General features: G+C 42.3%; 1 protein-coding gene across 1 annotated transcript; it reads left to right on the top strand.

Annotated features, from left to right (window-relative positions):
* The first annotated feature begins 11,492 nt into the window (after positions 1-11,492).
* On the top strand, positions 11,493-50,149 carry LOC138267192 (extracellular calcium-sensing receptor-like). The gene is made up of 7 exons (XM_069216043.1): positions 11,493-11,701; positions 17,187-17,478; positions 18,232-19,068; positions 37,455-37,682; positions 40,640-40,763; positions 46,672-47,565; positions 49,902-50,149. Exons 1-7 carry the CDS (start codon positions 11,493-11,495, stop codon positions 50,147-50,149), a joined length of 2,832 nt encoding a protein of 943 aa, XP_069072144.1.
* The last annotated feature ends 13,975 nt before the right edge of the window (positions 50,150-64,124 follow it).

Genomic DNA, 64,124 nt, shown 5'->3' with positions numbered 1-64,124 from the left:
CACAGCATGTAGTGTCACAGTTAGTGGTGGTGGAGCAATTTTTAGAGCAGGATGCTGTTGAGTGATGTCAGAGTACCAAAACTAACAAAACACTTGAATGAATGTGAGGTGCAAGTGCACTGATTGTTGCGCCTGCAACTGCATCATGTTTTCTTAAACTGAAAAGGTTCAATAATGTGTCAGAGTAGCTTAAGCCATGTTCACATCACACCAAAAAGCAATATTAATGCTTCTTGTTTAATTCTTTACTTTTTAACTCACCCTACTTAAATCTGTGTTTCTGTGAGGTTTGAGCAGGAACACAGGAATTAGGCAGCAGTGAAGGACCAAATCATGTGGCAGGGTTGAGTAAATTATGCAGTAAGAATATACATATTATGCGGCACGATGCGGTTCATTTTGTGAAAGTTTAGTTCATTATTTTATCATTCTACACTTGTCACTGGGCAGTGTTAGGGCCTCATTAGTACCAGATTAACACTAACATATAACAGTAAGCAACAGATAGGTGACCAGTCAAGCTTTGCAAGGGCTTCCACTGCTCGGCAACACATGCCGCTGCACGTTTATTTACTTTTGAACCATTTGTGCTAGAAACATTTTTTTGTTGTTAAAATCTGCAGGTTATGCAGCAGATGGTGGATTATGTGGCAAAAGCAGCAAATCTATAACTATGCAAAAAACAGCGGCCTTGGATATCAGATTTAAAACTCTTCTAGGCCCTACTTAAAAGTAGCGTTTTCATACAGTACCAGCATTTTGAAACGTATAAACATTAGAAAGCACACAGAATATATTTTCTTTTAAAATCTGAGGCAGCCTTTTTTGTCTCCACTGTTCACTTTATCACCCGGTCTCGGCTCAGAAGGGGGAGACAGCCTTTATAACGCTGCCTTTACCATGCAACACCTTTGCCACAATACCTTTACCAAGCATTACCTTTATATAATTTAGGGTTTTGGGATGGGTAATGGTATGGGGTGGGAAGGGTATTTTGAGGGTCTAGGGGTGGCTAGGGGTGTAGGTTGATTAGGGTGTTTTTTTAGGGTTTAGGGTGGTACAGGTATTTTTTTAGAGTTTAGGGGAGGGCAATGGGTGTATAGTAGTAAGAGCAATTTGAAAATGGGGGTTTGTGGGGTTCCCCCAATTAAGAAAAGTGTAATGTTATAATTAGTTTTGAAAAAGTTGAGGGGGTTTGGAGACACCCCCCAAAACAAAAAATTGACATTTATTTAACTTACCTTAAAGATACTTACCTTGTGATTTAAAGGCATGTGTGATAAAAGCATATTTGTGGTAAAGTCATGTATGGTAAAGGCTTTGCATTGTAAAATTATTGCGTGGTAAAGGATCTGTGTAAAAGACATGGGCTTCAACGTCATGCAACCCTCAGCAGGTTCTTTTCACTTCCACTTCGGCCCTTTTGTGACTGACTGAAGGCACTGTACATTTTCAACACACATAGGGGGTCATTCTGACCCTGGCGGCCGGTGGCCGCCAGGGCCACCGACCACGGGAGCACCGCCAACAGGCTGGCGGTGCTCCCACGAGCATTCTGACCGCGGCGGTTCAGCCGCGGTCAGAAGCGGCAAGTCGGCGGGCTCCCGCCGACTTACCGCTGCTCGGGGGAATCCTTCATGGCGGCGGAGCGCGCTCCGCCGCCATGAGGATTCTGACCCCCCCTACCGCCATCCTGTTCATGGCGGGAAAGCCGCCATTAACAGGATGGCGGTAGGGGGGGTCGCGGGGCCCCTGGGGGCCCCTGCCGTGCCCATGCCAATGGCATGGGCACGGCAGGGGCCCCAGTAAGAGGGCCCCGCAAAGTATTTCAGTGTCTGCCTTGCAGACACTGAAATACGCGACGGGTGCCACTGCACCCGTCGCACCTTCCCACTCCGCCGGCTCGATTACGAGCCGGCATCCTCGTGGGAAGGGAGTTTTTCCCTGGGCTGGCGGGCGGTCTTTTGGAGACCGCCCGCCAGCCCAGGGAAAAACTCATAATACCCTCCGCGGTCTTCTGACCGCGGAGCGGTATAATGGGGGCGGAATTCTGGCGGGCGGCCTCCGCCGCCCGCCAGAATCAGAATCACCCCCATAGTGTTTTTCCCTAAAAAGCCAGTGCTGACTGAAAGAGTAATAAAAGAGGATGTATTTAGATAGAAGACCTTTGGTTTAAAACAAAATCACAACTCATAAATAGGAATAACTCATGGTTGCCAAAAAAAACATAAAATGCTGAAAAAGTGCCACAAAAAACTCATTAGTATGCCACACAATTTTCATTTTTGTGCTACAAAATGTACAAATGCATTCTGCAATACCCTGGGGGGTCGGCTCAGTAGGTTTTCTCAGCGCCAGGACACATTCATGGGTACTTGCACATGGGTATTGTGCACTCCATAAAATGTATAACATAACTTTACTTCCAGGTTCATCATTCCAGTGCTACTGAGCAGCAAACCCACGGGCAGAGAAGAAAAGCTGGCTCCCCTGTCATCAGAGAGGGCAAGGATCTAGTCAGGTCCACGCGGGCTGGGGGCAACCATGTGGCCTTCTTTCAGCAGAAAGTATGTAGGAATGCCTACTCCTGGTAGCAAGTAAAATGCGCGATTCCGCACTGCTGGCCTGAAGAGAAAAACAAAAAGAAAAGCCTACGGACACTGTAGCTGTATAAAAGTGATGGCACCTCTGGCTGCAACTCATCCCCAACGCCAATGGGTCTCATTATAAAATTGCATACCTTGCTCAATGTGCCCCAAGAGCATAACTGCCTGTTAGCAGGCCACCCTGGAGCAGCCATGATCCCCTCTCCCCCTGAGATGTCTCTTTGACATGCCTGTGATTCAAAAAGTGCCTATATGTGTTCTAAATCAGTGGTTCCCAACCCGGGGTCTGGGGATCCCTAGGGGTCCGCTGAGCATCCCCCAGGGGTCTGTGACTGCTTAGAAAATGAACCAATATTTACAGATTAATAAAGTGTAAATAAATAAAGTAACTATATGCACAATTGAACATTTTAAAATGTGCTGTAAATGTCAATGAATTTGAAATTGGAGCTACAATTTAAATTAGTGTCCTCCGATTGATTAGTGGGAGCAGCGCAGGTGCAACAAACAGAATATAGTACTCGACCCTTCCTGTTAAAATTATTTTTGATATGAGGCTTCCATGAGGAGATGCCTGTGAAAGATCCCTCTTCTGTAGCTCCCCGACCCCTTCGATATCTGGAGTCTGGAAGGACAGAAAGAGCCACGTTGTTGCTTGGTGTATCCGAGGGCTTGTTAATGGAAGCATCTGGAGGGGTCTTGTGATGAGTTACTGCAGACTGAGCGCCCTCTATATCAGTTGGCCCAGCCAAAAAGGCATGGTAGAACACTTTTCGAAGTGATGAGTGTGCCTGCTCCATAGCTGTGAAGGTGTGGACAAAGGTTCTCAAGCCCTTACCAAATCTACCTCTGAATAACAGGCCAGTAAGCATAGGGCATCCTCTGTTACTGCTAATTCTGACAATTTAGGGTCCATTCTATGAGTATGGCACGTCACCATTCAACTGACAAAGCACAACTGGTATTGCCTAGATGGCATAGTGCGTGTTGGGCCCATCTTGCTAGGGTGTCGGTATCTATTTGTGTGCCAGCATCTTTCACCTGAAAGGTCATTTCTCAACTCTTACAAATGGACCGGCCAGGTCCGGGACCTTGTCTTGAGAGGTCCTGTATGACATGTTTATACCCTTTTTTGGGTCTTTCGTGGACTGTTTCAGTAAGGTTGCTATGTTAGGGCCAAGTTCAGGAGTGTCCACAACCTTGTAAGGGATGTCACGTCTGGGACATTCAGAGAGCAGTCTGTTGCAGACATCGCAGTCAAAGCTTTTGCATAGTCGTGAGTGTGCGTAGCCGGACACTGGAGGAATTGCGGCCCATTTGGAAAAGAAGGGTGGATAATATAGTCAGGATCAAAGTCCAAGGGGTTGGAAGAGTCTACGCCATGTAAGGATGGGGGTTCTGGAGAGCCCATTTTTGAGCATTTGGAGCATAGATGTGGGGTATATGAGTCATCAGAATGTGATTAGTGAGTCAATGATATGTTCGAATCATCATCATCCTTGGGAGGGGAAGGGGGTCTCTGGACAAGTGTCCAGCTGCTAAATAAGCAGAGTCAGGGATGAGTCTCTGTGAGATCCAGTTCATGGCGCCAGCACGTGGCCATTAAGATGACTTGGGTGAGGGTTCACCTCCTCTGTGTTTAGGAGTGAGTAGGGAGGCCTGGGTGGTTCGAATGGTGGGGCCTAATGGGTATGTGTAGAACGTGGCTCCTATACCGGCATGTGAACGTTTGGAAGATGACAGCAATGGCTCTGTTTACACTTATTCTTGAACCTCTTCATCAAGGTGGTGCCTCACAGCCATTTTAGGTGAAAGGTAAATGAGGCCCAGTAAGGGAGCAGTGAAGGTTCCGGTGGTGCTCAAAAGGGAAAGAGGGGGAGGGCCCCAGATGCTCATCTGCTTACAGAAGGCAGCTGGTGACAAATGCCCCCTCAGTCAAGCGTGTTCACTGGAAGCAGCTCACTCTGCGGTGTGTACTTGCAGCCCACTAGTTTTGGGTTTCACTCTGAGCTGCTTGTGCGCGTGTAGGTGAGGTAAAAAGCGGACTTGCCTGCAGGCAATCCTGCTGAGAACGTCCCCATCTACTGGGCACCCCTTCGGGTGCATTAGTAGCAGTGGCCTGGGTTGGGCCTCAGAAGAGCAAGCAATAAAAAACAATATACCATGAAGTACAGAGAAAAATTGTAATATACTTGTCTGTTGAGATATTTCATGACAACATCAAAAAATAAAATAATGGACGGAGTGTTGAAACTTATCACTCACTCACCCCCAGAAACAGATCGTTATTTTGCTGGCCATGCACCCCAGTTTAGACCCAGCCACATGCAAATCAGTCAAGTCCAGTTAGGGTTCTTTAAATCAAACCTTAGCTCAGTCCTGGGTAGCCGTGGCAAAGAAGAGTCAGGCTTGACTCAGTAGCAAACAAAGGAAAGAATGCATCTGTACAAAAACAGTAAATAAGTAGAAACATGTCACAATAAAAATACCACTCCAATTTACAAATATAGTATATATTTTTATCTTTAAAGGGACAACAAAAATCAGATGAAGGGACAGGAGTCATGATTTTTGCAAGACTTTAATAAATATCTGCTTTTCACTCTAAATGGTTTTAAAATTTCAAAAAGTTTGTAAATCACTGCTTTTCACTCTTAAAGGTAGCCTGTGAGCCTTTAACACTCGGATTTAGGACAAAGTCAAAGTTTCAAGCCACCTGCAATGGATGAGGGACCCAGGCTAGTCCTAGTCAAGATTGTATCTTTGCACTTTGACATTTTTCTGGTTCTTTTCTCGTTGATAGTGACGTCGATGGGGTCCTTTGCATTTTGAGGGTAGCGTTGGACTTGACATCAACTCACAGGTGAAGTCCAGCTGTCCAGTAAAATCTTGGTTTTCGACAGCATTCGAGGCAGCCCACGAAACTGCAAGTAGCGGTAGTCTATGAGCCTCAGACATAAAAAACATTATCCTTTGCCTTTGGCCTGTAAGTTGGAGTTCTGTGAGCAGAAGGAGTGCACTCTACCTCCAGTCAAGGGTCCAGGACCTAGAAAGAACCTTATGAAGAACTGCCTTATTTTATTCTTGATGTCATTTCCTGTTTGGTTTCTATATAAATGGGTCTCACTAACATCTGGAAGACAAGGACTTTGAAGACCTGGAAATTCAGACCCAGCAACAGCCTGTGATCTTCAGGAAGGTGTCAGAAACATGACACAATCAGTGTCTTTACTCACTGTTCGATACAATAATGCTTGACTTGGGCAGCCTCCTTGATCACACTTTGCTCTCCTCTAACAGATCTCAGCTCAGCCTTTATAACTGAAGTTGCCCAGCAGGTAACAGTGGACTCCTGTCCGCCATCCCATACCCCTGTGACCACACAACCATTATATTGATCAAATAAATCAGTGACACACCTTTAGAGATCACCGTCAAGCACAAATAGAGTCTCACATTAACAATAATTGAATCACTTTGATCAGAATGCACTTCTGACAAGACCACATGCGGGACAATATTGACATTGCTCTAAAGGGGGAGTGCTACCCCTTCCTCTCTGTCTGAATAAGTTGAACCTTCCCTTTGTAAACTACCAGTAACTGCAACAAAGTCTACATCAGTCTTGAAACAGAAAACTGATTCTGTAAAAGTTGAGATGATTCTACCGCAAGTAGATTTCAGAAAAATGGTGGAGGTTTGGCATGAAGAGGAACTGAAAGCAATTAGAAGAGGAATGAAAAAACTAAGTGCTTACGTCAAAGGTACTCTAAAATCCTAATCCATTTTACAAAAGGTGGAACTCTGGGGGCATTCTCAGCATTACATTTTCTTTATTGATATTCTTGAGAAGGTTGAGGGTTAGAGTTTGTAGCTGTTTATTGACAAAAGGGTAAAATTGACTTAAACCTGGACGGACTGCCTGTGTCTTTAGTGGTGGAATGAGCATACAGATTATTGAGACTTCCTCCACCTCTAACAGTTCCTAGGATGAGATATGACTAATGGCCAGCAGATACCATGGAGACCACCAATTATCAGTGTGACCATCAGATATCATTGATGGTCACCAACTGTAAGAGATGGTCTCTGAATTCAAAAGATTTACACTTGATGACAGGGAGGGCCAGCTTACACCAAGGATGGACGTGACATGTCAAACCTAGGGATTTGCCACCATATGATACAACTGGCCAAAATAAACAAGAGGCAACAACCAAATGCTATGGATATCAATTAGAAGAAAAGAAATGTCACCAGATGTCAGAGATCCCCACCATATCATAGCCATGACCAAAAGATACCACTGCTGGCCACATTGTGCTAGAGATGCCCATCAGAATACATGAAGACCATTGGTTGCCAAAGATTGACAACTAGAAGCCACTACCAAAAAATACAGGAGCATTCACTAGTAGCAGAGGAATACCATCCCCTGCCAAGAATACCAACTGTATTCCAGGAATTTCTCTTAGAAGGTAGTAGTGCTCAGAATATGTCAATGGCAGTCATCAGATGTCTGTAAGACCACCGTATGTCACAGATGGTCCATGAATAGCGTGAATGCCTGCCATAGGTCACTCTTATTCTAAGGATGACTACAGCTATAGGAAATGGCCACTAGATGTCAGGTTGGCCTTTAGTTAACAGAGACCCACCAAATGTTAGATATTGTCCACTGAATGCCAAGAGTGGCCACCATATACTATGGATAACTACCAGATACTACTTATGGCATCTTATGGCAGCCATCCATGGTGCAGAAATATGGGGCTTAGGGAACCTGAGCTGGTTGATATCTAAAAAGAATAGCTTTATAAAATCCATGTTTAATTTGCCAAGAAGCTGTCCCTTTATTTTTTGATACAGGCCTTAAAAGGATCGGAGAGCTGGCTAAGTTAAAACCTCTTCTTTGCTGGGTTACACTGTGGTCTACACTGGAACTGGCAACTTAAAGATCTGCAATGGAGGAGGTCATTAAGTTAGAGAACAGTAATTCTAGCCCTTGGTTCCCCCAAATTAAAATGAGTATTCTAGGTTTGGGCATGTATCGGACCAATCCTTCCTTAACAACAGCACTAAAGCAGCTGTCAAAGAGAAATTTGGGAAAAACACGATTGACTCTTACCATCTTAACTCTAAATCAAGAGGGCTGGTTAATGAGTTTTTGTCCTTCAAGCCTACACCATCACCTGAATTGTACATGGATGCATTTATACCCCCGTCAGCTCGCGGTCTGTTTACAAAATGTAGGATAGGCACACTGTTAGTGAACAAATGTACCCATAAATGGGAACTTAATCAATCCAAAGCTTAAAATTTCTCATTCTATAAGCATATTATTGAGGACGTAGAGCATGTGCTATTCTTCTACCCAGGCAGGCAGTCCTGTATTAGGCCAATCTGTATCACCTTGGCAACACAACACTTTGTTGAAGCCTATCGAATTGAATTCTAAGGACAGATTTAGTATTCTGACTGCACTAAGTATTGGAAGCTATCTACATGCTGTTCGGCTATTTATTTAGGAAATATTTGAGAATACTTTAAATTATTCACTAAAGTTTAGAGTGCTGGTTTACACGTAAGTGCAGTGAAATGTATGAATTCTTCCTTTTTAAGTTGTATTACGATTGAAATTTTAACTTATTAGCTTCTTATACAGTAAGCCTTTGAAAATGCTAAAACTATTTCAATCCTCTGCTTACTAGTTTTTGGTTAAAGGTAATACACAGTTGAGCACACAAACATCAATTCAGCACTATTTGAGTGAACAAACAGCATAAGCGTTTCAAAATAGGAATTCTTGGATCCAGAATGACTTTCACTTTGGCTCCTCAGAGAGGTGTATTTCAGAATATCAATAACAAAACTATCATATGTCAAACGTATTATATACAGAATATACAAAATCTCTACTAAAACGAAATTGTGAGGGTATGCATATAGAGGTAAGTGTAGATTTACTTTTCTTGACTGCACATCTATCTATCTATCTATCTATCTATCTATCTATCTATCTATCTATCTATCTATCTATCTATCTATCTATCTCTGTCTGTCTGTCTGTCTGTCCGTCTGTCAGACTGTCTTTATATAAATATATAAACAAACACTCAATCTTGTGCGGAAAACACATTAACCCACCAAGCTATCTTACTGGCATTTGAACCTCTTACCTGCTTATTAAAGACTGCAATTTATATTCTGCAGAAGACACTCAACCTCTTGCGCTGTCTCACTGGGATTGAAGCCATAATCTCATGTAATGATCTATTTATTAGCAGATTTTCTTAAACTATTTTAATGCAACACAAAGAAACTCAAAGTTTGAATAGACATGGGGTGGGTTTAAAGAATTGTGTTTACGTTTCAGAAATATCATTCAGCCTTCACTAGAACACAAGATCAATTCAACTCTACCCTCCTGATAACCCTCATTCCCCCTCCAACCTAACCTTTTTTGTGTTTTTTAGCTGAGTAAACCACAATGCTACTTGGGATTCTGAGCCTCAATCCCCACACCCCAAAGTTCACTAAGATACATCCCTGGTTATACGTCTACTGCTTGATTCTCTAAACCTTGGGTAGATGAGTAGTCGCAACGCTAGTTGAGCCTATATCTTCTGATTAAAACTGATTTCAGTCTGTGATTGTTTGATCTGGATAACTTTTAATGTTTCCCCAAGCTCTTTCTAAGTACATTCTCGGTCGTGGCGTATGACCAAAAATCTTCTTGGGAATAAACTGGATGGAAAAACACTTTATACATTTTGATAACTTATATGCAATGCTGCAGTGTACTACGGAAGAATTGTATTTCCCTCTAATACATTACTGGCCACATGTGCTATATTATTGATCAGAAAAATCAACCACTAATTTACTTTGGAACTGTCCTATGTACTAATTTGTTGGTCTGCAAAATAACAAACCAGAGAGACCAACCGAATAATCTGCCTGATTGGTATTTAATATGCAGGTCACATATTGCAGCTCCCATCAATTGGACATCTTCAGAGGGATGGTGACCTGCCAGGAACAGTAGACCACTATCAGTGTCAATTTCTGTTACAAAATGGAAAGGTTCTATGTTTTTGTAATAGTGGTAGTTTCTTAAAGGAAACTGACCTGCTTTTAAAAAAAAAAAGTTTTTTTCTTTTTGAAAAACATAAGTGAGTGTTGGCAGTGGACTCCTAGACCAATGCCTACTTCCCCTGGTGAAGGAATCTGATACACTGTTGGCTGTGGAAGAACGTAGCATGCAGCCTCAAGGATGAAGGCTTTTACAGTGGGGGCACCCAGCCATCAGCTGGTATATGACTGATCTCCTCCAGTCATTTGCAGGGCAGATAGCATCAAACTGAGAACCTAAGTATCAAACTCAGCAGGAGGTCTTTCCACTCTCAAGGTCCCTTCGGAATGAAATCAGAGGCCCTGTCACATGACTCTCTTATCCAGTGCCTCCTGCGGGGTAACTGACAGCCAGTGCTTAACAAGGAGCAGGCACCTACCACTAGTGGTAACTCCACTGCGAGCCCCCCCCCTTCTTTCTTTGAAGTGAATCATGCACTTTTCCTGATGTGATAACTCCCTCCGGGCCCAGCCTATTTTCGATGTATTTTTCTTTTGCTGACTCGGTCACGTCAGATCCCTACTCTACCAAAAAAGTTATTACACTACTGCTACCACGGAGCTGCCTCCCTCCATGAGATCCTGCATTATAGGTCTCCAGAGCGGGCTTATTCCGTGTTGCAGCCAGTGTGCCAGGGATGTGCTAGAAGCTAACACCCCCTCTGTGCCTTGTCTGGAAACCCACCTGATAGCTCCACCTCAAGCAAAGGCAAGGACGTGTACTGCCCCGGGCTGCAGCCCGGGCCTGGTGCTTCCCACGAGCCCTTTCCCTTCGTGGGTGGGGAAGGCCTAAGTGAGATGTGGCGGGCGGCTGGGCCCGTGCTGTGTGGCCGGGACATCCTTCCCGCCCCTGAAGTGGAACCGAAGGGACGTGTGCCCTGAATGGCGGGACATCCTCAGGTCTTCCTCTCCACTAAAGATGGAGTGAAAGAGTAAGGGGGTCCCTCTTTCCTCATAAAAAGGGGGCTGAGGCAATTACGGATGAGCAGAGGAGCTGGCTGACATGCTAAGGCCTTAGACCATATCTTAATTAATGAAAAATGATATGTTCAGCATGGTTTCTCTGTGTAAGCGGTATCAACCTTGCACCCCTTTCTAATCCTACTGGACGTGTTCTTTGAGAAAGAAGCCGACATGTCTGACGCCCTTGATAAATGGGTTCTGTGCGGGAAAAGCTTCCACTGCTTCTGTCTGTGCCTTACGTGGCACGTGTGTGACTGACGCTCGCGGGGCCGCTGCACGTGCTGTGGCATCTTTCCTGTGAGGAGAGCTGCACTGCTACTTGTGCTAAACATGCTCCTCACGCACGGTGACTCACTTCCACCAGCGAGTTCGCCTGACACAAAACTAAGTGTGGAATTTGGGTCTTATCTGTATACATCATTATTGACCTGAAGATTCCCAGATGTTTTTTTGATAGCCCAGACCTCTCATAAAGCAATGACGTCGATGAAACCTCCCAAAGGAAGAAAAATCATATTTCCAGGGGGGCTTCATTTTCTCTAAAAAAAAATGACATCATCTGGGGATTCTATTTTTAGTTGAAAACTTGCTTAAAGGCAGCAAGTAACCCGTGGCTGCTGGCAGAATGATGAGTGGCGCGCGGGAGGCTGTTGTACTGTGCAAGAGACAGCTTTTGATCCCCACACATTGTAATATCTGTGGGTGCGCGTCTATCCTATCCGGTCGCTGCTATTCTCAAACACATACAGTCCTCCCGCGGTGACATCCTCGCCCCATCACCGCACAGACATGGGCTGGAGCGCACTGCTGACCCTGGGGCTGGTGGCCATGTCTCTTCCTCTCTGCAGCTCTGCTGGGTGCTCATTGGACAACCCGGAGGAGACTGGCCATGAGCTGGGCGGAGACGTCCTGATTGGAGGGATAATTCCGCTGCACTGGAACTGGAAAGACCCCGAAACTACATTCACGGCAGCCCCCACTCCTATCCTCTGTCGCGAGTAAGAGTAGAGCCTTTTGTTTGTCTAATACCTTAGTACGAATCTAGTACAGCTTAACTGGGGATGCTTCATGTTTCCCTCGGAGTTTCAAGTCCACAGTTAAATCTCTAGGCTAGACACCCCTACTAATAGGCCTAAAAAGTGAGCAAACAGAAAACCTTATCGCCCCTCACTGTTTTCTTGTTTTTGGCTCTGTCACTTTCTCTTCAGTCTAAGCTTTCCTACTTACAGATCTTCTTCTGTGAAAATATTTTGTAGCGAATGTCCCCCCTCCCTGATCTCTGGACTCTCCTTCTGATCCCCTCCTCATCTGAGTACATCAATACTTAAATGCTGCCTCTTGTTCTGACTTTATTGTAGAATTTGGGCAATAACACTCCTCTCCATCTCTGGCTGTACCTCTATTTTATATCTCCCCCCGTAATGACCCTCTTCATCACTGGCTATACCTTTATGCTATACCTTCCTCCATAACACCCATCTCCATCTGTGGATGTACCTTTAGTTTATACCATACTTTTTAATACGTTTCTCCATCTATTTCTGCAGAATATATAAGCCCTATTACCAAAGAGTCGAAGTTCAACCTGTACACAGCAGTGCTTCAAATTACAAGCACAGGGTTTTCACACCAGGTCAACTTACATTTGTAAATACATTTACTAGTGAGCAATATTACTCCATAATGGTGTAATGTTGGTCAGAAGTACATCCTGCGGCAGGAGTGGGGAGTGCTCATTCTAAGATGGGCAGGCCTTTCTAAATTGTGGGCAGTCACAAACTTGTTTTCCACTAATTACCAGTTTGAAAATGGTCGATACATTTATAAGGGGCAGAACTCATTCCCTTTCTGGGATGGCCAAAAGATCGAAATTCACCCATAATTGGTGGGAATTTAAGGGAAGGGGTTTCTCAATGGGAAGAATATTCCCCCCATGGAGGAAATAAAAAATTATGTTACTGCACTTAGGAGTTGGCATTTCCCCACAAGCCGCTGCACATGATGTGCAGTTAAACACATACATCCCCTGCGTAGTCATAATTAACAAAACTGTTTCGAAAGTATTGCTGGGAATCCTGGAAGGTCAGGCGTTTCTGGGCATGCTCTTGGAAATCTTTGTGAATCACACCAGTTCATGAATCTGCACCCATGTGAATTGGGAAACCTGTGGTGCAGATTTATGGATTTTTTGGGGGATTTCGAGAATGTATGCATAGAGTTGCGAGTGCACCTCTAGGGTTAGAGCCAGGTGCTGTCTTATTCAACTTTTTCCAGTGTGTATTGATCCTTCTGCATGTGGCTTTTCAGCCTGGCCGCAACACAGCAGGCGATGCTGCACAAATGTCATGTGAATTGGAAACACAATGCCATTCCATATGTAAAATGTGAAGATAGGCTTCTGGGAGACTTGGGGGCTGATACACCATTGCAAAACCTGTAAAACTCCTTTACTACAGCCAGCATGTCAAGGAAACAAAGTTAAAACATTTTTGTGCAGCCATGTAATGAGTTCATTCAGCACTGCATGTGTTCTGCAATCTGATTTTATTAGGTAATGGTAGCATGCTACAGTGTTCTACTATGTCTCGGTATGTGTTATGTTGTGTTAAGTTGTGGTACGTTAATGCATGACATGTAATTTTATTTTAAGTTATGCTATGCTAAGTTAATGTATGATATGCTAGGCTATGATATGGTATGGTGTACTATTGTATGGTATGGCAGGTCATGTTTTGTTATGGAATGACATGGAATGCTCTGCAGAACAGTCTGGTATGTCATGGTATGCCATGCCATGAATTGATATGATATGGAATGGTATGGTATGATATGTTATGGTTCGGTATGGTATGTTATAGCATGTTGTGGTATGGTACGGTGTGGTATTTTACACTATGTTATACTGTTACGTTTATATATAGAGTAGCCTTGACAGTTTCCAATGCCACCCAGATTCTTTGAACGATAGTAGCCTTGGGAGAGACTGGCCCAAAAGGAGGTGCTCCCGCTGGGACTAGTTAGTGCAACACCCAGCCTGGATCTGTGATAGTGAGTTTCTTCTACTAATCTAGTTCGCGTGTTCTTATTCTGACAGCTAGTTTCTATTAGTCGAAGGTAAATGTCATTTTAATATGTTGACATGGCGGTGTACTGATAGCGTCGTATGATCTGTTTATTACTATTATGAAATAAGGAGAGGATTCTTGAGATTAAGGTGCTAGCGCTGGGATGGAGTATATGGGTAATAATAGGCAGCTGAAGGTTGCATGGTGTAGTTAGTAATGTTGGTGTGCTAACCTTAGGTTGTGTGACCCAGTGGCGTTGATAATGCAGTGTTGGCAGGTTTGCTAATGTTGTCCTGCTGACGCTTAGCTAGATTTTTATTTGTAATGAGGGTGCGCTGTCAATAGCACGTTTTTAGATAGCTGGTGTATGCTAACATCACAAAATGCTGAATTCCTAATGTCAGTGTTTTAAACTTGGAACATTGTAGTTATTGATGAAGGCATGCTTCGAGTAACTCATTTTGATGTGCTAACTGTGGGATGTTTGTAGTTAGAGTATGATTAACTGATATTAAGAGGCAGTGGGTTGGTATTGCTGGAGTTTCACTGGCTGTGTGTTTCTCAGCTAGTAATCTTCAGGTGCCACACATCAGGATGTACTGAGCTGGCAATATTTTAGTTAGTTGTGTTGGTGTGATGAGATTGAAGGTTTGGGGGTCTTGATGTTGGCACGCTTTAGTAATATTGTTGGGCTGGCATCAGGATATGTTGAGCTGGTAATGTTAATGTTTTAATGTTGATATATTTTAATTAGTATTTTTTTTAAGTTCTTAATTCAGTAGATGGGGAGTTGGTCGTGGTAAAGTTTTAGGCCTCATTAATTTCTGAAACCGCGCAAAGCACTGTTTGGGTGGGAGTCGAAATTATGAATATTTTGAATAATCCAGCAGCTGGATTTTTCACCCAATACATTTGAACAGGTAAAAACTGCCAAGATGTAGCGGGTGAAAAAGAACCAATAAATGCCAGGACATGCAGTTTTTGATCAGTAAGATTTAAGAAAAGTGGTGCTGCACCCAGTTCCGCGCCACTTTTCTTGTGCCCTTTAGCACGCCCTACCGCCACCATGTGTGTGCCGTATTTAAAACAAGGTGCACCATGGCGCAGGTTACAGGGCAATAGCGTGAACATTTTTGATGCTATTTATGCACTGTTCAGGTTTAGCGCCAACAATTTGGAGCTAACCCTCAACAGTACACAGGGGCCCATTATAACCAATGGTGTACCCCCTTTTCAGGCGTTAAAAGAATGCAAAAAAATGACGCAGTGGAATCTCCTAGATTCCACTGCACCATTTTTGCAGACCCCTAATTGGGGAATGCATCCCCTTGCACACATTATGCCTGGTTCAGGCATAATGTGTGCAAGGGGTTACAAAGCGGCGCAATGCATGCATTGCGCCACTTTGTAAATATGACGCAGCGTTAAAAGGTCACCTTAGCATGAAAAAATGACGCTAAGGCGGTGCAAAAGTAGTGCAAGGGGCTCTTAAATCTGCCCCTTAGCGCACAACCCTTGTGTGTTAACATAAGAATTGCTGAGCTAATAACGCTGGTGTGTTAATGTTGGCATGGTAACATCAGGGTTTGGTTGGTTTGTAACATAGGGGTTCAGTCTAACACTGTGCAATGTTGAAGTCAGCATTGGACTGGGTCAACGCTGGTGTCCTACAGTTGTGTTGAGCCAGTGCCAGGATATATTAAGATAGCAATATTACAGAGTGACTATTTTTTCAGATTTGAGTTAAAACTGTGTACTTGTATAGCTCACTACTCACCCATTAGGGTCTCAAGGAGCTGTACGCATACCGCTGTGGAACCCCTCCTGGCTTTTCCCTGTGAGGTGCCCACTCCTGGGCAACCTCCAAGGTGAAGCCAGGCATCCCAGCGCTGTTGGGGCCCTTGTGGAGATTAAGCAAGCTATTGCCCAGAGTTACAGAGTGGGACCCATGAATTAGATTAGGCACCGATGCGAGAATTATCAGGTCTGAAGAAATTGAACCCAAGATCCGCAGAGGCGGGAATTGAACCCTGGTCCTGGGCCAGATTTCTGCAGCAGGGTCTGCCACTCTAACCATTGAGCCACACTTCTCCACTAAGCTTTTGAGTTTGATTGAATCTTCACAGTGATAGTGCCATTTTCTTCCCCAAACATCTAAAAAGAAAAGGTTTTTGGTAAAGTTTGCCTGCTTTTTTTCTGCAGAATCGGACTTCCTTTAGTGCGAGCAGTCTTGCAAAAGAAGGAACATTTTTACCCAAATCAGGAAAATGTGCATCTTTTCAATTCTTGATAAGTTCCTCTAACTTTTACCCTGGTTCTGATCCTGATCTCTATCACCAAGACCTCCCATTCTCTTCCATTAATTTGTGTAGATTTGGACAGTGTTATATATGCGCTACAGAGCTGTATAGATGTCTTATGGAGATGTAGGTATTTGGAAGATGATTAATGCTTTTCTTCTCATAGCTGTAGGATACCCTCACAGGTAAATTAAAAGCTATACACAGTTCCACTGCAAGGGTATGTACCTATATTTCACAGGTTCCTGGGAGTCCAAATATTTGAAGCAAGAGCCCTCACTCACCATTCAGTGACATGCTTGATCATTGGGCTATGCTCCTCGTCAGGCCGGCTCTGCAATGCCTGACGGGCCCCTCAAGGGGGCTCTTTGCCGGAGATCTTATTGTATTGGTAGCCAGCCAGTCAATAAGTGTACTAGTATAGGATTGGTATGTAAAAGAAATGCGGTAAAAAATGACTAGCAGTAAAACATAATTTATTGCGATATCTGACCTCTGTCATGATTAAAAACAAGAGTGTGGGGAGAGAATAAAATAAGGTCTAAACTCCCCAGAAAAATAAACAAAAAGTGTTGGTAGTTATCACTAAATCTCTAAATTCAGAGTGTAGTGAAAGTAGGTACAGGATCACCTGTACTACTCTTAAATCATGGTCAACAGGTTTCTCGCTTAAAAGTCTAAATGATCTGGTGCGATTCTTCAGGACCAAAACACCTACCTAATCCTTAAAAAATATATAACCCGTATTCGGGGATGTCATGTTTAGCAGGAACCCTCCTCAGATTAGTGGATGGGCCCCATCGGGGAAAGCACCAAGCTTGCGTGGTCCAATATGGTTTTAGAAGTGTCCACGTCTAGCAGCAACACCTACACCAGCTCGATGCTCCCGGCACTGTCACAGGTGCCAGTGCACTTTACCAATACTGTACACATAACATAACAAAGTATGATCTTTGATAGTATTCACTACATTATGTTAATCCACATGGTGCTTTGTGTGTGGATGATTTACATGGGTATGAGTTGTAGGCACGGTCTCTCTCAACCCTTTTAAACTGTTTGCCAACTCTCCATCTTGATCACACAGCATCTCTCTGTCATGTCACCCATGTCTCCAGCTTCAGCATCCGTTCTTACCACTGGGCTCGAGCCATCGACTTTGCTGTAGACGAGATTAATCAAGATACAACTTTCCTCCCCAACGTGACATTGGGTGTGCGGATCTTCGACTCCTGTCTGTCTTTGATGAGGTCTCTCAGGGGAGTCACCTGGCTGTTGGCAGGGGATGACCAAGGCCTTCCAAACTACCGCTACCCGGACAAGCCCCCACTGGCCGTCATCATTGCAGACTCAGGCACCACAGAGTCAATTGCCATTGGCAGGTGGCTTGGGCTTCATAGGTATCCACAGGTAACGTCAGAGAGTATGAACATGTGAGGGAGCGCACTGAGGTGAAAATAAGTTTTGAAGGGTTCAGATTCAGACTAAACACATCAATTAATTGATCGTGTATAAATACGGCATGTTCTATAAATATAATTTCTCTTTACTCTATGGGGCTGGGACAATGTATTATCTCTTTCGACCAAACACTTAAGGCCAGATGTACAAAGCCATTTTACGATTTCAGACCCAGCAATTTGCAAAATCACAGTGTTTGAGGTTTACAACCACAAGATGGCTTTTTTTCTACTTACTAAACCAATTTTACAAGTTACAAGTCTTTGTTACTTGCAAAATGTGTTTTGCGAACCATTCCAAATCACATTTAGGATGGGGCATTCAATTGACCTCCCCTACTAAATGCATGTTGAAATACCATGTATCAACATACTGTATGTATTCATGGTTTGCAACTGTAATAGTGTTTGTAGACCAATGTCCAGTTACATACACCTCATTAGGCCAATCGCTCTCTGATAATTTGTGACTGGGGATTTTGCAATGCAACACATTAGTACATAGGTGCTGTTTCGAAATTCAAGACTAGTCACAAATAGTTGATGTGCTATTTGCGACCACTTTTTATCCTGCAATAATAGGGATTGCAGCATTAGAGAGTTTCAATTAATTTAAATCTCATAATTGTAGTGCATGTCTTTTCAAAGTATAGTATGACACTGAACTCTATGCTTAATATCCCTGTTCTCTGTTTAATTGCAGATTAGTTACTTTGCTAGCAGCACTGTGCTCAGTGACAAAGTCCAGTTCCCGTCTTTCTTCCGAATGATTCCTAGTGATGACTTCCAGGCCAGAGGCCTTGCACAGCTTGTGGTCCACTTTGGGTGGACTTGGGTGGGGCTTCTGTCAACTGACAATGACTATGGCCAGCTGGGCTCTCAAATTTTAAAGGCAGAGCTCTCCAAGTTTGGGGTGTGCATTGCATTCCACAGAACCATCCCTCTTATTGCACAAGACAAAAAGATCAACCGCATAGTGGAGGAGATCCAATGGTCTACAGCAACAGCAATCCTCGTCTTCTCTTCTGATCCGTATATATGTCCCATAATGGAAAAATTATCCAAAATCAATGGCACAAGGAAAGTTTGGCTTGCCTCAGAGGGTTGGTCAACCTCCCCTTTTGTTTCCACTGTGGGACTTGCGGACATGCTGAGTGGCACCATAGGGTTTGCCATCCATGAAGGAGAAATGCCCGGGTTCACAGACTTCCTTCTCCAGATTCATCCCCTGTCCTACCCATGTGATCCATTTTTGAAACTCTTTTGGGCACATACATTCAAATGCCAGTGGCCAGACACTGATGTCACGGTTGAGTCAGGTCTAAATAAGACACCAAAAGCTATTTGCACCGGCCACGAGAACCCAATGGCAATCAGGGACCTCTTGGTCACTGACTCTGACTTGAGAATCAGCTATAACATTTACAATGCAGTGTACGCTATGGCTCACACATTAAGAAACATTTGGTCTTGTGTACCAGGACAGGGACCTTTCAGGAATAATACCTGTGCCAACATAGGGAACGTCAAACCATGGGAGGTGAGATAGACGTACAAGTAATGAGTGAAAAGTGGAAGTGAACTGGTGTATTACTTTCATTGTATATTGTTATTATTGCATGAAAAACTACCCATTTGCCTGAAAATCTTTCAAATGTACTACTAAATTGCAACAAAGGGGTATTTTGATAAAAAGAGGCAATGTTTCTACTTATTAGTGTATTGGTAAAACCCTATTGAAAACAGTGGACAGTTTTCTTGAAGACAATTTAAGAGATTTGTTTTTAGAAAATCAGAGATAAACAGTCCCACATATTGACACACAGAAGTTCTCTGTAGATGATTGTTAGAAATGGGGTTTTTGGTTGGCAGTCAGGTTACCCTCTGTCCAAGCAAGAACCCTCACTCTAGTCAGGGTAAGTCACACACAATCCAAAATTAGCCTGTGCCCACCCTCTGGTAGCTTGGCACGAGCAGTCAGGCTTAACTTAGAAGGCAATTTGTAAAGTATTTGTGCAATAAATCATACAATACCACCATATAGCACCACAAAAATACACCACACAGTGTTTAGAAAAATATATAATATTTATCAGGATAATTGTAGGTCAAAATGAATAAAGTTGCAATGTGAATTTGTAAAGATATCACTGAAAAGTGATATAAAGTGTCTTAAGTCTTTAAAAAGCAAACAAAGTCTCTTTCAAGCACAAAGTATCTGGTTTGGAGTGGAAAATCTCAGCAGAGGGCCGCAGAAGAAGAGATACATGGAAAAATGGTGTGTGCGTCGATTTCTCCCCAGCACACACGGACTTGCATCATTATTTTTCACGCTGGGAAGTCGTGCGTCATTTTCCGGCGCGCGGACAGTCTCTTTCTGTGGATCGCAGGGATTACCAGATGTCCCGGGTCTGTGCGTGGTTTCTCCTGCTTGTTTTCCGGCTGCACATCGTTCTGCGGGGCTGTGCGTCGAAGTTTCGCTCTCATGGCAGGCGTCGCGCCGATTTCTCCTCTGGAGGTCGGGCGGTGTTGTCCTTGCGAGGCCGTGCGTCGAAGTTCCGGTCATCCCGAAGGCGTCGCATCGATCAGCGTCGGTGTGCGGCATTTTTCTTGCCGCGGAACAAGCTGTGCGTCAATAATTTCAGCGCACGAAACGTCCAAGTGAAAAAGAGAAGTCTTTTTGGTCCTGAGACTTCAGGGAACAGGAGGCAAGCTCTATCCAAGCCCTTGGAGAGCACTTTCACAGCCAGACAAGAGTTCACCAAGGCAGCAGGCCAACAGCAAGGCAGCAGTCCTTTGTAGAAAGCAGACAGGTGAGTCCTTTGAGCAGCCAGGCAGTTCTTCTTGGCAGGATGTAGTTTCTGGTTCAGGTTTCTTCTCCAGCAAGTGTCTGATGAGGTAGGGCAGAGGCCCTGTTTTATACCCAAATGTGCCTTTGAAGTGGAGGAGACTTCAAAGAGTGGCTAAGAAGTGCACCAGGTCCCCTTTAAATTCAATCCTGTCTGCTAGGGTCCCAGTAGTGAGAGCAGGCCCTCCACCCTCCCAGCCCAGGAAGACCCATTCAAAATGCAGATGTATGCAAGTGAGGCTGAGTACCCTGTGTTTGGTGTGTGTCTGAGTGAATGCACAAGGAGCTGTTAACCAAGCCCAGCCAGACGTGGATTGTAAGGCACAGAAAGATTTAAGTGCAAAGAAATGCTCACTTTCTAGAAGTGGCATTTCTAGATTAGTAATATTAAATCCGACTTCACCAGTCAGCAGGATTTTGTATTACCATTCTGGCCATACTAAATATGACCTTCCTGCTCCTTTCAGATCAGCAGCTGCCACTTCAACAATGTATGAGGGCAGCCCCAAAGTTAGCCTATGAAGGGAGCAGGCCTCACAGTAGTGTCAAAACGAATTTAGGAGTTTTACACTACCAGGACATATAACTACACAGGTACATGTCCTGCCTGTTACCCACACAGCACCCTGCTCTAGGGGTTACCTAGGGCACACATTAGGAGTGACTTATATGTAGAAAAAGGGGAGTTCTAGGCTTGGCAAGTACTTTTAAATGCCAAGTCGAAGTGGCAGTGAAACTGCACACACAGGCCTTGCAATGGCAGGCCTGAGACTAGGTTAAGGGGGCTACTTAAGTGGGTGGCACAACCAGTGCTGTAGGCCCACTAGTAGCATTTAATCTACAGGCCCTAGGCACATATAGTGCACATTACTAGGGACTTATAAGTAAATTAAATAGTCCAATCAGGTATGATCCAAAGTTACCATGTTTACAAAGGGAGAGAGCATATGCACTTTAGCACTGGTTAGCAGTGGTAAAGTGCGCAGAGTCTAAAAGCCAGCAAAACAGGGTCCAAAAAGTGGAGGAAGGCTGAAAGATAGGATAACATCATAGGTCAAATGGACAAATGAAGGGCTGAGAGAAAATTGATTTACATCTGCATACATGCAAACATATACTTTTACATAATCCCAGAAAAAAACAGTTCACTAAATATCATGGATGTACACAAAAGCCATAAGGAAACACTAACCGTTGACCATATTGCTGAACTCTGCAACATTTGCTCTCTCCAAGGTACTTCTCTAGACCATACACATGACAACACGTGCACTGGTCACAATTGGTGTGACCAATAACATTGTACAAAACACTGATGCCAAGTTAAATATGACAGCAACGAAGAAGTGCTGATGGAAATGTTTGAAATATTCTAAGCCAGCGCTGGTTACTCTGAGCTCAGTCTCTGTTACTGTTGTTTTATATGGTTTATGCCAAAACAGAACCAAAAGAAAATGTACCTTGGCTTTACTCAAATACAGGCAGTTCAGCATGATTGGCACCAATCCTACTTCACAGATGCACAATAAACCTAAACCTGTTTCGGTCATGTTGGGCCTCATCAGTGCAGCTTGAGTTTTTTAAGTTAGCACTGGTTAAGAGAATAGATTACACTGGTATCTTCAGTTCTGAATTTGTTTTCGTTTTTGTTGTGTGTGATAGACAGTATTAACAGCACTAGTAACCCTAACTTCACTTTCACTTTTGTTATTTCAAGTAATGTCCCTGGTTTTCAGAAAAGTATCTCTCTTCTAATTGTGGAGGAGTCACAATTTTTTGGTCAAGGATGTTTGTTTGGGATTACAGAATGTTTTCATATATATTTTCTTCCAAGTCATCTTTCAGAACATTTGTGAACATGAAAGAGGCCTGGGAAGGTCAAAGCTAGCCAGATGCCCTCACAGGGCACTAGGTAATGTACAACTTTTCACCGGCCTCTGCACACCACCAAATGGAGGTGGGCAAGGCAGACTGTAGCATCTGAGAACTGCAGGCTCCTTGTCTGCTGCTACAACCAGGGACTACAATAGTGGTCAGGAGTCCCGGGCCTCTTTCACCCACATTATTTTAATGGGGATGGAATACTAGGATAGCTGATAACTGGGCTGATGCCCTGTTCTCATTTGTCGAGAAGGCTCCTAGTATCCATCCCAAGTTTTGTGCTTCTTTGGGATGCAGAAATGACCGGGGCTTCAAACAGTTGCCTGTACACTCTGCTCATTAATGTGAACATGGTGCCAGGGCATCTGTGTGCTGCATTAGTTCTCCTCTAGCTCCATTTTATCGATTGTTAAGATGGCAGGAACAGCTAAGAGCTAACCTGGTGCCGTTGTGACCTGTTCAGGGCCCACATGAACTGCAAAATTGCATGAACATAACAAGCCCCTGATCAGCTGTCAGCTGCACTAGAGCCAAACTTGTTATTATGAATAGGGTGCATGGGCAACTGTCAGATGACAGAGGCCTCGATCACTCTTGTTTTTTTTAGGGTGAAGAAGACTGTGGATGTCGAACAGCTGGTACCATGCACATCAAATGTGTGTAACTATAGAAGGAAAAAAAGGACATTTATTATTAGTAATCCCACTGAGTCCCCCCAAACCAATACAGTAAGACAAAAAGCCCTGGGATACCATAGGGCCTTGAAGTTATGACTTGATATTTATTCTGCTTGCAATTTTCGCTCACCACAGTTTCTCTTTAGAAGACCAGGAAGCTCACTGACATCATGTGGCATGCCACATCATTGGGTTCCCTCACACCATTAACTGTCTTGTGTTGGTGCTTGGTGGACTCATAAGGGGCGCTTGGGTCTGGGATAATGTGTGTAACTTAGTCTAATTATGTTTTGTTAAGAAGAGGTAATCAGGAAGAGTTAAAAGTGAAGTTGTATTATAGTAACCAACCCAAAGCAGGAGACGGGCTGCGTACCGCCTCAACCGACACCGAATACCGCCCCACGTCAATGCCTGGAACATCAGTGTCCACCAGGCTCCAGAATGTGAATCCTGGAACACTAATATCACCGAGGTTCCAGGCCTACAGCATGCCAGGTATATTACAACACATCCCCTTCCCTTACATTAAAATCCCAATAATCAAGAAAATGATTACAAACATTGTAACAAGAATGTACCGGTATTGAAACAGAATAGTAGATCACAACATGGTAAGAAATAACAAACATTGTAACAAGAATGTACCGGTATTAAAACAGAAAAGCAGAACACAACATGTCAAGATGTATAGTCTTTCATCCAGAGAGGTTTGGAGCATAGCCTGGATGAAACTTTATAGCGTGGTAACCCCTTAGATGTATTCGTAAAATTATTCCTTCCTTGATCTTCCAAAGTAGGAGAGTCTTCTGCTACATCTCTCCATCTCGCAATTCTGGACATGCTCCATGCATCCCCATTGTAAAGAATCACAATGTTCTTCTTTACTTCTCTGATGCGAAAAGGGCCCTTGAAGGATGATTTACCCTTGGTTTTGAAACAAGGATTTCTCACCAGCACCAAGTCACCAACCTTCCATTTGGCACTAGAGACACAATGCTTGGTATCAAAACGCAATTTGTAATTACGTTGATACCTCTCCCTGAGACCTGGTGCCTTGTCAAATTTCCCCTGATCCAGATCAACCTGCACCAAACTATTCCTGAACCATGCCGGAAACAGCTTAGTGCAACCCAACCTTCCCCTCATATATACAAAAGGAGCTATGTTGGTGATACTGTTAGGAGTGTTGCGATGTGCCCACCACAAGTCCCTCAGGAGATTAGCCAATGGATCTCTGGTTTCAATAGCTTCTTGCACACAAGCCTTCACCATTCTATTCATACGCTCAGCGAGACCATTTGCCTGAGGCAGATACAGAGCTGTCCTCAAATGCACAATAGCTAGGGAGTCTAAAAAGAGCTTCATGTCTTGCGAAGTCAATTGTAGACCATTGTTTGTGACCAAATGAGTAGGTATACCCTCCTTAGAAAATTCTTCTTCCAAAAACTCAATTATTGTTCGGGTATCGACTGAATTCACACATTTAGTCACTACCCATTTGGACGCATAATCCACCTTAAGTATGACGTGCCGTTCATTCGCAGGTAAGAGGTGAAAGGGACTCATAAAGTCAAGACCTAGTTTTGCCCAGGGTTTTTCCAGAATCTCAACAGGAGACAGTGGCGCTTTCGCTACAACCTTACTTTTGTCATTGTGTGCACAACTTATACAGTCTTTCACAACTGCCTCAGCATCACGGTCTAACCCTGGCCACCAGTATATTGTCCTAAGTCTAGATTTAGTTAAACTTCTACCCAGGTGCCCTTCATGAGCTAGATTCAGAATCTTGCTTCTCACACCTTTAGGAGGTATGGATTTGCTACCCCTAAATAACTCATTTCCATTTAAGGAGAGCTCATCTCTCACATTCCAATAACCCTTCAAGGAGTCAGGAATGTCCTGGTGCTCCGGCCATCCCTTTACAATGAATTCTCTGAGTTTATGTCTGTCCGAATCTTTTTCCACAGCCAAATTCCACTCCTCTTCATTGATGGCTGTCTCTCTCACCCAATTGATAATAACCTCATCATCAGGCTCCTCGCTACTATCAACTGAAGAACGGGACAGGAAATCTGCCACCACATACTTCGGTCCTAGCACATATTCCACGACAAACTTGAACTCTAATAACCCTTCTGCCCACCTTCATATTCATGGGGTCAACTCTTCATTCTTCCTGGAGGAAAAAATGTGGACGAGGGGCCTGTGATCAGTCCTCACCACGAAAGGTAAACCCCACAAGTAAAATTTAAAATGCTTGACTGCCCACATACATGCAAGTGCCTCCCTTTCTATGACAGAATAATGTTGTTCAGCCTCCTTGTGGGAACGAGAAGCAAAAGCAATTACTTTCTCCTCTTGTTCCACCCTTTGGGTAAGAACAGCCCCCAAACCCTTCCGCCCCATCTCTCTTCTGCCTTTCCCAGCCAAAGTAATAGAGAAGACCGTCAACAAACAGCTGACCACCTTCCTGGAAGACAACAACCTGCTCGACCCCTCACAAACCGGATTCTGAACCAACCACAGCACTGAAACCGCCCTCATCTCAGTCACAGACGACATCAGAACCCTGATGGACAACAGTGAAACAGTCGCCCTCATTCTGCTCGACCTCTCGGCTGCCTTTGACACCGTCTGTCACCGCACCCTAATCACCCGCCTCCGCTCCACCGGGATCCAAGGCCAGGCCCCGGACTGGATCGCCTCCTTCCTCGCAAACCGTTCCCAAAGAGTTTACCTCCCTCCGTTTCGCTCAGAACCCACCGAGATCATCTGCGGCGTACCCCAAGGCTCATCACTCAGCCCGACACTCTTCGATGTCTACATGAGCCCCCTCGCCAACATCGTACGCAAGCACGACATCATCATCACCTCCTACGCCGACGACACCCAACTTATACTCTCCCTCACCAAGGACCCCGCCAGCGCCAAGACCAACCTACAAGAGGGTATGAAGGACGTCGCAGATTGGATGAGGCTCAGCCGCCTAAAGCTGAACTCTGAAAAAACGGAAGCCCTCATCCTCGGCAACACCCCGTCCGCCTGGGACGACTCCTGGTGGCCCACGCCCCTCGGCACCGCACCGACCCCCACAGACCACGCCCGCAACCTCGGCTTCATCTTGGACCCTCTTCTCACCATGACCAAGCAAGTCAACGCCATGTCCTCCGCCTGCTTCCTCACCCTCTGCATGCTCCGTAAGATCTTCCGCTGGATCCCCGCCGACACCAGAAAAACCGTGACCCACGCCCTCGTCACGAGCCGCCTGGACTACGGCAACACCCTCTACGCCGGGACCACAGCCAAACTCCAAAATCGCCTGCAACGCATTCAAAACGCCTCGGCCCGCCTCATCCTCGACATACCCCGCAGCAGCCACATCTCCGCACACCTGAGACACCTGCATTGGCTCCCAGTCAGCAAAAGGATCATCTTGCGACTTCTCACCCACGCACACAAAGCCCTCCACGACAAGGGACCGGAATACCTCAACAGACGCCTCAGCTTCTATGTCCCCACCCGCCTCCTCCGCTCCTCTGGCCTCGCACTCACTGCTGTCCCTCGCATCCGCCGCTCCACAGCGGGTGGGAGATCTTTCTCCTTCCTGCCGGCCAAGACCTGGAACTCCCTCCCCACCAGCCTCAGGACCACCCAGGACCACTCCGCTTTCCGGAGACTCCTAAAGACCTGGCTGTTCGAGCAGCGATAACCCCCCCTTTTTCCCCTAGCGCCTTGAGACCCGCACGGGTGAGTAGCGCGCTTTATAAATGTTAATGATTTGATTTGATTTGAAACCCTTGACACTGGCATCAGTATACAAATAAGTTTTGGCACAAACATCAAAATTCCCTAAGGTGGGCATCATCCCAATACAGTTCTTTACAAAATAGAAAGCAGTCATGCATTCTTTTCCCCAGTCAAACTCACAACCCTTCTTCAACAAGGCTCTCAAAGGTTGTGTCACACTAGAAAAGTTGGGAATGAATTTGGAGTAATACTCCGCCAATCCTAGGAATGACCTCACTCCATCCTTATCTTTGGGTTCAGGTGCATGAATTATAGAATCAATTAACTCTAACTTGGGTCTGATTCCCTCCCCAGAAATAGTATGTCCCAGATATGTCACAGAGGTGACCCTAAATTTACATTTTTCTTTCTTAACAGTAAGACCGGCCTCTGCTAACTTACTCAAAACCTCTCTTAAAATCCTGTCGTGTTCACCCACTGTTTTACCATGAACCAATATGTCATCTTGGAAACACAATATGCCAAATTCCCCCTAACACTTTTTTCATAATGCGTTGAAAACACGCAGCCGCAGAGGCCAGACCAAAGGGCATACGCAAAAACTGATAAGCCCCCAAAGGTATTACAAAGGAGATGAGGTGTCTGGACTCAGGGTGTAGAACTATTTGATGATAAGCTGAGGATAAGTCCAACACACTAAACACCTTTGAACCACCTAAGCATGACAACTCTTCCGTAATATTAGGTAGGGGTTGTCGATCTACCCAGATATACTTATTAAGATCCCTGAGATCTACACACATGCGGATCCGCGTCCCGTTATCCTTCGGTGCCAAAACAACAGGGGCCAACCATTCCGAAGATTCTATCTCCTCAATTACCCCTACCTCTAACAACCTATTCAGTTCCGCTTTGAGAGGTTCTAACATCAACTTAGGTACTCTTCTGACTTTATGTACAACCGGGGCTGCATTTTTCTTCAGTATAATCATGTGTTCAAAATTTGCCAAACAGCCTAAATCTTCACTAAACACTCCTGGGAATTCCTTACACACCTCTATTGGGTCATTCACGTTACTCACCACCATGACTTGATTATCTGAATTGGGATCTAATTTAATACCCATGTCCCGTTGGTGCCGCCAACCTAACAAATTATTGCCACGTTTGGCTACATAGACTTTTCCTACAGTAACTTTGTCTTGGAATTGGATTTTCATGACCTTGTACCCAACAACTTCTATTTTAGCACCCCCATAGCTGACAGGGTTGATATCAGGTTTAATTAAGGAATATGGAGTCTCCCCGAAAATTGCCTGCCAGTTCTTATCGCCAACCATTGTGTAGGGAGAACCTGAGTCTGCCAGAACTGTAACCGTTCTATCATCAAGTTTAATGGTACACTCCGCATGATCACAGGCCCTGATTTACCATACTAGTGTTGAACTTAACTTGACTAACCTCTTGTTCTACATATAATACCATCTTGTTAGCATTTTTGGTGACTGAATCTATGTTACTTTTGTCATTGTTGCAGACTCTAGCATAATGACCTCTCTTACCGCACTTCCAACATAATGAGTTACGTGCAAAACAATTAGGACTATTCGCTGCATGACCCATGTTGCCGCAGCGGTAACAACATAATGATTTAATGTCCCTCTTCTTCTCTTGGGTTGATATTTGTGTCTTATTATCATTGCTAACTCTTAAAACTTCTTCTTGAATCCTTGGTACTTTTATAGTGGAGAGGCTATCTCCTTCAATATGTTTCATCTCTTTGATCCAGTTGCTAGTACTTTCCATTCCTTCGAGAATTGCAATCGCCTCCCTCAAGTCGGGGTTCTTTGTCAATAATTTCTCCTGAACTTTCTTGTTATTGGTGCAACACACAAGTTGATCACAAATGAGAGAGTCTGTGATTTCACTGAAGTCACAAGTGCGTGCTAATGTACGTAAAGCAGCAATGAAATTTCCAACACTCTCGGTATTGCCCTGAGATCTGGCGAAAAATGTATGCCTCTCTAAAACAACATTGAGTTTAGACTCGAAATGTGTCGCCAACATCACTACCGACATCTCATAAACGTCTCTGGGTTCACCCTCAGCCCCCCACCAATGGTCAAAGGTTCTAGGCTGTCATAAATATTTCTGCCTTCAATTCCCAGATTGTGAAGAAGAACCGCTTGTTTCCTAGCTGGGGAGAACTTTTCTTCACCTATGGCTATTAAATATGAATCAAAAAGATTTTTCCATCGTTTCCATGGAAGGATGGGGTCACCTTTATCAGATAAGAGGGGAGGTGGTTGAGACATAGTAGGTGTAGCCATGGTGAATTACACAAATTTATATCCTGAGCTTGCACCTGGGTGAAGAATAATTCAAGTTAATTAGATTATATGAGGTCAAAGTTTCCCATTATTTTTCCAGTTGAGTAGGAAAGACAGTGAACAGTCTAAATTTTCATACAATAAGCAGGGTGGTGTAAGCAGTTAAAGATCACAAAAATGCAAAGAACGTAAAGAATGTGGTAGACTTATATAATGTGACCGGAACATCATGAGGAACAGAGGCATAGAGAAATAGCAGTGGTCTAGTCTTTATTGTAGAAGCCGCGGTGCACGCGGAGAAATAGTAGCGGTCTAGTCTTTTTGTTGAAAACGCAGCGTCATTTGAAAACGCAGCGTCATGAAATGCGCGTGGCGTAAACTCCTTTAGTCTCAAAAAGAACAAAGCGTGCGAGGCAGGACGCGAGCTGAGAAGGAGAATATCTCAGCAATATGAGATTCCTCTACCTGGAAAACGCAGTTTTCTGCCGTATCTTGGAGCCGACAAACGGAAGACATTCTCCAAACAGCACAGTTTTAAAGCGAGCAAAAGACGTTCTCCAAACAGCGCAACAGCGGGTCTCCCAACGAACAGGACTCCGGAGCCAGCCACTCCAAACCGCCACAGGATCTCTTCGGAAGAGACGAAGTTGAGTAAAACTGAAAGACAGCGGCGCAAGGCGTAAATTCGGCCGACAGCGCCGTCTAGACCGAAATCCAGAAAGTAAGTCTCGACGTCAAAGAAAGGTTTGTGGGTTCTGGGTTGGTTACCTCGTCGCCAGTGTTAAGAAGAGGTAATCAGGAAGAGTTAAAAGTGAAGTTTTATTATAGTAACCAACCCAAAGCAGGAGACGGGCTGCGCACCGCCTCAACCGACACCGAATACCGCCCCACATCAATGCCTGGAACATCAGTGTCCACCAGGCTCCAGAATGTGAATCCTGGAACACTAATATCACAGAGGTTCCAGGCCTACAGCATGCCAGGTATATTACAACACGCTTCCCAAGCTTGTTATGGAACATATTAACCCCCTCATCTTTTGTGTGTGGTGAAACTCTAAGGACCTAGGTAAAATTGTGTTAAGCGTGACGCATTAGTGAATCAATTGAATATTATCACTCCTATTGCATAGTTAAAAGTGGCTGGGGATGTATTATGTGCCCTTTAGTCTAAGTTGTCTATGTATTTCTGACCTGCATATCCTGGGCCAAAAGCATTCGTCAGCAAGATGTCTGGTTGTGAAAGACCTATTGTGGGCCCACAAAAAACATACAGTGGTCTTACAGCCTGGCCATTACTTACCATTGGGTGCCTTTGCTGTCTTTCTCATTTTCTTGTTTTTTAATAATTGGATTGCCTTCCTCTTCTTGTATTTGTCCCTCCTATGGAGCATAGCCTCTTTACTGTACTTTTGATTGGCTGACTTGCATCCTTCTACTACACAGTTTTAGGTAACTGATTTATGAGTATGCGTGCATTTCCAGGTCATATCCTGGTGTGATTCTCCTACTGACACATAATTGCCGCTTTGTTCAGTACTGCTGTCTCCATTGAATGCTGCTTTCTCTCTCTCGTGAGTTCTCCTCTGACAAACCCCATGCTCTGTGTTGCTCTCTCCCTCATGTTCTTCCACTCAATCCCCAAATTGCTTTCTACGTGTTCTTTTGCTTTTCTTTTCCTGACACATGGCTTTATTTTTATTTGATCCCCATCAGCCACTCACCATTGCTTCCTGCTCCTTCATCTCCATTACTCCTTCCCCCAGAATCCGCAATACTTTTTTATATTTTAAATGTTTCTGAGAGCCAGGCAGCAAATTGCTGGCCACGTCTTTACCTTCAAAAACAGCTTTTTCGCACCAACGAGATTTCATTTTTTTCAAGATTGGTAAATAAAAAAAAAGCACCATTCAGTCATGTCATTTTGTAGGTAGCCGCCTGTGTGGTGACGCATGTCTGTGCTTGCATGATGATGCATGTGGCCTGACATATGTGACAGGGCTTTCCCTAATGACATATACATCTTGAATACAAATGAGGCCTAATTGTATGACAAGCATGAGACACACTAACGCTTCAAAGTGGTGCCAAGGTAATTAGGGGAGAATTAATTTTGTGATTGTTTCCGTCTGGAGAACAATTAATTTTCTTTGGATAATTTGCTCTCAAGAAATTGGATGCAAAATACATAAATAACTGTTTATTAACTAACCATATATTTATCAATCTAGTGCAAAAAGTCACCATTAGGATTCTTCTTAATGATCAGTGACCTGTTTTTCCTGATATAAGGCCTCATTACAAGGCTCGCGGTCCAAGGAACCCCAGCCTTGCAGTGACGGTCGGACGTGGTTCGGACGTGGTTCCCGAAGGTCCAACGGCTGTCTGAGTTGTACTCAGCCACGGCGGTGCTGAGTTCAGCACCAACTAGCTGATTACAACTCAGCTTTCTAGCAGAAAGCTAGTGCCAGGGTTCACAAGGGGGCCTCTGCACTGCCCATGTCCATGGCATGGGCAATGCAGGGGTCCCTCTGCACAGCACAGTCGGAATGTGCACTGTCTGGTTTCCGAGGGCGCTGTGTGCTTTGGTATTGGCCTCAGCTTCTGTAGCCGAGACCAATGTTGTAGCACTGTTCCCAGTGGGCAGCCTAGCGGGAACCACGTACTACAATGTTCCCACCTGTCATCCCAGCGGGATCACTGTAATACAATAGGGGGGATTCCACCACCATGGCGATGGCGTTCTCCCTGCGAGTTTGGCAGTCCTGCAGTGGGAGCACCAAATACATAATAAGGCACAAAAACTTATTTCCGTTACCTTCCTCTGACTCTCTGACTCTAAGGTCATGCTGCTCAATTAATACTCTATCTAATCGCTTTGTTAGTCAATGATGAGAAGCCTGACCAACTCCTCTGAAAAACATGAGAACCATATTTGCTTCAGTTTCAATCACCTGCTATTGCCATAGCTCTGGACATTTCTAAGTGTGAGTCAGAAGTATAAAATTCATTTCATCATTGCTCCACCAGGAATCTGTATTTGATATTTTGCTTTGCAGTTATTTTTTTAGGACCACCTGGCCCAGTACATCATTTTTAGATTTCAGGCTAATGTCTACAAACTTTTCAGTAAAGTTGACCTTTTCTTTGTCAAAAAATAGAGGGACAACTGGTGAAAACAACTAATAGGTTTATTATTATTTGTATTTTACTGACTGTTGCCAAAAGTTTGAAAGGCTAACATTTTATCTAAGAGCTTTTCAACAATTTTCACATGTTGCAGGTGACATGTAATTGCTACAAATAGCACGTCAGATCTGAAAAATTGGGATTGCCTGGCTTCACAGCCGTAACCAATGCATCTGATTTTTAAATGGTCCTTCAAAGATTATTTGGCAATATGGAAAGTCGTCCGATATGTTGGAATTTCCTTTTTCACAAAAATGGTTTTATGAGACAGTTTGTAGACATTTGCAGTGGTTGATGGTAACAAGTAAAAATTGGTGGGGCATGAAAGTTGTATCCAACCTTCACATTGTGACCGAGAGAAGTGAGTGCGACAAACAGTCTCATGGGCCCAAGGTCTGAATTGCACAGTGAAAGCAGAAAACCTGTGACCAATCCCAGTTCACCCTGTGACCATAGTGTGTGATCCTGGGAATTTTTTTTTTTCACAAAGCCTCTTTTTTCGTCATTATCACTTTTAGAGCACATTGAAATACAGGAGTTCATGATGTACACTGTACAAAAACTTATTGTGTTTGATTTAATACAATATGGTATTGTTTCATGTACATTATTAATCTAGACCACATATACGTTGGACATGACAAGTGACTTGTTTCTTCACTGATGGCATCATGTCCATAGTGGGGAGGGATGTTCCGTTTTCGTCAGTTAAAAAATATACTTTGGTTTATTTTGAAGAGAATTTATCATATTCTAACATTATGTCTGCAGCATGTTTTTCAACTGCAAAGCACTCTCATACAAAAGATCGTGCAGGAGTTTTAGAGCCAAGGCAGACCCTTGGCACAGCTCTTCCTGTTAATTTGCTGGCTCACTTTCATTTACTAGGGCCTCTTCTCTAGAGTGCCGCTCCACCCATCAGACACAACGACTCGCACCCATACAAACAAAAGAGCAGGTGCACGCGCTCAGTCACATACACGCACGCTCACAGTCATGCTTATCAGCGCCATTCACGAGTGCAGGACATTGCTCTGTTAAACACTTCAAAACACAGATCAGTGTTCACCATGGCTTCGCGCTCCATACCGCAGTCGGAGAGAAGAAGGCCTGTCTCGCAACTGAATAATTGCAGCGCACCATTATCAATGGAATAATTGTGACGTACCATCATACGGCCAGTCCCATCATTTCAGCCATCTTGTTGAAAATGCTCTGTGAACCCTCCACTAAAGGATGAAAAAAAATGAGTTCCCATGTGGCGAGACACAAAACACTCCCCAACAGCATCCCCAATCCATAGAATAATCTATACACATGTGCACCACAGCAATTGCAGATGTGCAGAAGTGGCAGTGACCTCACCCAATCCCCTGGCTGATCCAACCAGTTTTGAATAAACAATCATGGAAGTCTGCAACCACTGCCATCCCTTCCTACTTTGTATCTGGCGGCCCGCCATGGCCCCAACTCTCTGTGCTCTCAAGTGATCTATGTGAATACGCCCTGAGGGCTAATGGAATAGTGCCAGATGAGAGGCAAAATGAATAGCACTTAAAGCTAGACCATACCAGGCACCTGATGTAACTTCCTAGCTTATATATCGAGGGCGAGTGGATCACATGCACATGCCTGTGCATTTACACTACCACCAAGACAACAATCAGGAGCCTATCTAAGGAGCAGTCAGCCTGTTTTGAGCAGCTTGTTTATTCTCGCTTCTCCTCTCCTCCCATGAATAGTGAGGCCATGCCCATCATGCTCACATACACCATCTGTCTTTGGACATTTGTGGGTTGGTACATATGAAAAAGTTGTTAAGCTCCAAGGGAATAGTACTCTTGTGGGCGTTCACCAATAAACTGCAAGTATATTTACACTTAAGTAACACACATTTACAGTTTGCAAAGACCTGATTATAAGTAATCTAGTGTTTGGGCTGATAAATGGCACCCTAATATGAGTGTTTGCCCATTAATGAGGAATAATAAACAGATTTTTAACACACCAAAAATCAGCACGTCCTGGTAAATAGTGGGTACTCTTTCCCTGATAAACTTAGGCAGGTTTGGCCTGCTCCAATGTATCCAGGGCAAACTGCAGGAGTGTGGTGTCAGCCACCAAACACATAATTCTGTTCTGCACAATAATAGTAGTTACTGCATATACCAGAATTATCAGGCATTCTCCACCATTCTTGCCAAATCTGACCTGCCAAAATTTATTAGGCGAAAACTGCTGGATTTCGGTGCTACACACAGAACTAACTGTAACATGTGAGGTAAAATAGGTTTTTGTCAATATTGCAATTAACAGAACTACTCTGAGGGAGTATGGATTTTGAATTTTATCTAGTGCATTAAATATCAGCCCAAATAATTTGAGGCCAAAATCAGATGGGATTCTCAAGGAAAACTATTTCGCTCTCATTGCAGAATTCCATTATCTGCTCGAAATGAAAATCACATTCCCAATATTGATTTGATGAAATTATTTTCACCTTAACAATCTTTTCACTTTTATATAGGTTTAATTTTTTTTAAGTATCAAAAGTTATTTTGGGATTTTTCCTATGAGCATTTAGCTCTTACTAAACGTTATATGTTTTATTTTCCATTGAGAATGAATTCAGCAGGGAATTTACATTTTGCCCATTTTTATAAGGTTTTCCTCACTTCATGCTACTGAGTGTCCCTAAACGAAAGCAGATATTGTACTGAAAACAAGAATTTCGATTGTTCAAATCACTGCCCTTCTAACCCTCCCCCTTTGTTCTTATGGGGTAAACAGTACTTAGGAGTTATTATATTGTTTATTACCAATAAATAACTCCTTCGAATAAAAAGAGCTAAAATTATTCCTTAAAACTTCAGAAACACTTTGTTAACTGTTTCAGACACAGCCCATTTTAAACAAAATCTTTGGACATGTATAGCTTTTAAAAACATTCTACTTGTTTGTGAAAATGTTGTACAATTGTCATTAGCAATTCTGTTTTTGTAACGAAAAATTACAATTTGAAAACTACCTGGATGGTGTATAAAGACTACTTATTGAAATTAAACAAAGTCAATCACAAGGATGTTACAAGTCAATTAAAGAACATTTACATTATTTCAGTTTTTTATATTGCTCCTACATAATGTTCGTCATCTGTGAAACAAGACACTGGATAAACAACTATGCATATGAATAGTGGCTTTAGAAGTAAGAAATGTGTTCTTTGGACTAAAACTCACACCGACAGACCATGCACGCAACTGGGGAATCATCCTCAAAAGCCAACTGACCATAAAATGACTAGTCAACTCAGTCACCTCCTTCTGCTCCCACATCCATTGCATTCTCCAAAAAAACTTCAGATGGATTCTAATCAACACCAGAAACACCATCATGCAGGCCCTCATTACCAGTCACCTCGACTTTGGTAATGCCCTCTATGCTGGAATTTCCAACCAGAACCTTAGAAAACTCCAGACCATAAAGAACACTGGAGCCAGACTCATCCTGGATATCCCCAGACAGACCCACATTGCCCCCCACCTTAGAAACCTTCATCTGCTCCCTATCCGGAGCAGATGCCAGTTCAAGAGCTTCATGCACGCATACAAGGCTCTACACAAGCAGGGACCATTCTACTCCAACCATCGACTGAGCTTCCACAGGTCTGCAAGACACCTGTGATCGTCTCACTCACCCTCGCACACACACAGTGCATCCACCGCAGCGGGCTGCTCCTTCTCCTACATCGCTGCCAAGTCTTGGAACGACCTTCCCCTTCATCTCCTAACGGCACCCTCCCTGGCAGACTTCCAAAAGAAGCTAAAGACCTGGCTTTTGATGGAGACATGGCACCCTCAACGCCTGGATACCACTAGGGGTGACAGAGCTGCACTATATAAATGCTGAGCGATTGATTCATTTTGCAGAAAGTGATTTGCATGTCTAGATGAAGAACTTTCACAAAACTGAATGGATGGCTTTTCACCATGTTGCTTGTTGCATTACACTTCCCAATCTATTTCGTTCTGCAGAAATAAACTCCTAGGAAGCCTGGCGTGTTACTTCTGCGGAAAAAAAATACAATTGCCTTTATGCATAGGGAGTTTTATCCCTGTAACTCAGTTTCATTGTCACTTTTCGCTGCCCCTGATCTACTAAGTGAAGTATGAAAGACCTTTCAAGAGGCCTACCAAAACATGAGAGGTACAGATTTTCACAAGTGAAGAGAGGAAACACTAGATGTTAGGAAATGTGCTATTATGAGTTTCAGAAAATCTTTGTCTTCCTTTAATGGGGAAACAAAGCTTTTGGCAAAAATAATTTGGTTTCATCCTTGGGTATACTGCACATTATGCCCACAGATTCTACAGAGACAGATACCACAATAATCTGAATTATTTACCAGCATCTAAATAAGTTCAAACATAGTGTAAAAACATTTTCTCTCTTCTCTGTTTCTCAGAGTCGGGAAAGGAGTGATCTTCATACAGCAAAACAGTTGATAAAGTTTGATTTAAAAAAAAAAAGAACGCACATTCCTGCACACAATGTTTTTTAAATATTTCTATAACATTAACAATTTATTATACTTTGAGAACTTTTATGAGGTCGTGTCAGAGTAAACCACCCTCCTTCAGAATATCTTCAATGTCCAGAAATGGCAAACAAGTGGAAGGCTTGAGTACGGGCTGTTGTCAGAAAGTGCACAGTGCTGGACCTTTAAATGACTGATTCTTAACTCTAATATTGTTTTGTTGCTGCTATTCATGTAACAATTTTCTCTGAGTCCTGTTCACATAAAATTGTATACTTAATATGAATTTGTTTGTTATCACTTAGGGGAAGCTCATGCACAGCCCGTATCTTGACTAAAGATTCTTACCCCCATTGTTCAACAATCTGGTGTATTTTAAGTACTACGTTTCAAGTTAAAGTAATTTTTAACATTTGAATAAGCAGTGGCATTTAAACACCCACTTTTGCAATGTAGAATTGTTATTTAAAGCACTAAAATGCAGCCTGCTGATATGCAGACGCGTTGACAAACAAAAATGATCATTCCCATGTCCCGCCCCCCCCCAACCCCTCCCCCCCACCCCCAAAACTGTAAGGTCAGCTGTACAGAGTGCAAGGGCCAGCTCCCAGAAGAATACTATTCCAGACAGATTGGTGGCAGAAGTATTTTATCATTCATTAGAAAACAAAAAAAGGTCTTCAACTACTTTTTGTGTCTCTCTGCTCTCCTTCAACAGACATTGCATTACCTCAAGAGTGTTACCTTTAGGAACAAACTTGGGGAGGAGATGTTCTTTGACAGAAATGGAGACCCTCGTGCTGTGTACGACATTGTCAACTGGCAAAGCAGCCAGGAAGGCACCATCCAGTTTGTGAAGGTTGGCAGTTTTAATAACAGGGCACCTAAGGGTCAAGAAATGTTCGTCAACTTAAGCACCATAAAATGGAACTTGCAAGGAAATGAGGTACTGTCCCTGGAATATACACAACCTTTTTAATCCAGGAAGGTAGTTATGTTTTGAAGTGTTGGTTGTTTGATGAAAGTTTAAAATTGATATTGAAGAAATAGAAAAAGAAGTAAGATTGTGGCTTAAAATATGAAAATGTAATTTTAAGGAGACTTTGTTAAATGACAGGATTGATTAATGAAAACATACAAGTTCTTCTTATGCACCATTTGCCCTGAAAATATGAACCCATAAAAACATAGCCCATAAAAACATTGCCACGCCAGGGGGAACAAATAAATAGCCAGTTATACCTACTCAGAACTATTCAATAACATTGTTTAAAGAAAAATGACTTTAATGATTTCATCTCTCTCGTTTGATTTTGATTTGGTTGGGGCCAAAACAATATGAGCATTACATATTGAGGCCAGAGTACCATAAAACACTGTCCAAATCCTTTAGGGGTTAGGATATGTCTTATATATTCGGTACCTGCAGCGACGTCTGCCTTTTAGCTTAACCAACAATTTAATAAAATGGGAGAAATCGGCCACTTACTTTATTTACGCTGAAAAATAGCCCAACCTACAGAGGCTAATAAATTTTAAAAAAGAAGTGTGTGCCTTGTTTACTATATTTTTCTGGGAATAATTGTGTAATGTCATTGGGTTCTAAGTTGTGGATGCATGCTACTTAACTATTGACTGCTAAAATGGGATAATGTTGTTTAAAGAAGCCCAGTCGTGCAATGTTTTAAACAAATTCTTAGAAAAGACATTACCCCAGGAAATTGCTAACGTTATCAACCTGTGATTAGTGTGATTTAACTATCAGACTTTCTTGAAAAAGAGTACTAACCAAGCTGCCACACTCAGCCCCCAGCTCTGTTTGCTTTACCACGATGGTTTGGAGCAAAGCTCCTTCCAGTTTTTAAGGTTAGGTTTTCAAGTTTATTAAAATTGACTGAAGGCAAGGTCCAGGATTTTTTTGGATTAACATTTTAATGGTAAACATATTGGGCAACTAATCCAACAAATCATACAATGTAGTTTCAAGCAACCCATTAAATTTGAGTAAATTAAGACCTATAAAAAGGTCCCTGTTTTAACTAATGTAGTTCGACGTAATCATTATTTTTCACACATGAACTGAATAAAATAGTGTTTCTAAGAGTATACACTTAAACTGACTTATTGCTTATAGGCTTACATGTTGACTCATTGCCAACTGGCCTTGAAGATCTATCCAAGTTATTTTGCACTTTAAACTTGAGGCTCTCTGCAAGATAAAAAAAAGTACATTTAGATTAATCCTATCCTTCAAACTCAGGGTTATTTTGCTAGATGGGTGCAGTGTCATACAATCGGTAAAAAATGTAAATTTAAAACACGGTAACACATATTAAAGCACCAAATTAAATGTATATCCTAACCACCATGTGTCATCTATCAGCTTCTTTGTGACAGGGATTAGCAGAAAAAAATACAAGGATGAAAATAGCATTTTGTATCCTCTTTCTGGGTTTTAAACACTTAGGCCCTCATTACAACTTTGACGGGCGGCGGAGGCCGCCCGCCAAAGTTGCGCCGCAGGAATACCGCACCGCGGTCTGAAGACCGCGGCCGGCATTCCAAGTTTTCCCCTGGGCTGGCGGGCGGCCGCCGAAAGGCCGCCCGCCAGCCCAGGGGAAAACGACCTTCCCACCATGAAGCCGGCTCGTAATCGAGCCGGCGGAGTGGGAAGGTGCGACGGGTGCTACTGCACCCGTCGCTTATTTCACTGTCTGCTATGCAGACAGTGAAATACAAGCGGGGCCCTCTTACGGGGGCCCCTGCAGTGCCCATGCCATTGGCATGGGCACTGCAGGGGCCCCCAGGGGCCCCGCGACTCCCCCTCCCGCCATCCGGTTCCCGGCGGGAGAACCGCCAGGAACTGGATGGCGGGAGGGGGAGTCGGAATCCCAAAGCCGGCGCAGCAAGCTGCGCCGGCTTGGAGGATTCCTTGGGGGCAGCGGGAAACCGGCGGGAGACCGCCGGTTTCCCTTCTCTGACCGCGGCTAAGCCGCCGCGGTCAGAATGCCCCGCGGGGCACCGCCGGCCTGTCGGCGGTGCCACCGCGTCCCGCGGCCCTGGCGGTTACAAACCGCCAGGGTCGTAATGAGGGCCTTAGGGCCTTATTACGACATTGGCGATCCAACTGCCACATTGCGAGGTTGGCGGGCAGACATGCCAACCTACCGCCATCCCCACCAGGATTTTCGATCCCGACGGACTGAAGGCGGGTGCAGGTTGTATTCAGCCAGAGTGGTGCTGAAGTCAGCGCTGCCCTGCTGATTACAACATTGTTCTCTGGCAGCCTTTTCAAGGCAGTACCACCGTGTAACCTTTCTCCTAAAGTTACATATTGCCAAAAGATATTCAATATTCAGAGACATTCCAGGTCATCTGGGACTTGCTAAGGACTTTTTGGGATCCCAGCAATGAGCTGTTTTGTACTTGTATATATAAATATTGCCTGTATCATTACAGGCACATTTTTAGAAAATAATCCTAAACACTGAAAAATGAGTATGTATCATCTGTGCATTTCCAAATAGATATTAGGGGTATTTTTATGAATGATAAATCTGTCAGTCACACAATATTGTCATGCTAAAATATTAGTGGGAAAAAAATAAATGCACTTCAAACTGTTGTTCCTGTGTATTCCACTCAAATGGCACATTTACCATCAAGATTTGCCGTGAATGGAGTGTAATTACATGAAGTGGCATAAAGGTATAATATTAGGGGTTTAACGTAACAAGTATAATGCGAAATTCCCAAAATTGTGAATTGCACCTGCATAATTTACATTTTGCCCAGGCCAAGTAAGTATGTTCTAATATATTCCTATTTTCCTATCCTAACTGGTGTATTGTTCTTGTTCTTCTAATACGATTACGTTTTTTAAAATTCTTTTATCTTTCTCAGATTCCCCTCTCTGTGTGCAGCGAGAGCTGTGACGCTGGGTATAGGAAAGCTGCTCGCAAGGGACAGCCCCCATGCTGCTTCGACTGCATCCAATGCTCCGAAGGGGAAATTTCCAATGAGAAAGGTATGAGATTCTGAATAGTATAATAATAAAAACATTGCTGTTATTATTTTATTATTGCTGTAATTATAATTGCTATTACTTCTACCACTGTTCATGTTACTAGTACTACTCCTACTGCTACTACTAAAATAACAATAATAATGCTAATAATAATAATAGTAATAATAATAATAATAATATTAATAATAAATATAATAACACTAATAGTAATAATAATGGTATTGCTAATAATGATGTAAATGATGATGATGATAATAATAATAATCTATGAAAATAATTGGATAGGCAAAACATGTGACCACACTTGTTTATATTTCATGTGAACCTAAGATAATTTTGTGCTTCAAACATGCAATGTTTGTTGTTTGCCACAAAACAATGTCGTCCAATGCAGCAATCATGTGATGGAATCTGGGAAGGTACAACCTAAAACAAACATGTTCCCTCAGTAGTTATTTAAGATATCTGTCAAAACTGTGTTTTCAAATACAAAATGCAATTCAATAAGTTTCTTCTGTCAGATCATTGTGTTTGTGGAGAAATAGGTTTGAAGGACTTTGAAAATGCATCTGTTTAAATTAGTCTTTTAACTGGATCAATTACTCATGAGCCAAAAGACAGAGAACATCTCATACATTAACAAAGGTACAGTGGTTTTGTTATTTGACGAGGCGGTGGCAAATCAAGTACAAAGTTGGAAAAGTGATAGTGAATTATATAAAAATAGCCTTCATTTTGAACAAGAGAAAAATAATTCAGCATTTGGCTTTTATTAATTTTTGTAGGCATAAACATACATGTACATAAAGAGGAACACAAATGCCTATAGCCAATATGTAAGTACAACAGCTATTGATCCGTCCTTGACTAAATCTATTCTTCAGGGTGTTTAGCATATTTGAATGTCTAATTTAGAGTTTGGCAGATGGGATATTCCATCACAAAACCGACAGGCGCATCATATTCTAGGGCACTTCTAATACGGTGGATGGGATAGCCAACACCTTTGGGACAGGGTTATCCCAGCCTCCAAACTCCAAATAAAGTCCTAAGTGGTATAATGTCACCCTTCATGTCTCATGAAAATGGGATGGGCAGGGGCTTCATGATAGAACATCACCACTGGAGTTAAATATTCAAAATAAAGCCCGAACAATCAGAAGAATTGCTAAATTCATAGGAATGAACCAAAGCAAGTGCAGTCAGTGCCATACTCTGGGTACATGAACGGAATTCACAAGTGAGGAGCCATGTGTGCCATCTAGTACGTTTATGTCCAAAACACACCTTTATTTACACTTTTCAGGAATTCACAATGGGATCTTGCCAAGTATTTTTTCTGTTATAAGTACAGAGAAACCCACATTACCAAATCCCACTCTAAGGGTGAGAAATGGGTGTTCCAATGTGTCTTTGTTTACTTTTTAAATGCCCCAAAAAAAGCTGTGCTTTTGAACAGGAGGCTTTATTGCACCTGAGAACAAACCCACATCATGCACAGCAGGAATGGGCACCGGGGCAGAGCGGTTTTCATCTGATATGCTAAATGCCACTAGGTAAGTACGTCTTGTGAAGCTTTCCTGTTGTACCACCTAGAATTCTGGTGAGCAAAAATAAATGTAAAAGTAAGTTCGGGTAAACCTCAACCTGTAAATATACTTTTTTATAGGAATGGGGTTATATTTTAAATTTGAAGTTCAAGATTTTTGCTTTTTAAACAATAAAATTTGATCACTAAAACCAGATTCCCAAAAACAATTTGCAAACTTAAAACAAGATTACTTTCCTTCTAGGTCCACACACCTAGTATTATTGTTTTCAGAGATAATTGTAGCATATTCTGTACTCCAATTTTTGGCCTGCACATTTTCCTCTGATGATAAAATACTGTTGATGTCACCAGCAAACACAAACACTCATAACCTGGTTGAGTTGTATCTTAAGAAATCCCATTTTCTAGGAAACAAAACATTAGCACCCTAGAGTTATGTTCTGTCTTAAAACTGACTATCTACCCTTTTCAAATCTGCAGAACTCCAAATGCATCTTTTTACATGGCAAAAAGAGAATCAACATTTTCTAACAATGACCCTATGGGAATTATCACAACTTGTGGTGTAGTGAATTATAACATATGAGTCCAACCTCTGCAGTTCTCTGAACAGCAAAAACAAGCTATTATTCTGGACGAAGTTATTTTTTTCAGATTTGCAAAGTATAATATAAGAGAGGATAAAATTAGTTAATAGCAGAAATCAAAATCTCCTATTATAAAATGAAATGATTTCACATAATATCCTTCACTGTATAGCATTAACACTAATATTTAAGGTATTAATTGATTTTTATTAAAGAATATTTAACCTGCATTGAATTATTGTGCCATCATTCTTAGCATACTTTTAAAGTTATTTTTCAAAGACTGGACAAGTGATAGCTCCACATCATTTATTTAAAGAAACACCGCAAGAGTTAAATGAACAAAACTGTTAGAGATTCAATCATGCTTGATGTGAATTTCATAGAATTTTAGGATTATTTGAAAATGTATAATTTATTGCAAATTATTTTACTCATTAAGTCTCAGTCGCCATATCTCTCAATAGTAACTATACCTAGCATACTAGCCATTCTCTAAACAAGGTAAATGTATGTACATTGGGTATTATTACTTTCAGATCAATTATTAACTTCATGTATAAAATGTGATGTATAGACTTCAAACAGAATTTTTAAAATGCTTAAGCTTCTGGGCATAAAAACTAATCTTTGAGGATACAGATTATCTGTGCCATGATTTATTCTATCAATACTGGTTCCCATCATTTACAATACAATATGGATACAATATGGATATGGATAAAATAGTTTTATTTGGAGAGTATAAGAGAGTACACTCTCTATTTTGTAGTGACTGACACAACATGTATCTGCTAATACAGCTATGATTCCCACCAAATTTTAAATAATGTCTTATGTTATTGGTCTACTGAAGAATCACATAAAGAAGCCCAAAACAAAAACACTTTCAAAATAAAGTAAGGTTGCAGATAGTACATGTTAATGGTTCGAAAGTCTAAAGGTCAGGCTAACTAGTGTTACCAGTAGCCCAAATTCCCATCTATTTCTTTACACCATTCGCATCAATCTGTTTCAGATCGGTTCTAAATCATCTCTATTTTGAAACTGTTGGCTGAGTATTGAAAAGCAGATCGAAATGAATCCAAAGTCTGTTAATGAATACTATCATAAATTAGTATTGGGATACATATGAAGATTATAAAATAAAGCTTGCCTATTCAATTATAATCAGTTTTGCAATTAGCATCGCACATCATGTTATCATTTTTTAATATGTGTCGATAACTGTTGCATACTGCTGTGGGGATTCACTTCGTTTTATATTTCCATCTGATGAAACAGCTTTATTCATAAAGGAGATCAAATGTATAGGAAATAGGTCAAACAATGTCCTCATTACTTTTCCAATTAGTGCAATTTCTTACATCATCCACTATCTATTCTATATCTGTAGGTATCATAAAGTGCATCTTCTTATGAGCTAGATTCCTTTCTTCCAATATAATAAAATATGGAATTAAAAAAAAATACTATAAAGTTTTTTTTTGTATATTCCCTGTACTCTAAAATAGGGAGGTGTCCACCCCAACTGTGGAGTCTACCTAAGGTAAAGTGCACAAAAAATAAAAACATTTATTTTACTAACAATTGTAAAAATTCTGCTATAATAAATTTTATTTTAAATGTTTTTTTATTTATTTCAAATATAAAATAAAGTTTCAAAATTCTACAGCCATATTAACTTAATTTTGAAGTGAATTTGTCATTTAAAGATATACAATGAAATAAAAATAAAATGAAGAATAAATAAAAAAAATCTCACCTAAAGTAAAAAATATTTTATTATGCATTACAAATTATTGAACATAGTGTATAGAGTTAAATAAGTGTATATGTATTCAATCAGTTAATAATTTTTATAAGTAATTATAAGTATTTAATTATATTTCAATAAAAGCTAATATGTTAATGTAAACATTTACAAAAGGCTGATACAATGAAAAAAAATAATAAATATCCTTTATTTTTATTTATTTTTAAACATTAAAGTATTTTATTTATACTTTCAACTATTCTAAATATTAAATGTACCATTATTTCCTACAGCAGTGATACTCAAAGTGCAGCCTGAGGGGACGCATGTTCCCCCCTTGACCTTTATACGTGGTCCATGGTCAACAACAGCACTTGCCTGCTGTTTACTTGAATCAACTCTAACAAAGGCAAGCATTTATTTAAAGGATAATTGACGTTAAAGAAAGGAAGAAACTAGGCTTTCCCGCACCACTTGACTTTAGGAACACCTACGTTTTTAAAAACATCTTGCAGAAGACGTTCAAAAATATGATAAATTCTCTTTAAAATAAATAAGGTTTATTTCATTAAAATGCTGAACCATTTCTCCTTCGTACGTCAGATTATATCAGTACATGGAGAAGTATTTTTTTTTTTACAAAAGTGATAGTGTTCAAATACTACTTTAGAAACATTCATTCTCTCCCCCTCCCACCCTGACAACAATGCCAATAGTGAACTAAGGGGCAGGTCAGTTGTTCTGTGCACTCTTTGGGTGGCCTCAGTTCCTATTATACATAAACAACATTATATTTCTTTTAATCAAACACAGGAGAAGGTTTTGTACAGCAAACATTCTGAAGTCATGTATTATGGGGTCCTCTTATATGTCATAATGAGGACAAATGAGGGAAGGTGAAATAAAACAATTGCCTAGGATCATACAATGTGGTAAAGTTGGGAAGTCAGGATTAATCCCAGGTTTTCTATTGTGCAATTCAGCCACTAGATGCACATGCTTCGAAACCCCTATACCCACTTTACCGCCAAACCTCCCTGGTGCCCTCCAACTAACTCAATCCCTCCACCCGACCGCCACCCTGCTGGCATCAATGCGGCAACGTTTTTTGCCTCCCAGGAAAATGTTTGTGAGTACATAAGTCCACGAGTTTTTCTTTGAGTCCCTACCTCCATTATTGTCAATGGGTGGGAGTTGCAGTCTCATTTGTCTGCCATGTGTGGTGCTGGACTTATTCCAGCTCTGAACCAAAGTAATTTACTATGTTATGGGCCTCTTTTTTGCTTTAGTTACTTTAGAAGTGCAGTTTGTGAATAGCATTGGGCTTCATTGTTTGTGGATGTAGGCATGTCCCTTCCTAAACCTGTTCTTACCCCTCTCTAAACCCCTCCTTACTTCTCCCTAAATCCCTCTCATAAGGTAGTAAGTAAGTTCCTTTTCCCAACCACTCTTCATGGCTAGTCTCACATTTAGTACCAAGTAGTAAACTTGCATGTGTGAGTTAGCCCCCATAGAAAAGACAGAAGATATGGAGGTGGATATTTACCCTCTCTAATATGCACTTTCTAATTTTTGTATACATCTATTCAGTCAAGCAAACACTTCTAAATTAGTAGGCTGGACTGGACACAGGAGAGCTACTTACAGGTAGCTGGCGAGCTACCAGTAGCTGACGAGCTACTACTTTGAAGAGCCTGAAGTAGATTATTTGCTCACAGTTCCATTGGTTCTGTTTTGCCAACTTCCTCAGATATACCTGGTGTGTCTTCAAAGTGCACTTTAGTAGCACTTAGACAACTCTGGAATCTGGTTGTATTTTCTGAAATGACAAATATATAATTTAGCCTGTGGCTAGTTAACGGAAGAAGAAAAAATGGAAAACTGTAATTTACTCAGAATCTCGACATGCTAAGTGACTTAACGTACCAGAACCATAAGCATTCGGGGAAGACATCATGAAGGATAATGTTTTTAAAATTGCACCATCTAATACATATATTGACTTTCTTTCAGATGCAAGAGAATGTCAGAAATGCCCTTCAGATCAGTGGTCCAATGACAAACGTGACACCTGTGTCCCTAAGCAAATAGAATTCCTCTCCTACCACACTCTTTTGGGTATTGTTTTGGTCTTGGTAGGAATCAATTGCTCACTGAAGACACTGTCCATTTTACTTATCTTTATTAAGTTTGCAGATACTCCTGTTGTTAAAGCGAACAACCGAGTGCTCACCTACATTCTCCTTGTTGCTCTGATGCTCAGTTTTCTCTGCTCCTTGTTCTTCATTGGGAAACCTCATAAAATTACCTGTGTGCTTCGCCAACCTGCCTTTGGTGTTATATTCGCTGTGTGCATCTCTTGTGTTTTGGCCAAAACTATCATGGTGGTCATTGCATTCAATGCCACAAAACCTGGAAGTAACTTGAGGAAGTGGTTGGGTCTTCGGGTCCCCATCTTTACAGTCTCTGGTTGCACACTTGGTCAATTCATTATCTGTGCCAGCTGGTTGCTTCTCTGCCCTCCTTTCCCAGACACCAACATGAAACTAAAGACTGGGACAATCGTTGTGCAGTGTAATGAATGTTCAGAGACTGCCTTCTGGTGCATGCTGAGCTACATGGGGATGCTGGCTGGAGGCAGCTTTATTCTGGCCTTCCTATCAAGAAATTTGCCTGACACTTTTAATGAGGCCAAATGGATCACCTTCAGCATGCTTGTCTTCCTTAGTGTATGGATGTCTTTCATTCCTGGATATCTGAGCACACAAGGGAAATACACAACTGCAATGGAGGTCTTTGCAATCATCTCCTCCAGTGAAGGGATACTTATCTGTATATTTATTCCCAAATGTTTTATTATATTGTTCAAGCCTGAAATGAATACAAGAGACCATCTGTTAAGGAAAGGTAACACAAAGACGAAAGAATAAATAACAAAAACATAGACGATTTATAAGACTGCACTTCAGCCCAAAGTTACTAGTTTTCACGAATGTATTCCCATTTGTTCAACTCAACATCAACCCATCTGGTGATTGTTCACCTTAGTTTCTAACCCTATAATGAAAAAAATATATTTAATGCTAGGTATCACTGGAGGTGTGGAATCTAAGGGTAAAGATGGAACTGGAGGCTATTGTATTAATTTTGACAATAATTAATTAACTGGCAACCCAATGTAAAGAAAATAAATATTATATGTTAATACTGAATGGATGAAAAAGACAAGTTGTAACATTTTGTTAGTTTGTTATATAGCTGAAACAAAAGAAAAAACATACATGGCTCTAGGTGACGTTTTATATGTTAAGAGGTGCAATCTGAAGATGAATGCTTCATGCAATCAACCTTTAGAGAAAATGAATTTGTTTTTCATGGCTTGAAGAGCTCTAAGAACATCTTTCTTCCACTGATGGCACGCCTCTAAATGCCAGTTAAGAAGATGGTTGAATTCAATACCCTTTATCTTGTATATAAGGTCCCATTCAAAAGATATCCAACTGGCACCCCCACACCCCCACTCAAAAAGACACCTGTGGTTGACCTTGAAGACCTATCTTTCTCCGGTATCCGAAAGATACTGTTTGAAAGAAGATCTATCTACTCATATTGTTCATCATACTCCAATAGAAAAATACTCAATATCGTTAGTTAAATAAAATCACATATATATTTCCATATAGCTCTGATGGAATACAAAATTGTGAAAAGTTCAATAATCTAGATAATAATCCTACACTTTTTTAAGACCAGTCCTCTATTTGACTGTTACGCTACATTTCTTTGTAAGTGGCAATAAGGTATATTGCAACAAGAATCTGCATAGACAATTTTGTATTTGTATAGTGCATGCCTTAAAAAACACATAGATTGTACCCATGTGTCCACACATCATTGTACATACTATTACAGGTGAGCACAGCTATGCACCCACGTTTTTACAATGTCTATCAGGAATGCTGGCTTCCCCAAAGCAGGTCACAAACTATACAAAATGATGAGCAAACTATTAAGACGGAATGCTATACTGCAGGAAGAACAAAGAGCTGTTTATCAGGGTGGCAGAGCTGATGTAAAGCAACTTAGCTCACGGTGATGTTGATCAGGGAAGCTTAAAAAATAAATTGCTTCTGAATGATGTTGGCAATGTGACTTGTTTTGGGTATGATGTATGAAAGTGTTTTTTGCTTTCCGTTGACCAGTGTTAAAAAGAATTCTTAACCTCCATGTGGTGAATTCAGCCAGAAAATGGACTTTCTGAATTGAATGACATCTATGAAGTCAAGATTTATAGATAGATAGATAGATAGATAGATAGATAGATAGATAGATAGATAGATAGATCATAAACAATTTCTATCATTACATAAAGTAGTAAAACTTCACAATGAAATATGGTAGAATATTATCTGATAGCTGATGGAGAATTTAAAAGAGTAATCTGAAGCAAAACAGAGGAAACCAGAAAGCATAATAAATCAGGAGAAAGTAATGTGTATTAAATGTAATATAAAATTTACTATGAGTTCTGCACATGATAATTAGGTTAAAATTACATTAAAAACAGAAACTACATTTATTTCCATTATGATTTTTTAAAATATGTTGCTATATTAAATTATCAATAGAATCCTTATTAAAATTAAATATTTAAGGTAGTTCAGAAATATTATGTGACACTACAATTACAAAGTTAGTTTGTTTATTCAACTAAAGTAGTGTGGGGAAGTCAGACCATACCTTTTTTGAACTTGTCATGTGAGTTGTACACATAACAGCTCGTCTGTCCAGTGCTTAGCACACATGCCATTCCATCAAGATACATATAATGTAAAAGAATATTTGCACCATGAACTGAGTTGTTGATCTCAATAAAATGAATCAAGTCCATTATTTAAAAATATTTCTACCAATACCATACAAAATAGTTAAGGTACCCAAAATAAGTAATAATGAAGTCCTGCTTTTGAAATACATTCATTCAACCTCAAACAGATTTAAAAATAAATTAATATCATTACAGTAAGGTAACATACGTGACAACATTTATCCTATAGTTTGAAAGACCATAATAAAGTACCTGTGACGGTTCGGACTGGGTCGGCCCGCACTGTGCCCCTGCTTGTGCCGGCGCTGCCCCTGATGACCCGGAAGCATCTCCATGTTCCACCAATCGCGAGGACCTACGTCACCGCTGGTGGGGAAATGGACCTTTAAAAACCCGAGCTTTCTGTTTTGACAAGATGGAGGCCAACGAGAGAAGGAGGATCGGGAGGAGAACGGCGACGGAGACAACGGAAAAGGAAGAGGACGAGAGAACAGCGGAGGAGGCGACCGAAGGATTCCCGTGTCTGCACGGAGCAGTCCACTCCCTTTGAGGACGGGAGGAGGGAGACGCAGAGAAAGCTGGTGGTCCCAATCGGGGACGAAGAGTGCGGACTCCGGGGAGCAGAATGCGACTACCTGCCACGCTCCAGGAGGAGCGTGGTAACGGCAGGTGCGTGGCAGTCTCCTGAACAGGGCTAGGGAGGTTGGGAGGGGAAGGAAAACACCAGGGTTGGAAAACCCATATGTAATAGGTACACGGGGAGGTGGAGGGCACGTATTAACACTGAGAAAGGCACAAAGGGAAGAGGGAGAAGAGAGAGAGAGGAAAACGGGACTAAAGGAAAAGAGGTAACCAGAATCGCAGAAAAGGAAAGGAAAAGGATAGCGAACCGGATAAGATAAACAAGCTATAAGCAATTCAAGTGGCAGCGCGCCAGAAACAAAAGGGGAACAAACCAGGTGAAAAGAGTAGACTAGTAACCAGAGAAGACACGCGAAGCGTACAAGAGAACAGGAAAAGAAGTATCGACAGACAGGGAGAGAAGCAGAGAAAGAGAGGAAAAAGTAAACCCAAAAGACCAGGAAGTGAAAAGCAGTGGAAAAAAGGGAAAGACAGAGACAGGTAGAAAACAGAGAAATAAAATATAAATCAAAATACCTACCGAGACTATTCTTCTTCTTCCCACATATGCTTCCCGAGAGACCAAAAAGGAAGAAAATAGAAGAGGAAAAAACCGTGAACCCCTGATTGGCATAGAGAGCTGGAGAGAGACTACAACCCAAGACGCATATCCATTACATTAGACTACTGTTTGCAACCAATAAAATCATATTCACCCTTCTATTCAACGCCTCTTGTGCACTTACTCTGGTGTCAGAAGTGGGATATTCGAAACAAGTCATAATGGAGGAGAAACACACAATGGCAGACGTCATTGCCCAGCTGGCGGAGGGACAGCGTCACCTGCAACTAATGTGGGAGCAGCAAATGAAGGAAGCTAGAGAAGAGAGAGAAGCCCTACAAACCGCCCTCAAGAGCCAGACCACAATAATGGTGAACAGTCAACTGGTACATGAAACCGCCCTGGGGAAACTCACAGACACCATTGCACACACGAAGGTGCATCCCAATGTGCCTAGCAGCGTGCTGCAAAGGTACAAGGAACACGAAGACCCGGATTCCTTTTTCACCAATTTTGAGAGAGTCGCAACCATGGCGAGCTGGCCGGAGGAGAAATGGGGATAATATATTGCCCCCCTACTGTCGGGGCACCTACAAGCTAACTATCAAGCTATCAACCCCAGTGGTACTCTCCCTATAAAGATATTTAAAAAACAATACTAGAACGGGTAGGACTAGACAGCGAAAGTTACCGTTCCAGATTCTGACAAACCAAATGGCAATCACAAGAGAATCCCCGAACACTGTACTATCGGGTGCAACATGCAGCAGGGCGATGGCTGCACCCAACCGAAAAAACCTGAGAAGAAATGTTTGATATCATCGTCCTAGAACAGTATTTGGATGCATTACCCAGTACCACCTGTAACTGGGTGAGACAACATCCGGGGCTGACCAATGAAACCGCTATTGATCTCGCTTGTGCATATCACAGAGGTCCTGATTTCAGGGCCAACCCTAGTAGATACCCAGCCCCTGCTCCTGTGCGCCCAACCGTGGGGAGAGGAACAACCCAAAGACCAATGTTGTTACAGGGGCAGGAGCGATCTCTAGGGAACAACCTCTCTCAAACCCCCTATCCCACCACAGGTCCTCAGTGTTACAACTGCTCAGAGTGGGGTCATGTAGCAAGATACTGTCCACATAAATCGGAGTAGCAAAAGGAAGAGTATTCTGGGCCGGTGGAGACAGACCTACCTACACTCTCCCTATCCTGCTCAATGGCCTGGAGAGGACAGCACTAATTGATTCTGGTTGTAGCCAGAGCGTAATACGTCATGAATTAGTAGAACACGGACAGGAAATACCCCAATCACAAGTGTTGATCGCTTGTGTCCATGGGGATCAAAAGTATTACCCGGTGGCGCGGATACACTTACAGTGGAGAGAAGGAAAAGAAACCCTCAAAGTGGGCATACTACCTCACCTGAAAGAGGACATTATCATTGGAACCGACTATAAGGACTTTCTCATTTTGTTAACCAAAGCAGGTCAGGAGCACACTCTTAAAACTTGGTGGAGGAAGTACCCTTCGGAGCAGGTGAGGGAATAAGTCGCAACCCAAAGGAACCCCTCAGTAGATAACAAAAAAGAGTACAGAGACAACAATATATGCAAGATCACCATACCGTACCCAGTGCTAGTCTGGCTGTAGCCAGCAAGGTGTATACCGCCTCAGGGGACTTTAGACAAAGTCAACGTGACGACCCCTCACTGAAAAACACGTGGCACCAAGCACTGAACCCCGAGGAGCATGTGGTAGTTCAAAAAGTCCTTATACAAAATCACCTCTTACACTAAATACCAAATACAGAAGAGGGGAGGCAAAAACAATTGATAGTTCCCAGAAGTCACAGACAACAGGTCTTGCATCTAGCTCATGGAGACAATGGGGAGGGGCATCTCGGAAGAGAAAAAACAGAGGAGGCAATACACCGGCGGTTCTATTCGCCTGGGGTTTTCGGGGACATACATAGGCACTGCTCTGACTGTTCAAAATGTAAATTATTTAATCCATCTCCACACCAACATGCTCCGCTCCAGCCCCTGCCACTCATAGAGACCCCTTTTTCACGAGTAGGCATGGATAGTATAGGTCCACTCACCCCGTCCAGTAGGCTATATGTTTTAGTATTGGTAGACTACGCCACCCGTTATCCAGAAGCTATTCCCCTCCCTAGTATGCATACTAAGGTGATCGCACAAGCAATGATCGATTTGTTTTCCAGAGTAGGGTTCCCTAAAGAAATCCTAACAGACCAGGGGACCCCTTTTATGTCTAGGCTCATGGCAGAAGTGAGTAAAACACTAGGGGTGAAACAGATCAGAACATCAGTATATCACCCCCAAACAGACGGCCTCGTGGAGAGGTATAATATAACCATTAAATCCTTACTCAGGAAGAGTATTTCCGACGGAGGTAGAGATTGGGAGAAGAAATTACCCCTTGTACTTTATGCTATTCGCACACACGTTCAGTCCTCTCTTGGGCACAGCCCCTTCAAATTATTGTTTGTCCGACCTCCTCGTACACTCCTCGAGATGCTGGCTGAACAATGGGAAGAGTCCGAAGACGAGACCAAAGATCTTTTGACTTACACTCAGGAGTTAAGGGATACCCTCCATACCGTGTGGGAAGAAGCCCACAACTCCCTACGAGAATCACAAGAGAAACAAAAACAATGGTATGATGCAAAAAGTGTGCTCCGTAGTCTGAATGTAGGGGACAAGGCCTTAATCCTCCTTCCCAGTTGTGAAACAAACTACTGGCCCACTGGCAAGGTCCCTACAAAGTGTTGGAACAAGTTAATCCCACTACATATAGGCTAGCTCTTCCCCACGGCCATGGTAGAGAACAGATATATCATATAAACGATATATCACTAATGTGACCACGGATGAAATCCCCCATCTGTCGTTCCCCACGCAGAATCTTACTGAGAACTCCTTTCCCCAAACAAATCCCACCCTCACCGACCCACATCATAGACAACTCATACAAGTAATCGAGAAATTCCATGACGTCTTTTCCAAACATCCTGGAGGAACACAGTTAGCAGAACATCCCATACGAACCAAAAATGAAGCTATTTCCCAACAACGCCCGTATTGTATCCCGTAAGTAAAAAAAAGGGTGATAGAGCAAGAGGTCCAATCAATGCTAGAGGCCGGTATTATAGAACCCTCCAATAGCCCCTGGTGCTCCCCAGTGGTCTTGGTACCAAAGCCGGATGGGAGTACTCGTTTTTGCATCGACTATAGACGTGTCAACGAGTTAACTTACTTTGATGCCTATCCCATGCCACGCATTGACGAGCTCCTTGAGAGATTAGGTCAAGCACCTTTTATGTCCACACTTGACCTTACAAAAATATATTGGCAGATCCCGTTGAGAAAAGAGGACAGAGAAAAAACTGCATTTGCAGCGCCGTCGGGTCTCTACCACTTTACAGTCCTTCCTTTTGGACTACATGGGGCCCCTGCCACGTTCCAACGACTGATGGACAGGGTTTTACGTCCCCATCAGCAGTACGCGGCTGCATATCTGGACGATATAGTCATCTATAGTATGACCTGGGAGGAACACCTAGAACAGTTGGGGTTGGTGTTACAAACATTACGGGAAGCCCATCTAATTGCAAACTCAGAAAAATGCAAGTTAGGATACACCAATATCAGATATCTTGGTTATATCTTAGGAGAAGGACTAGTCCGTCCACAGGTTGAAAAAGTGGACGCCATTAAACAGATACCCGTACCCCAAACAAAGAAAGATGTAAGAGCCTTCCTTGGTTTGGTAGGGTACTATAGGCGGTTTATTCCTCAGTTTTCCACCATAGCACCCCCCTCACCGAAATGCTCAAGAAATCCTGTCCCAATACCCTAAACTCCCTCTCTGAAGCCGCTTGACACAGTTTTAAACTCTTAAAAAGTACACTAACTAAGGATCCTGTGTTATGCTGTCTGGACTTCCATAAACCATTCATATTACAAACAGACGCCTCCAATGAGGGTCTTGGGGCGGTGTTATCCCAGACTCAGGATGATGAGTCGATACACCCACTGCTGTATATAAGTCGGAAGCTCCTTCCAAGAGAGATTCACTACCCCACCATTGAAAAAGAATGTTTTTGGCCAATAAGTGGATTGTGGAGTCATTGCGGTATTACCTCACTGGTCGCTTGTTCACCCTTATCACGGATCATGCTCCTCTCACCTGTCTTCCTCGCAACAAAGAATCGAATTTGCGTGTCCTGCTGTGGTTTCTCTCATTACAACCCTTCTCCTTTCAGGTCATGCACTCACCTGGCAGCCACATGCGGAATGCTGATTTCTTGTCCTGCTATCCGGCTCCTGAGCGTCATCATCTGCCGCTCTCTAGGGAGAGTGTATGTGACGGGCCGGACTGGGTCGGTCCGCACTGTGCCCCTGCTTGTGCCGGCGCTGCCCCTGATGACCCGGAAGCATCTCCACGTTCCACCAATCGCAAGGACCTACGTCACCGCTGGCGGGGAAATGGACCTTTAAAAACCCGAGCTTTGTGTTTTGACAAGATGGAGGCCAACGAGAGAAGGAGGATCGGGAGGAGAACGGCGACGGAGACAACAGAAAAGGAAGAGGACGAGAGAACAGCAGAGGAGGCGACCGGAGGATCCCGTGTCTGCACGGAGCAGTCCGCTCCCTTCGAGGACGGGAGGAGGGAGACGCTGAGAAAGCTGGTGGTCCCAATCCGGGACGAAGAGTGCGGACTCCGGGGAGCAGAACGCGACTACCTGCCACGCTCCAGGAGTAGCGTGGCAACGGCAGGTGCGTGGCAGTCTCCTGAACAGTGCTAGGGAGATCGGGAGGGGAAGGAAAACACCAGGGTTAGAAAACGCATATGTAATAGGTACACGGGAGATAGAGGGCACGTATTAACACTGAGAAAGGCAGAAAGGGAGGGGGGAGAAGAGAGAGAGGAAAACGGGACTAAAGGAAAAGAGGTAACCAGAATCGCAGAAAAGGAAAGGAAAAGGATAGCAAACCGGATAAGATAAACAAAGTATAAGCAATTCAAGTGGCAGCGCGCCAGAAACAAAAGGGGAACAAACCAGGTGAAAAGAGTAGACTAGTAACCAGAGAAGACACTGCGAAGCATACAAGAGAACAGGAAAAGAAGTATTGACAGAGAGGGAGAGAAGCAGAGAAAGAGAGGAAAAAGTAAACCCAAAAGACCAGGAAGTGAAAAGCAGTGGAAAAAAGGGAAAGACAGAGACAGGTAGAAAACAGAGAACTAAAATAGAAATCTAAATACTTACCGAGACTATTCTTCTTCTTCCCACATATGCTTCCCAAGAGACCAAAAAGGAAGAAAAGAGAAGAGGAACAAACCGTGAACCCCTGATTAGCATAGAGAGCTGGAGAGAGACTACAACCCAAGACGCATATCCATTACATTAGACTACTGTTTGCAACCAATAAAATCATATTCACCCTTCTATTCAACGCCTCTCGTGCACTTACTTGCGCCAGTCCTGCAACAGTACCCTTACTATCTGAAACTGTTTTTCATTTAACACAAGGGCATCCATTTTATTTAGTGTAAATGTTGGTATAATTAGCAGCTTTTGCTGGTCTTAATAATATATATCAAATATTGTGCCAGTAGTAGGCCAAGAAATCTGTGTATTAGATTCACAATGTAGTTTACTAAATCGTCACAAGGCATTATTTGCTTGAAACTCCCCTTAAGTTAAAACAGCTCTAGGAATAGATGGACACAGTGTCACAGTCACAGCTACGAAGGTACGATAAAACTATAATGAAAGTCATCTAAATATTAGTTTCAAGGTAAAGTTTCAACTTTCATATCACTTTTCAAATCAATCTTTGGCAGTGTATTTGAAATCAAAATAAAAACAAAATATCAATATTTTTCACAATTAAAGGTAGGCTAATTAGGATTAGAAACAACTATAATTAATATGTATGTAATATGCAACACAAGATTACATCATACAAATGGATGTAAAATGAACCAAAAATCAAGAAACAAAACACAACTTTCTATTTTAGAATTTGTCAATAGATAAAGATAGCCTAGAACATTTTGATTTCTTAATATTGTGGATAGAATACTTTTCATATATTAAAATACAAATTTAGGACTATCATCATGTTCATGATATCAAGGCTATTCCACTAGACTAACTGAATTTGATGCCAACTTTCTTTTAAGGAGTGCAATATTTTCTGTAAGATGGATAGGTTAAAATTAATATTGTTGTGATCATTAACACACCATATAGCAAACTATTTTATTTTCATTGAGCTCTATTAACATTTAGACAATTTAAACCTGTACTTCATGCATAGATTACTGAGTTGAAGTACTACAGTTTTAGTTTATTTCAAATCAAAACAAACTCTAAAAAAGTCAGGGCATTATGATAATAGACTAAGGGCCTCATTGTGAGGATTGGACCGCCGCACTCCAGGCGGTCTGCCTGCCACATTAGGACCCTGGTGGTCAGCCCGCCAGGGGACCGCCATTCACGCTAGGAGCATGGTTCCCGGCAGCATGGCGGGGGCCCGAAACGTGGTCAGCCACAAAAGCACTTCGTTCACCACCACAGCACTGATCACGAGTCCAGTTTCTTCCAGCCTTTCCATGCCGGGGACCCGGCCATGAAAAGGCTGGTGGAAACACAGTGCAGGAGGCTGCAGGGGGCCTCCTGCACTTCCCACGACTATGTTGTGTGCAGGTAGGCCCCCCCGCCCAGCACCCTCAGAATGTGCACTGTCTGCTTTTTACCAATTATACCTAGATTTAAGAGGGTCCCCTTTGGTGTCAGGGCCATCTTGATGGAAGTAGTCAAACTTTGGAATGATCTCCCTCTCACTCTGTGCAAAACACATGATCTACTGCATTTCAGGAATCTTTAAATACCTGGCTATATAGGACAATCAGACCCCCCAGTTTTTCGTGTTTGATGACTCCCATGAAGCCTGTAGTGTCACGGTTAGTGGTGGTGGAACAATTTTTAGAGCAGGATGCTGGTGAGTGATGCCAGAATACCAAAACTAACGAAACACTTGAATGAATGCGAAGTGCGAGTGCATTGATTGTTGCGTCTGCAACTGCATCATGTTTTCTTAACTGGAAAAGGTTCAATAATATGTATTTTGAGGGTTTAGGGGTGGCTAGGGGTGTAGGCTGATAAGGGTGTTTTTATAGGGTTTAGGGTGGTACAGGTATTTTTGGAGTTGAGGGGAGGCCATGGGTGTAGAGTGGTAAGAGCAATTTAAAAATGGGGGTTTGTGGGGTTCCCCCCAATTAAGAAAAGTGTAAAATTATAATTAGTTTTAAAAACGTTGAGGGGGTTTGGAGACACCCCCCCAAAACAAAAAAATTACATACATTTAACTTACCTTAAAAATACTTACCTTGTGAGATAAAAGCATATTTTGGTAAAGTCATGTGTGGTAAAGGCTTTGCATTGTAAAATTATTGTGTGGTAAAGGATCTGTGTAAAAGACATGGGCTTTAACATTATACCACCCTCAGCAGGTTCTTGCAATGTCCTCTTTTCACTACCACTTCGGCCCTTTTGTGATTGAAGGCACTGTACAATTTCAACACACAATGTGTTTCCCTAAAAAGCCTGTGCTGACTGAAAGAGCCATTAAAGAGGATGTATTTAGATAGAAGACCTTTGGTTTAAACCAAAATCACAACTCATAAATAGGAATAACTCATGGTTGCCAAAAAAATCAAATGCTGAAAAAGTGCCACAAAAAACTCATTGGTATGCCACAAAAGTTTCATTTTTGTGCTACAAAATTTACAAATGCATTCTGCAATACCCTGGGGGTCGGCTCAGTAGGTTTTCTCAGGGCCAGGACACATTCATGGGTACTTGTGCATGGGTTTTGTGCACTCTATAAAATGTATAACCCCCGAGGCCCCTGCTTTACTGGTGTAGACTTTGGACAACCCCTGAATTGATCCAATACAGGCAAGCACTAACAGAGATCATGGGTTTGGACAAGGCCATTTCCCTCCCGTGGCTTCACTATATTAGGCAATGTTTTTACAATCTAGGGCTGAAAGTCTATTGGGATGAACCGCATACACTCACAACTCAATCCAAGATCCGACTAAAACAAGTATTTTGGGACTTTACTCTTAGTAGCCCTTTCTATAACAAGGATCTAGGTAGACTAACCTTAAGTTTCCTGGATTATAAACCATTGCCGAGTGCTGAGGAATGGATAGATACTATCCAACCTAGACGAGCAAAAGTCTTATTTATGAAGCTTCGATATGGGATTCTCCAGGTTAAGGCTTTTACCTTTAAATGGGGCCTCCCGAACGGGAGTAGTCATGAGGCGACCTGTGAGCTTTGTAATATGGAGACTCCGGAAACGATGGATCATGTTCTTTTAAACTGCATTGCTTATGAAAAACAGAGGAGGAAATGGATCCGACCTATCTGCAGGAACGTTGGAATCAGGAACTGCAATGAAGCAGCAAGACTCTTGAGATCCAGCACGTTACCATATGTTGTTCTTGGTCTAAGCCGGTTTCTACTAGCAATTTCATTCATCAGAGACAAGGCAGGCCTGAGGTTGTAGGCGCTTTAACTCAGGCAAAACTTCCACAGTTAATGCACGGTCCCCAAACTGATAATTGGCACAAGGACCGTAGTCATTGAGAGGTTCCTTAAGTTACCTAGAATGGTCGTTTGACACGTATGAAACTAGTTCTTGGATCCAGTTATTCATTTTTTTTTTATTCTAAAAATTCCCCCCTTAGCTAAGCAAAGAAGTGCCTGATGGCACGGGAGGTACTTTTTTATGGGTTTTATAAATGAAATACTGTACTTGATTCTTATTTATTGCTTTTAAGACCAACATCAGATAACTTGTTTTTAGTAGTTAAGAGAATATTAGTTGCTGTTGGAATAATGTGCCGTTTGTATTACCTGTTTGTACCCCTTTTACGGCTTCTAAATGAATATAGGCACGTAGGAAAGATAGAAAACGTTGGGTCCTAGGGACTGTCAATCACCTTTCAAAAATTAGCTAAACAACCCCTCATGTGATGACGGTATGCACATTGCCAGGATTTTTAGAGGCATTTTGATATGCCAGACGCAAATATTTTTCCAAAAAACATGCACCCTATTTTTATAATGGTCACTATTTGTGCTAATACATAGTCATTGCCACTATTAGTGAGATAGCAATCTTAACTGTTTTTGTATAAAGATTTATATTTATAGGTATTTTATAATATTTATATGGTGATTTGTATGATGATGTGTATTGTATATTTTTATAGTGTTTTTATTGATTAATTGTTTACTTGTATAACACTCATATCCACAACTTGCCTACTTGTATTGTATGGCCCTGAGGGAGTTTTGGTCTTGATCGGATTTTATCGTCTTTCTCAAAAGTGTTTTCATTCCCTTTTAGAAATGTAAGAATTTTGTCATTATGCTTTTATGGTATTGTTTTGCCGAAATAAAGCTGAAAAATTAAATGAAAAATGAAAATGTATAACATAACATTACATCCAGGTTCATCATGCCAGTGCTACTGAGCAGCAAGCCCACGGGCAGAGAAGAAAAGATGGCTCCCCTGTCATCAGAGAGGGCAAGGAGCTAGTCAGGTCCACGCGGTCTGGGGGCACCTATATGGCCTTCTTTCAGCAGAAAGCAAGAGTCTCCCTTGATGTAGGAATGCCTACTCCTGGTAGCTGTATAAAAGTGATGGGACCTCTGGCTGCAACTCATCCCCAACGCCAATGGGCCTCATTGTAAAATTGCATATCTGGCTCAATGTGCCCCAAGAGCATAACTGCCTGTTAGCAGGCCACCCTGGAGCAGCCATGATCCCCTCTCCCCCTGAGATGTCTCTTTGACATGCCTGTGATTCAGAAAGTGCCTATATGTGTTCTAAATCAGTGGTTCCCAACCCGGGGTCTGGGGATCCCTAGGGGTCTGCTGAGCATCCCCCAGGGGTCTGTGTCTGCTTAGAAAATGAACTAATATTAACAGATTAAAAAAGTGTATATAAATAAAGTAACTATATGTACAATTGAAAATCTTAAAATGTGCTGTAAATGTCAATGAATTTGAAATTGGAGCTACAATTTAAATTAGTATCCTCAGATTGATTAGTGGGAGCAGCGCAGGTGCAACAAACTGAATATAGTACGGATGATGTGTGGCTTCAATTGAGTTCAGAAAAACTTGACCCTTCCTGTTAAAATTAAAAAAAGAAAAAATTGTATGCAAATTAAATAAAATGTGTTATCATTTGTGTATGTGCTTGACGGAATGCTTGTTTCTGTTTTCTTTGGGCATTATTTTGCGCTTCAAATCATCAACAATGTTTAGGCCTGAGTCCTCAGCTTCCAGGAATGACTCAGTGTGGAGTCCCGGGATTCCAATAATGATTCATTGGAGGTCCTTGGGTTCCAGAAATGATAAAGTGGGGACCCACAGAAGCTAAAAGATTGGGACTCATTCTTCTAAATCAAAGTAGCTTGAAAAGACATTTCTGGAGTTTTCAAGCTCCGCTCAACTAGGATTTTTGCCCATATGTTCTTGGGTGCATGAATCTTTGTTGCTAGGTGCTGTTGCAGTCTCAGTAAAGGGATTAAATATTCAACAGTTTATTGAAATGCAAAAGGTTCAGGAAAGGTGGTTGCATATTTAAGAGTTTTGAATATCAATCTGCATTGTGACTGGGCATATATTTTACATGTAATTATTATGATAACCTTAACAAAGCAATAGGCATGACTTTCTATTACCCCACCCCTCGTGGTATGTTAAGTTCATCTGGGCTATTGTGGTGTCACTAGTTAGGGCTTGTTGGGTCAGAGGCCATTACAAATGCCTCTAGTGAAGGAAGTCACAGATATTTAGGCCTGTGTGAAGTATCCTTAATATGCACCTTGCTGTGAGGGTATTACCACAGACATTTCCATCTGCAATGCTGTTCATATCTATTGATAATTTGTGCACAGCATTTTAACATTTAGAATTGTGTGCAAAAAAGTACTTCTCCTTTTTATAAGAAAAAGCTTACACTGTAAGAGGGTTTATTAACTGCTGTTTGTAGTTGTGTGTCTCTAATCCACAGCACACCCCTAGAGCAACCCTTGGATTTCTCTGTCTTGCTACCATGATATCAATTAGAAAGAAAATGAGGCAAACCCAGTAACCCATGGACCTGCGTATATAAATATATATCAAAATTGTGTTGGCCCCAGGGGGGGAAGTATAACCATTCACATCCACGGCAATAGTTAGAAATAGCTCAAAAGCTTTTTTGTAGCAATAAACCTACCTTATTCTTTCGCCTTTTATTTAATAAACAATTTCAATTGCATTATGCAACAGTAAAAAATAAATTATAAAGACAATAGTTGCTACTTGAATGACGGCGCAGTGTAGGTGAATAATGTGATTAAGGTGCCATAGTCTGATATACAGTAAAAATGTGGTTAAAATGTTTATGATCTTCACAGAGACCCCTATAATGCAAGTGTCTGGAAGTCACTATTAGTTTTGACATAAATCCACATCCAATCTTGTCAACGTTCCAACCCAGCATATGAGAACAAATCAGTAATGGGTCATCATCAGGACGGATCATCTTTTCAAAGGAAGCACCATAGAAATGTTCACGATTAATCGCTTGTATAAATTGTATCTCCTGGGATGATGGGTCATTACATCACGAAATCAAGCTACTTCCTTTAGCGTCCACTTAATTTTCATGAATCCTCACTCCTGGCTCTATGTTTCTCAGGTTTGAACTCATTAAGACATCTCCTCTCTTTCGTAGGTTACTTATTTTCACTCTCTTGTGGTGAGCCAACTTGGTGTCCTCCCCCTAAGTGTGCTGAGCCAAGTCCTTAGGGCTTCCTTAAACTACAGGGAGTGCAGAATTATTAGGCAAGTTGTATTTTTGAGGATTAATTTATTGTTGAACAACAACCATGTTCTCAATGAACCCAAAAAACTCATTAATATCAAAGCTGAATATTTTTGGAAGTAGTTTTTAGTTTATTTTTAGTTTTAGCTATGTTAGGGGGATATCTGTGTGTGCAGGTGACTATTACTGTGCATAATTATTAGGCAACTTAACAAAAAACAAATATATACCCATTTCAATTATTTATTATTACCAGTGAAACCAATATAACATCTCAACATTCACAAATATACATGTCTGACATTCAAAAACAAAACAAAAACAAATCAGTGACCAATATAGCCACCTTTCTTTGCAAGGACACTCAAAAGCCTGCCATCCATGGATTCTGTCAGTGTTTTGATCTGTTCACCATCAACATTGCGTGCAGCAGCAACCACAGCCTCCCAGACACTGTTCAGAGAGGTGTACTGTTTTCCCTCCTTGTAAATCTCACATTTGATGATGGACCACAGGTTCTCAATGGGGTTCAGATCAGGTGAACAAGGAGGCCATGTCATTAGATTTCCTTCTTTTATACCCTTTCTTGCCAGCCACGCTGTGGAGTACTTGGACGCGTGTGATGGAGCATTGTCCTGCATGAAAATCATGTTTTTCTTGAAGGATGCAGACTTCTTCCTGTACCACTGCTTGAAGAAGGTGTCTACCAGGAACTGGCAGTAGGACTGGGAGTTGAGCTTGACTCCATCCTCAACCCGAAAAGGCCCCACAAGCTCATCTTTGATGATACCAGCCCAAACCAGTACTCCACCTCCACCTTGCTGGCGTTTGAGCCGGACTGGAGCTCTCTGCCCTTTACCAATCCAGCCACGGGCCCATCCATCTGGCCCATCAAGACTCACTCTCATTTCATCAGTCCATAAAACCTTAGAAAATCAGTCTTGAGATATTTCTTGGCCCAGTCTTGACGTTTCAGCTTGTGTGTCTTGTTCAGTGGTGGTCGTCTTTCAGCCTTTCTTACCTTGGCCATGTCTCTGAGTATTGCACACCTTGTGCTTTTGGGCACTCCAGTGATGTTGCAGCTCTGAAATATGGCCAAACTGGTGGCAAGTGGCATCGTGGCAGCTGCACGCTTGACTTTTCTCAGTTCATGGGCAGTTATTTTGCGCCTTGGTTTTTCCACACGCTTCTTGCGACCCTGTTGACTATTTTGAATGAAACGCTTGATTGTTCGATGATCACGCTTCAGAAGCTTTGCAATTTTAAGAGTGCTGCATCCCTCTGCAAGATATCTCACTATTTTTGACTTTTCTGAGCCTGTCAAGTCCTTCTTTTGACCCATTTTGCCAAAGGAAAGGAAGTTGCCTAATAATTATGCACACCTGATATAGGGTGGTGATGTCATTAGACCACACCCCTTCTCATTACAGAGATGCACATCACCTAATATGCTTAATTGGTAGTAGGCTTTCGAGCCTATACAGCTTGGAGTAAGACAACATGCATAAAGAGGATGATG

This window comes from Pleurodeles waltl, chromosome 12 (genome assembly GCF_031143425.1).
Source record: "Pleurodeles waltl isolate 20211129_DDA chromosome 12, aPleWal1.hap1.20221129, whole genome shotgun sequence".
NCBI classification, from domain to species: Eukaryota; Metazoa; Chordata; class Amphibia; order Caudata; family Salamandridae; genus Pleurodeles; species Pleurodeles waltl.
The sequence above is the reverse complement of the archived record's forward strand: the minus strand, read 5'-3'. Positions and strand labels throughout refer to the sequence as shown.

Bases quoted from the DNA above. Each gene is read 5' to 3' on its own strand.
- LOC138267192 (XM_069216043.1), top strand. From the start codon at position 11,493: ATGGGCTGGAGCGCACTGCTGACCCTGGGGCTGGTGGCCATGTCTCTT. The intron at 11,702-17,186 runs GTAAGAGTAGAG...CCATGTCTCCAG, and splicing joins ACTCCTATCCTCTGTCGCGA to CTTCAGCATCCGTTCTTACC. The intron at 19,069-37,454 runs GTGAGATAGACG...CTCCTTCAACAG, and splicing joins GGAACGTCAAACCATGGGAG to ACATTGCATTACCTCAAGAG.